A 71146-nucleotide genomic window follows, 5' to 3' on the forward strand; every position below is an offset into this window, starting at 1 on the left:
GCCAGCCTCCTTTTGTTCTGCGTATTTACTGTGACAATATGTGAATTGAAACCACTTGCTGTGTGTACATATTACATGAATGACACCTTGGCAAGCTGCACACTCCTGTTCATCTAATAAGTAATTGCACCCCATCAGTCTGCCACCTGCAGACCTGCACCTGTCTGCCTGGATCTCAGCAATGTGAAAGCCTTTCCCGTGTGATGTGTCTCTGGCACAGAACCTGGCCTTGCTCTCCTCCTGGAGTGCGCAGCGACATGACAGAGGGTGGCAATATCGAGTCGCAGAATTCCTCTGCTGCCTTGGTCTCCCCTAACAGCTGTGGAAATTTCTTTCGCTTGTTTACACAGTTCTGGCAAGGGTCCAGTCACCTGACGAAGCTGGATTAATTACGCTTTTTTTTCAATTAATGTTCTAATGACGAACTGTTGTGTATTCTGCCGATAAGCACGTATAATCTGTGTGTGCAGGGGCTGATGGAGAGATAGCGGGGACAGAAGAAATAGTATTTAATTTCTGATAGGGACCAACACGCTTCTTGCGAGCTGGGCTTAACCCACTCAACTCCCTCCCCTTCGAATACAGATGCTCGCTCCTCTAGTCCATATCTCCCATCTCTGTTTTGTTTTCTCTTTATTGTATCCACCATGCAAGTTTGGAAACTAACAGCTGGCTGACACCTTGCCCATTCCTACATTAATGAAGCCGCCATGCACCACGAATCCTGTCACGGAGGCGCTAGCAAGGTAATGCAATTCACTGCAAGTTCGTAGCCCGTTAATTGGTTACCTATTGGAAGTTGTCAAGGCATGTACAAAAGAAGAACATTTTTATCTAACTCGTTAAGGTCCATTTAACAGAGGCCGTTATTACCCCCAAACTCCTTTCATATACTCATTTAAAAGAGCCTTTCCTAAACCAGGGATCCTATAAAACCATGACCGGGGTCAATGATAACTGGGCATTGTTCCTTTCAATTCCCAAAATACTGTAAGTTTCAGTGGAGTGTAAGAACCTAAGACTCCGCAGAAGTCAAATATAAAATATATAACGCACTGAGTTATTTCCCTTCCGATGTGATTCACATTATTTCATTGCCTATTCAGAGTCGCTCACTCTTTTCAGGCGCCCTTTGTGAAAAGGCAAGTCTTAGATTGGTAAAATGGCTCTTCAGAGGTAATGTTGGGGAAAATAATTTTTTATGCCCTGCTTTAAGACTTTTTAGAGCTTGATGTTCGAAACTCTAGCCTGTGAAAGTACCTTGTCACTCCAAAATTGTGATGATTTTTTTGGATAGCAACGGGAGAAAAGGTATGATTGCCTGGCGTGGAAGCAGTTGCTACAGTACAGTCCCTGGCCCTACTGGATAAAGTTACACCTTGATTACAGCTCGTTGCTGCCATGTTGGTTTTCATTTGGAAGACATTCTACTCCTTGATCAGGACATCAAGACTGGCTGTTGAAACATAGGAATGACTACTGCATTGCCTACTATCCAGCTAGCTCCCACAGATGCTGAATTGGCCGACATTATCCTGGTGCTTTACAGGGAAGCGCATGTACAGTAAAATCGATAACAGGGGGCATCTCTTTACACAAAAGATGTGAGAGTCTTGTGGGAGTGTGGAACAAGCTACCCAGGCATGTAGTTAAAGCCGATTCCCTGCTTCTTTCAAGAACTTGGATAATTTAGCTAATAACTACTCAACAGGCTAGATGGTCCAAATGGCTTCCTTTCATTTATGACTGTTCTTATGAAGCACTTCTAAAGCACTGTGAAATCTTATATAATAATGCAGCGATAACGTATAGAAATCAAATTATGTAGATAATAATCATCATGTTTTAACCTGTGTTGGGTGGGGCATGAAAAAGTCTTCTAAGGGAATGATTGTACCAAAACTCTGTGATGGAACAGATAGGTGGGGCTGCAAATTGAGTTGCCCTGAATAGAACCTGAATCAAGATTGCAGACACTTAATCTACCCTGTCTAAATAATGTAGCACAGTCACGATATAAAAAACATGAGCATAACTAAAAAAGGGGGGATCTCCTGGTCTTTACGGATGTTCATCGTGTATTATTTAGGCTGTGTGATTAGGGTATTGATTGATTTAAGCCTTGGTACGTGAAAGCGCACCCACAATCTTAACACAGTAACACATGACTCTGTCTCTCCCTCTGTGCCTGCCTTGGTGCTTCAACCCTGCTGTTTTGTAGTGCTTCAACATCCACCAGCAACTGAAAAGGCATGCAAATAGTTTCCGCAAGAGAAGTGCGAGTTTCTGAAGTGCCTGTGCTGGCACGGTTGTGCGCCGCACCAACCACAGAATGACAGGGAGCAGCTTTAAACCGATCGTGATTGTTAAAAACTTTCAAAACTGAACTATTCAAAATTGTAAATGGTGCTGGGCCCAGACGGGCACAAAAAAAAGTGAAATAAGCTTAATTCAAGAAAAGCCTAACATGATTTTTATGTTCACTTTAGCTAATCACAGCTCATCATTCCATTACTGGGCTCTTTTCGAGATAATGAGAACCCAAAGTGTGTTAAATTAAACCGCACTCTCCATTCATGTACAGCACGCTATCATCAGTAAAAATATAAGATGTGTTCTGGGGCATCTGAACCAAGGAAAGGTTTTCAGACTTTTTTTTTGTTCTTTTCAAATAAAAGACCTATGCTTCAGGCTGATGCGTTTTTCCTCTCTCTCTCTGTTCATGCCCCATGATTATAAAACTGAATTTAACTTTTCCATTAAAGCGTTAAAAATTTAAATAAAAAAGTCTAACACATTTTTTAATTAAAAAGGATCCTAATAATCCACATCATATTATACTGTGCAGATTCATCGGTCAATTTAATAACATTGAGCCGTTTGGATCTTAATATCTTCTGAAACAGGTTTCCTTCATAACTGAAGGGCTTTGTTAATTACAGTCAGGGCCTAATGATTTTGAATATTCAGTGGCTTTCGATGTTTTGATAAATGGGTTTCCACTAAGATTTATTCCTAATTATCTCATTTGTCTTTCTCCATTACTTTTTATAGCTTAAATTTATGAAGTCATTAAGACGTTAGTGGCTCTGATAATGATTAGGAGAAAGAATTGTATGAAAGTGAATTATATGAAAATGATTATGGCTAAAGGAGTCTTTAAATGAAGCCAGCGAGGAAGTCACAGGCTTTGTTTAAAGGTGCAGGGTGCAGCTCCATCACACGCACACCCCAGTTCATTCACGGCTTTCCTGCACACAGGAAGAGCTCTGATTAAGCCCTGGACCCCCACACCCCCACACACACCTCGCCCCCACCTACCTCTCACTTGTCCATTACTGACTTTGCAGAAGAGCAAAGCGCCAGGGCTCACAGCTCTCCAGAGGCCCAGGAAAACCTTCCCTCCCAGCATACTCTCCCCAGGGGGGCTGCCATTAAATGCTTTTATGTCGCTCAGGTTTAATTCCATGGAACCTGGACGATGCAAATAAATATACAAATATTGGCCATTAACTCATTTTTATTAGAGGAATAGGAAACAATGTAAAGGCCTTAATCAGAACCATCATGCTTTTTAAATTTTAAAAAGGCGTTTTATCCATAAACAGAAACAGGTTTTTATTTTTTTGTGTGTTTTGCAGGGCTAAAAGGATTGTTCCCAACAGCCCTGCCACTAACCCGCACCCGGGCTGAACCGAGGCCCAAACCATAAACTCTCAAGGAGCAAGGAGGCGGGGAGCAGAGGTGTTCAATGCAGCGCGCGGCAGACCCATAATTCCCCCTAACGACTGTGAAAGGCCAGCCCTGCGATGTCAATGGAACTGTTTTGCTGTAAGTTAATTCACAAAGTGGATATGTCTTCTCTACTATTGATTTTCTCTTGCTGTGTAATCATCCCACAAGGTTATTGCTGTTCAGCTGCAGCTGGAGAGAGGATGTGACTTGACAGCATTACCTTGTAGAGAGCATTAATGCAGTCCTGCCTCATATACTGTAAATGCTTGTATGTGCAAGTATAGTGACGGATGGCATGTTGCATCGGAATAAAATACTATCAAACTTCATCTGCAGTAACATCTGTGGCAGGCCAGACACAGAGGGAAGAGGTTTATCTGGGCCTTGACAAGCAGTAAGATGGATGTCGAATTAAAAACACCAACATGAGAGCAGAAAATAGTGGAAACAACAATGAAAAGGCTTTTTCAGATTGCCTTAATTCAATAGCACAAGGTTGTAAAATTTTCCCTGTTCTTCATTTCTTTGACATGTCGGGGTCCTCAGCAGGAGCGGTCTGCTCATGAGGAGGCAAACAGTCGCAGCCCCGATTGTTACAGTGAAGCTGCTAAAGAACTTCTCCCGCAGCTCTGCAGATTTCGTTGTGGGGCATTGGGAGTTATGGGCATTGCACACATGAATACACAAAAAAAGGAGAAAAATGCGCCGACTAAAACACACCAATAAGGGGTTGTAGTGATAGCTAGTTGATGAATTGCCCTCTATTAGTGGCATAAACAGCCTTAGTATTTAGAGAGCTCCTGAGACAAACAAAGCGCCAGGCCTGTGGCACTGTCAGTGTAAACAAGGCCTGATGGCTATTCTCTTTTTCCTCTCCACTTTATTGGAGTGGACCCAGGGTCTGCGGCGCAATTAATCTACCAGGCCTCTGGAAGACATTTGCTTTTCACAGCTGTGCCCAATTATTCCCCGGAAGTTTACCTACCGCTATAATAATGCATATTTCACACTTAATTGGATTCTGAAGATTCTACCCGCCCGGACCCAGCAGCTTCTCTATAACGAGGTCCCAATGTTTTCCTCCTTTTTTTCTGAAAGTTTATCAGGCCCAAAGCATTTGCTTTATTAAGTCCTAACAATAGCAAATGAGTGGTTTAAGATCTAAGTCAAGCTGCTTGAAACCCAGTAAGAAAAAATTATTTTCCCTTTATTTTTTCCGACTTGCATGTTACATAAATGGAGTGATGTGAAGCTCCGCTGATGGGGGCGGGGGGGGCTGTCGTGTACAATAGGAAAAAAAAAACACGGGCGCGGAAGGCACGCAGAGTAAGCGGCTCTTGAGGGTGAGACGGTAACCGGCACTGACAGAAGTTTTCACAAGGCAGCGCCTACAGGGCTGCAGGCGTGGAGAGTGTGCTGGACTGAAGTGGCTCTTTAAAACGGGCCAGAACGTGAAAACACCGCTGTAATTTATCGGTCTTCACTGTGCAGCCGTCACGGGGACACATCTAAAGAGCCTGTAAGCTGCTATTAATTATTTAATCAAACACAGGATAAAGCGCATCTCCTTATACAGGCGTTAATTATTTAACAACTGGAACAGCGAGCGAGGCTTCGCAAGGAATACAGAAGTGCCTAGGCTGTTGTTTCTTCCGCAGTACTGGTCTTGCGCAGTAGGGGGAGCACTATCTATGTTAGATGAGTTGTTCGGCGGTGCTGTCCGTGCTTTTTACACTGATGATCTGGCAATAGGAAACAGTTCACGTTGAAGTGTTGCCCTCGCATTACTCGCTGCATCGAAAAAGCTGATGTGTATTTTTACATTTCTGCAGTGTTTTTTAATGGCATGTTCACTATAACTTCAAAAACCTATTTCTGTCAGCTAATGAATGATGAGCACGTTTCCAGGGCTCACGTCTCACGTTTGCCAGTATTAAGCAACTTAACGTGAAATTGATTTAATTATTTATTAAATTATTTATGGAATGAAAATGGTTTATTAAACATTTAATTAATTTATTTAAAAACTGGATGCATCCTTTTGAAGATAGAGGTGTGCCATTTAAGGTCGGAGGAGCTGGGGATTGCGGCAGGGTTGGGCTAGCTGTAGGTGGAGGATTGTGAAAAAGTGAATTTAATCACTTGTGCATTGTGAATTCATTAGATATCATTATTTTCTTGGGTTGTAAACAAAGTCTATTTGACCCAGTCAGTCAGTGCGTTTTTTTTTCCAAATGAATCCCTGCAAATAATACAGCTTCTTTGTTAAAAGATTATCGAAAAGGGGAATGAACCCCCACTGAGCACAGGTCTGTGTTGGCAGCCGTGAGTCCTCCGAGGCTGTGCTGCGGTGGCTGTGGGCTTTCCGGGATCTCCAGTACGTCGAGCGGGTGCGCGGCGCTGGAGCGTAGGGGTGCAGAGCACTGAGGGCAGCAGTCACCGCACAAACACCACGCAGACTCACTGTACTCTCACAATCCCTCTGCTTCTCCCTGTCGAGAACCACCCGGGCCACAAGGGCTGCAGCGATCTGCTCCTGGTGTTTCTTGAAGGATCTGTGTTGAGGGCATGGGCAGGCGCCCTGGCCAATTCTTACAGCCTTAATACTTCCAGAATCTGGCAGACAAACTGGCATCAAGTCCCCTTGTATCCTGCTTTGCTCCTTTAGCCTGCCTGTCTAAACCATTCTTGCCTTCCTTTGACTTGATTCTGATTGACATGTGGAGACTAGGACTGCACACCGAACCTGAACAGGGCCATGCTGTGGTGTAGCTTTATTTTCCATTGTGTACCCTAACATCCTGTCCGGCTATGTGTTTTGCGCCCAACATCAGGATATTGACAATCCTCTCAGTCAAGGCTTCTCAACCCACAGGCCCTCCCATTCACTCCATTAGAGAAATTCGCTGCTTTCGGCTCCTGGGTGATTTAATTGATCATCACAAGCCTCAGCACAGCGCGGTTGAGCTTGGCTGTACTGAAGTCCAGCAATGGGGTGGAATGGAGGGGCTGCAAGTTGAGTTGTCCTGCTTTAAATCTTAATTGTGTCCGACCTTACGCTTCTTACAATGAGCAAAAAAAAAAAGGAAGAAGAGAAAATAGCCACTCGAGAAATCTTTGCAATTACCCCAGTCTTTGAAATCACTAATTAATAGAGAGAGCAGAAACAGCTGGCTGGCATTCTGGGCTCTCAGCTGCAGCCCTGACTGCGGATCTGATTAAGATTGCTCTGGGTCCTGAGGTGACTGCGTGGACCAGAGGAAGACAGAGCAATTGCCTTTAATTACAGGCAGCCGGACAGGCTGCGGGCGGCCGCGCGGCGAGGTGCTGGAGAGGATGCTCAAAGAGAGAGAGGGAAAGAAAATTAAAGCAGAGAAAGAATTTCATTCTTGGCCTGAATTGCAATTTTTAAGCCCGCGATCCTGTGTGATTAGAAATAATGATGTGCTCCCTTTTTTTTTTGCTCAGCTTTTACATTATTTTAAGGAATTCTTTCGGACTGTTCTTAGCTTTTGCCAGGTGTAGCACAAACTTAAAGACTGAGGTGGATCTGATTGAATCAAATCGGCTCGTCGGCTTTTTCTAGCAGATCAGTCCGGATGCACAGGACCGTAACTGATGGCCGTGTGCTGTCTGTACACTGACATGCCATCTGTATGTTGGAAAGCTGGATGAACAAGTAATATTGGACTCTGGGAAAACCGACAAGAACACTGTTGTCATCACTCTTGTCCCTCTAACTTTTAGCTTTTTTTGTTTTCGGCAAAAGTGGAGATGGTTTGGGGCTGCTAGAGTTACAGTATGCAGCAACACATACTCCCATCATTATCATGTAATTATCATCCTCAAATCTGGAAAATAATAATAATAATAATTATTATTCTGATCATTATTATAACCAGTACTGTTAAATTAATTTAAAATGATTGAATGCAGTTTGTGCAGTCTGAGACAGGTGAACTGTCGTAAATGGTTTGTCAAAGTGATGTCCTCTTAAATTGCTCATTTGCATTGAACGCTTCTCTGTGTTTAGTTTGATCTTGCCTAATTAATTGTGTTTTCTAGTTGGTCACATTGATGGATGAAGTGGGGATCCACAGTGGCTTGGAGCTCTGCTGCGCGTGTAGCAGAGTCCTGCTTTGGTCCTCTGTGCTATAATCAGGTGAGCAATTATGCAAATAATTCTCAGAAATATATTCTCTGGAGGTGTAAGAATATGCATTTCACAGCAGGTCAAGAAGTGATGAAATGCAGGCAAGCTACTGGTCTCAGCCCCACCCTGTCAAATCCACACCACAGAACTTATAATTGACTAACATTTATAGTCTCAAGTGCTGTCATACCTCCCTCTCCTTCCAGCAATTGAGCAGAAAATTAGAGTGTGGAACTTGCAGCTTTCTTGCATTCCTGTCATTCTCCACTGTATTTATTCACTTTTATAATAATAAACTTTTGTTTATTTAAAAACACAAGAATGGTTGTCCCTCATTAATCCTCCCTGTCTGGAGGTTCAGGTAAAGACGACATGAGAGGAGGCCATTTGGCCCATGTAACAGGTTTGTTTGGTAGTAGCTATTGATCCAAGGATGTGTTCCACTCCTTTCCTGGAAGAAGCCAGGGCATTAGCTTTAGCAACAAGCTGTGTGGCTTGTTCCAGACCCACACAACCCTTAGTGTAAAGAAATGCTCCCAGTTCTATGTTTTAAATTCACTTCACTGCGTTTTATACTTGTAGCCTCAGCTTTGTATTTCACTGTTGAGTGTGAAGATATCCAGAAAATGGATGGTGCCCTTTAAGGTATTTTAATACTTGACTCAGGCCCCCTTATAGGCTTCTCAGTTCAATGCTAAAAATTTTGTTTTTAATTTGTCATAGCAGGAGATTTCTTTAAGTCCGGGACTGTACTCGTAGTTCAAATATTGCATTTGTTGTATGATTTTATCTGAAGCATATTAATTTAGTGTTTGTGACCCTTTATGTAGCAGAGAATTTTACAACAACAATCTGAGTGAAGTCTTGTGCTTAAGTGTACGACAGCAGTGTCTGACCAGGGGCCTGCACCCCTCCAGCTAGTCCAGTGTCCCAGCCACTGCTCCATAGTGCTGACTTTTTCAAAGTAGTTGCTCTCGCATTTTGCCAGCTTCATGGCTTGGCCGAGTCGTATTGGTATGTACTGTAGAAGGGGATTGTGTTCAGTTTTTTATGTTTACTCTGAAGAAAAGGCCTGGCTCTTTTGTGGTCACCCAGTGCTTGGGGTTGCTCCATGTTGTTTCCCCTGAGAAAGTGGGCCCCTGTCTCCTCCATCCTCTGTCGCTGTCAGAGGATATGTGTAGAGTTTTATAAAAATCCAGTGAATCAGTGTTTGGAGGAGCAGGAATCTGTGTGGCTGGTGATGGACAGGCTTTTATCTGCATTGTCAGCATGGAGAGAACAGCGTCTTGTAAGCAGGGTACCGTGGTGGAGCAGACAAGTAACGCAGGGAAAGAGAGTAAGAAGGAGAGGAACGAAATGGGCAAGGCAGAAAAACCATGCCTTAGATTTATCGTAAGGAAACAGCCAGGGAAAGCAGTGTGCCGCAGGCTCTGTGGTGAAGTCCATCAGGGACTGCCAATCAAACCGGGTTCAAACAGGGTGACAAATAGCTGCTGTCTTTTTGCAGCTCTCCCAGGTTTAGCTCAACATCCGCGGCCTCCAAACTTTCCATCGTGCTGGAGTCATGCGTCTGTACTTTCACTACGTCAATGTCATTTTTCATCCTTGCTTACCCACCGAGACTGCGATGACTAGCTTCAGAGGGAGTGTTTGATGCTGTTGCCACAGAAAGAAAAAAAATTCAGTCCATGAACTGTGCGTGTGTATTAGAAAAGTTCTAGGGTCAGAAAGCATACGCTGTCCTTTAACACACATTCTGACCTGTGTCTGTGTCTCGCTAGAAAACAAAACACCAAGTTTCTCAATGAATAATGAATATGGTTGAGCCTACTGTACTTGTCATTTTACCTCTTCCATTTCTACTTAATAGTCATTCCAGAAAGTTGCAGTCAAATTGAGCTGCTGCATTTGCCCAGGCTGGTATACAAGGTGCCACAACTAATGATTCCAGCTTCGGCTATCTGAGTTTTAAATTTCAGGAGCCTGAAATCATCCCACATTTCTGCCAGCTCAGATGTAGGGACTGAAGTTGATTCTGCTGGCTTCTTATCACTTGCTGTGGCCATGACCTTCTTCTACAATTGCAGGAGCCAGAATCACAGTGTTGGGGCATCAGAGATTCGAAGCATTAATGTACCACCCCTGAGCAGTGTAATGCTCTCCATGCCTAAATAGTCTGATGTCTAGTACAAAGCCTGTTCTCATCGTGATCACATCATAACTGTGCAGTCATATTTTACACGACACGCTTCCTGGTGTCTGCTTCATATGCGCAGTGTCTTGACATACGAGCAGGGCAATGTCATTCTTTGTATTTTTGGGGGGTAGAGGGGGGTCGGGAGATGACAAAATTAAAAGAGAAGGATGTTCCTATTTGTTCTGCCTGTCACATTAGTAAAAATAAAGTTAAATCTTCTGAGTTTTCTACAGCGATAACTATGGAAAAGGAAAAAAGAGGAAGCGAACATTTCACCCCTTGTGCCACCATGCTGGAGCTTTATTTAAACATCTGGCCTCCAGTTTCCACCACAACAAGCACACATTTCCTTTAGATGCCATTGTCTTCATGCAGCGCCGTCTTTGGCCCAGTAGGGTTAAATTTGAAGGGTACTGTATCTGAAGCCTGCTGAAAACAGTACAAGTGATAGTTTTATTAATTGCCTTTTTTTTTTCTTTAGCAAGGCCAGCAAAGCCCGCATTAAAATAAGGGAACGTAATTCTTCTGCATTATGCCAGAGTAGACCGCATCACAAAGTTAGTCACCCAGAACAAAGGATTAGTGAGGAGGCCCATTTCACTTGAAATTAAAGAAGGAATGGGAGAGTGGGGTGGTGTGTGTGTGCTGGGGTTGGGAGATGGGTATCAGGGGAGGGCGGGTGGCTTTGCTAAATCTAATTTTCAAGAGACTTGTCATCTAGCCACTGTGCCTCATTAAAACAGAAACATCCCTTCAGAACCAAATGCAGGGACTAATTTAAACCTTGTTTGGCTTGTGCTAACCTAACTGTGTCACAGAGAGCATTTACACCTCCATTGGCACCAGGGGTGTAAGAGTTACGCGAAAGGCCTGTTTGTTTTGCATTTGCTTTCATGTAACATATCTGTTACCTGTGACCTGTGTCCTCTGTCACCCATCTTGCCCTTTTTGTGGTAATACTATTCTAGATTAAAATTCGAATTGAAGTTAATTAGCTCACTTGGCACCACCTAACTAATTATGCCGGTCTTCTATCATATTCTGGTATGGAGTACATTTATGACTTTTAGATAAATACTTAAACATATTCTGTATTAAAGATTTCAAGTGCACATTAGATTTCTGTTTGCTGAATGAATGAGTGTTTCACTAAGATTTTTATCTATTTTTGTAAACGACTGTTTTTGTGACTCTTAGCAAGCATTACATTTAAAACCTAAGCTCAAGCACCATCAGCAAATAACTACCCCATTATTCGCTGACAGTTTAGGTAACACTTCAGAGTAGGGCTTGGAAATGCAATTTGTAACTGGAATATATCAATACAGTATTAATAGAGTGAAAGAAGTCTGATAATAAACATCCTCTACTGTAGATTGATTGCATGTTAGTAACAAAACCATTATCCTGATCACAGACTCAGTCTTAACCCTTTGTTTGCACCAAGTCTAGCTCTGGAGTGTCTGATGGGCTCACTTGACATCCCAAGGCCTCAGAGTTTGAAACACCGTCACTGACAGTGTTTAGGGTCAGAGGTCACCCCTCAGCATTAAATTTGGCCTAGCATAAATATTCATGGCTTGCATTACATGGGTATAGATGTAGAATACAGCCTTTCAAATGACCATGTGATATTTAGCTCCTGACCTGCAAAGTCCAGTGTGACTGACTTTACAACACAGACTTTAGCCTTTCTAATCGAAACACTGTGTAACCTGGCAGTTGGACATTTGGGTCGGGGAAGGAGGGGATAGGGGAGTGGGACTTTCACAGTAGCGTCATTTTTCTAGCCACAATCCCCCAAAGCCTACAAATTACCACTAAATTTTATTGCTTAAATGCTTTTTTGTGTAACTGTACCTGTTGGGTTCTGTAAACTGAAAACATTGTAGACCCAACTGGGAGGATGCTTGCATGCTTGACCTGCAGCAAAGAACAGAATAATTTATACCGCACTGCCTAAAAATATTGCTGCCCCTAATTAACTTCTGTGTACACTTTTAAGTATGTTAAAATAAAGCAACTTTTTTCAGTCGCCAGTTATTAAACTGTGTACCCCTCTCTTTTGGCAGCATAAAATACTTTTTTAGTGTTTAACAAGGCATTGAGTTTCACTAGTATGGAATAGAGCTGGATTACTCAGATCCCACAAGACCCTGTGTTCACGAAACACCGTTACCATCAGGATTGCCAGCAGTTTTTCCACGTTTTCTATCAGGTATCGTCTCATTAATGATGAGTTCCTCTCTCTCCTTTGAAAGGGAAAGTCTTTCGAGGAGCTCAGGCGCACATGAAGAATCACAGACAGCCAGTGAGGGTTGGACTCATTGTCATCTAGTTGCTGGTATCAGAAGTGCTAGATTGGAGCCCTGACACAATTAGAATACGTTATTGTATTCCAGCCCTCGCGCTTGTGCAGAAAATTAAGGCCACTGATTGTCGCAGCTAAACTGCAGGTCCTTTTGAAGCCCATATTGAGAAGCAATTTCATTAACATTTTGAAAAAGAAAAGCAGCAACTAAATGCAAATCAGTTGGGAGCAATTGAGGGAAAAAAAACACAATGTGGTGCCAAACACTCTTTTTTTCACAAATACAGTTTCGATCAGGATTTGGTATTTTTGAACTGTTGTGCACTTTTTTTTAAAACCAGATTATTCTAACTGACAAAATATAACAGTGCAGATGGTAGCACAGGTCTTAATCATTTCAGTAATTTGAAAACCATGAACTGCTGCTTGCAAGCTGAGCTTTTGGTATTAATTTTGTTTATTTTATACTGTAAATTGCTCAAAACTTGAGTAAATATACTGTGTAGATGACTCCTCTCCCCACTTTCCCCACATACTGTAGGTGCAAAAAGATTATCTTTAAAATAGGATGACCATATTTTCCCCAAGCCTGTTTCTGCATTCCCGGGGGAGGGGGTCAGAAAGAGCTTTTAACACACCTGAAGAAGGATCCCCAGCCGAAACAGTGTGTCTCTTTTCTTTTCCTTTTAGCGTGGATTAAACCTTTACCTGCTCCTTTAAAGGGACTTGTTGTTGAGAAGTTTCTGCACGTTACCGCTAGTTTGTGGCTTTTGTTTAGAGGATCCAACTACAAATGTGTTCAGACTAAAGGGACTTCCTTGAAACAGTGTTGTAGTGTTGCGTGTGTGCTGTGGAGTGGCAGGGCCCGGGCCGGTGAGTGTCTCGGGCTGATTGGGGGGAGCGAGCCAGAATCCTTCCCCCCGCGGTGCCCTTGAGCTGGGAGGCAGGCTGCTCTACAAAGCCTGAAAAAGGTAGATGATTTTCTGGTGAATGAAGTTCAGAGAGCAGATCTCAGCAAACACCGTCCTGGCCTTGTTTGCTCAGCCTAGAACCCACCCCCCAACACCATACGACCCCCCCCCCCCCCAGGGAGCCTGTATCCTGTGTGCCGATCAACTGCACTTTGTGTTTGAGTGGCTGCCATCACACACACTAAAGTCATAACGCTGCAGATCTTTAAGCAAACACTATCTGCTCATTTTTCAGGAAATGAATATTTGTGTGGACGAGGCTCCTTTTCCTGTGCAGTCCCTCATGATCCAGAGAGCTTGTGCTTGCATTGTACAGTAGATGTTATCCCAGCCGGGGAGATTAGTCCTGTTTCTCCTGTGGTGTAGCTGGGCTCTCACTTGCACGATAGATTTTTAAACACCGCGCAGAAAGCGCTGAGGCACAGTGCTCCCTGCCAGATAGCATAAATAAACTTCATAGTGTTGTAAAAATCTGTAGTGCTGCAAAATACTTTTTTAATTAAAATAACATTCTTGTACCATGCTATTTTAGTTACATAATTCAGGGTTATTAAATTACACCTTACAGATTTGAGAAACATTTAGGGCTGGTTCTTCACTACTCAAATGAAAACTGTTAACTGCAGTCATTGCAGAGCATAATAATAATTGTGTACATTCATATAGTGCTTTACATATAGGAGGGAACCCATATCATTCACCCCTAAATCCTGCAGGGGTTACCATGGAACCTGGATCCCACCTGGATGATGTGCAGCAGCCGTTCTGTACCAGCAGTCACATGATGCAGCAGATCAGCTTTAGGGAGAACTTTAGGGAGGCTAGAGTGCGCAAGATCAGAATGCAATTTAGCCAGGACACAGGTGAACACGTCTTAAGGATGAGACCTGCCACATCACTGCTTGTAAATTCTGGTCCCAAAGCAAGAACGCCACCTACTGGTCCACCAACACCACTTGCAGCAGCGTCTTGGCTTTCCTTCAAGGTCTCCCATCCCAATACTTGGTCAAGCCTTGCTTAGCTTCTGAAATCTGAGGGGATCAGTTTAGTAGGTTGTTCTGTTGTCAGTGATGGAAAATGGGCAATAATATGGAGTACTGGAATGGGCTCTAGACTCACAAAAAGCGGGGTTGTACTGCTCTTCTGCACATTCACAAAGCTGTTTAAGCTCTGTGGATGTGTAAAGGGCAACAGGTAATGCTGATAACCAGAAATCCAATAACCTTTAATTTGTCGATTAAATTACATTGGTAAATGCGTTGGTTTGGTTACCACACATTTTATCAGTATTGGCTGCTCATGAATAATTTACCTTGAGTTGCTGTGATCAAGTCTTGAAGATCCCGATCAATGTAATTTTAATTTTAAATTTGTCTAAGTGACAACTTTGGTTATTCACACCCAGCTCAGCTACGTTGTTAGAACACTGGTGGCACTAGTGGAGGATTTGTACTGTATGTGTTGCTGATGCTCAGAGAATATGTGTATTGTAGCTCCTGATTGCATATAATATGGCTTAGACATTTGTACTGCAGTGCACAAGTATGATCTAATAGATGTTGTTGCACGCATATGACTCATGTTCCTCTCCTACGTTTTTCACAAGCCCTTCAGAGACAATTCTGGCTCTGATGACCAGTCAGAATAGTATGTACTGACCACAGTTGCTACATGGCCCTAGATTTAGTGGTTAAAGTGATTTTCATAAAAAAGTCTTGCTGTGATTCTGTTTTAAATACTGTCATTGTGGGAGACTGTTGTAAAATTATAAATTAGCTTTCATACATTTTCTATTTTAAACACATCTGACACTCACCTTGCTTTATTGCAAAGTTTGTCCAAAGAGTGTTGGAAGATTTGCTTTCCAGAGCAGAAGTTTTTCAGTCCGGAAACAACAGCTGTAACTCCAGTTCACTAGAAGTCCTTATAAGTGCACTTAAAATCCCTGTACTTTGATTATCATAATTTAAGTCACGCTACATTTTTCATCTTAAATAGGCAAATGTGAGGTGCAGTCAGTAAGGCAGGGTATTAATTACAGCCAGGCTGTGTAAACAGTGAAAATGCAATCCTGAAGTATTTGAAAGGAACCCGAGACCAGACAAAATAGCAACTTAAGCTCGGAAAATGATGTGCGCACAGGAGGTTCTTAAACTGCAGCTCTCTGTTTGCTCAAGGTGCAATGACTCAACACAAATAAAACAAGGTCTTGATTTTTTGCTCAGCTCCCTCTGCCAAGGCACACTTGACATTTACCTGGAACGTCTGAAATAATGTATTTTTAATTTGTGTTTTTCTACTGGGAGTTTGAACAAATGACTTTTATTTTTGTTTTGTTTTTTCAGTGCTCAAAGCCAATGAGTGCCTTTTCGCCTCAGGATTTATTCAAACTTTTTTAGGCAATTGTGACGGAGTAAATCAGTCACGGTTATTAGTCAGGTTTTGACTAATTTGTCCCGTATTTGCTGATTTGGTTTTCATGCTCTGCAGCAGCAGTAGTCAGTATTGACTGAAATCACATGTGGCATTTCTGTGGACACAATCCACCATCTGCAGCACTGCAAGCTCATGTGAACTTGTTGGCAGTTCATTTACTGATTGTGTGTTAGGAGAGAAGGGGATCATTTAGATCACAAAGCTGTGAGAGCTGTCCTTGTAAAGCTCATTGGAACATTTTTATTTTGTAAACAGCCAGAGGTGCTGGCTGCTATCCAGCTGTTTCAGGACAGAGAGTTCATAGGACAGAAGGATGCTTATTGTAAATCTTTTGCAGTGCTGTGTGTGGACAAAATAAAAATGTATAGCAGGATAAAAAGAGGAACTTTCATGTGACTGATAGGTCACATAGACCAGATATATAGACTCTGATAGACCAGAGCACGTCTAGTGATGCTGGTGTGAAGTGCTGTTCTTGTGCTCACATGTGGAGAAGTTGGCAGTGTGGAGGAGTGCATGAGGGGCTCTGGACTCCAGATGTGACAAAGAGTACAAGCAGTGAGGCCAAAAAAAAACAAACTACTGCCATAGTCTACGTGAAGCACTGCTCTCCAGTAAAATGCCCTGCTGCTGAAATTAAAATTGCTTTGGAAAAAAGCATCACCTGCAGAAATCAAACAACTTTAATAACAGCAGCTCAAAGCTGCACGTTTAAATAGTCTAAAGTAAAAGTAAAGTAAAAATGTACTTTTTTATTTTTGATGTATTTTGCACCTTTAAAAATCAATCAGTGTCCAAGACCTAGAGTAGCTATTTGGTTTTCCACTCCTGATCAATGCCTGCTTTGCTTTAGACTGGCACTGACGCTGGTTGTATGGATGAAATATCAGTTTACATGAAGTAGCCAATATTCGCAGTTTCTGAAATTGTAACAATTCACTCCTTTCTCTTGGTTTTCGGCCGCTTTGAGCTCTTACTTTACAGTATGTGTATACGCTGGATTACATTTACCGCACACAAGGAGTTCGGAGCATAGTCCAGGTCTTTGAAAATGTTTTCTCCTTTCTTCTCGGATTAAATTGAAATAAAAAAGCCAGAGGGAAGGATATGGCTTTTAATTGCGGGAGTCTGCCCCTGGAACTGAGTCAACAGTGAGTAGAGGTCATTAGTGGCAGCAGGCCCTCCCGCTCTGTTTGTCTTGAATATTTTAAACCATCGTTGGTTTTAGCACATCTGTTCTGCAGAGACTGCTGTGAATTGGTATCTTTGCTGGTCTCTGCCTGCTTCAGTGGCAAAGCATTGCTCCTCTTTTCCTTTGTGCTTATTCGCTATTGTCCCACCTGATGGAGACCCTGAGGTTGACCTGAGTTTGACACAGGGTTGCAGGGAGCTCCTAGAGCTCCCAGAAGACAGTCGGGCAGGCTCAGTTCCTTTGTCTTACCTGATATTGCTGGAGTGCTGTTTCATGGCTTGTCATCATGTCTCTTCTTCTCTGTAGCCTGGTCTCCCCCTCCTTTTCCTTTTGCCCAAAGCCTGATGACACAGGTTTTGAACATTTCTGGACTCACCTTCAGCAGGAAAAACTGAAAGTCCATTACAGACGCACTGTGGTACCTGCTGATTCTGGTTGGGGTCTTTAAATCTGCTTGCCATTGTCTCACACATGGGCCTTTTAAACTTATAGAGCTTATTAGGCCTTGTTGTGTCCTTTCTTAGTGTCATTGTGACAGATAGACTGTCACAGCACAGACTGTCTTATAATGCCGACGTTTTGCAACAGAGCTCTTGTCTCGAACTTTGGATATAGAACATTTCAACTGTGCTAATAAAGATGTGTTTGTTGGAAGGCAGCACTGTCGAGTTTGCTTAAAGAGTTAACTTGTGACTTATCCACTGAGGCAGCTGTCTGTTTACATTCTAATTGTCTGATTGTGCAGATAATTAGAGCAGCAACAACAAGCTACAGTGCGTGTAGCACAGTAAGTGGCTTATTAGCTGATTTGTGTACAAAATGAAGTGCCAGTGCTGTATCTCTGATGACTGAAATGTCCGGTATCATATGATTGATTACCTTAATGTACAGACATTTGCCTTTACTTTAGTCCTTCCAATCTTTTTTTAACGGTATGTGAAATCATATGAAAAGGTCCAGTATTCCTGTCTGGTAGTTATTCATTAGAGGAAAAGCGTTCCACTAGGTCTCTTTTGAGAACCCTGCCAATGTACATCTCCTCCTTCCAGGAGAACTGTAGTCCATGGGCGAAGGCAGAGCTACAGTAAGCAATAACCAGCTCGCCAGAGTGACTGAAATTCTGTGTGTATCTTGGACTGGGGTTTCAGCTGGAGAACCGCAAGTTATTCTGTCCGCATGAAGAGGAGGATTGTGTCGAACATGTGTTTTTGTGAACGTCTTCATGCAGCATCGAGCTTGTATATTACCCGACCACAAGAAGGGAAATGTGAAGGACAGCTAGGCCATGATTGATCAAGCACACTCCACAGAGGAAGCCCCCTGTCATGGGTTTGCTGTGGATTCTCTGCTGCATTTTTATTTCTCAGCCTTTGCAACTCGCTGGTTAGTCTTGTAAAATGAAAAATTACCTTTGCATTCTGAATGGCAGAATCACATTTAAAATACAACAAATTTTCCATATACAAATGAATTTTGTCTAAGTTTAGTGACATTGTAATGGTGCAGACTCTCCTGGGACCTGCACAGGACTCATGTTATTTACTCCTGAGCCTGCTGTGTGCGGACTGTCTAAAGCAGTTGTTTTTTTTGCTCGTGAACGTCATTCAATTTTTCGGATTGGTTTGCCAGCATTCTTCAAATAATTTAGAAAACCCTGGGATTAATTCCCAGTTCTGTTGACCACCCACTCACAGTCTCTGCTCAGGGCTCTTTCTGTATAAGAAAGTGGGGAGTAAAACTTGGTTGAGATTTTGAATTTGGAAAGGCTCACACGCACTTCTCGCCATTCAGACTTGAGAAAAGGTATTGATGAAGACCAAAGCATACAAACAGAAGCGTGTTTCCAAAAGTGGAAGCTGATGAGCCCATCTGTCTTTCTCAGACTTGGGACTCAGGGAATCAGCTTTCACAGCAAGATTGAGAAGAACTCAACACTCAGGGCTTGGACTCGATTACTTTCGTCAAGTACCCTTGTCGTCTTCTCGGTTAAAGACTAAAAAGGATTAGTTCTTTTAGCATGTCAGTATTAGACATTCATTCAAGCCTAACAATATGCCTAGTCATTCTCCTCTGGATGTATTCCAGTCCATCAATATCTTTTTTCATAGCATCATAACCGAAGCTGTACATAATATTCCAAATGAGGCCTTATAATAGTGCATTATACCATCCATATATTTAAATTCTGGGCTTTTGATGATATTTCCTAAGAATTTGTCAAGTTTTATGCACAGATCTTGAAGGACACTGAGGAATTAGAGGTACACTAACTTATTCTGCAAGTTTGACTTTTAGAGATGTTTGTCCCATATTTCTGCATATTTGCAAGCAGCTATATCATCCTGCAACTCACAACTGGCAACCCACTGAAGCTAAGCAGGTGTGAGCCTGGTCAGTACCCGGATAGGAGACCTCCTGGGAAAAATAAGCTGCTGGAAGAGGTGTTAGTGGGGCCAGCAGGGGGCGCTCACCCTGCGGTCCATGTGGGTCCTAATGCCCCAGTATAGTGACAGGGACACTATACTGTAAACAGGTGCCGTCCTTCGGATGAGATGTAAAACCGAGGTCCTGACTCTCTGTGGTCATTAAAAATCCCAAGGCGTTTCTCGAAAAGAGTAGGGGTGTAACCCTGGCGTCCTGGCCAAATTTCCCATTGGCCTTTACCAATCATGGCCTCCTAATAATCCCCATCTATGAATTGGCTTCATTACTCTTCTCTCCTCCCCACTGAGAGCTGATGTGTGGTGAGCGTTCTGGCGCACTATGGCTGCCGTCGCATCATCCAGGTGGTGCTGTACATTGGTGGTGGTGGAGGGGAGTCCCCATTACCTGTAAAGTGCTTTGAGTGGAGTGTCCAGAAAAGTGCTATATACGGTAAGTGTAAGCAATTATTATTATTATTATTATTATTATTATTTCATTTCTGAGGGTGACTCATTCTCTGAGAGAATTTCAACCACTGGGCAGACTCTCGCAAGAGTCTATCTGTCTTTTCTTTGATTAGTAGAAATTGTACAGAAGATTGTTTTACTGTTTGTGGAGCCAGAATCTAGCACTTCCTCTTCTTTGCCAGTCTTTTGGGGGAATTCAGTTTCTTTAAAAAAAAACAACATTCTAGGCAAACTGTGCCCTGTTGGCACACTGATTTCCCTAATATTTGAGCTGTGGATGATTTCCATTAATAATCTTTTACCACACTTACAGTATTTTCTCCTTATTCCCTAGTGACTCTAGAGTGTTTATGTATTTCTGTGCATGAAGCAAAATATTAAAAGCAGTGTGTGCAAATACTGAGAGGCATTTGAAGTCCAGCAAAAGCATCTTGGAACCAGTAGTTCCTTTCAGCGCTTAGTGCTTTTTATAGTTTTGGTACTTGCAGTTCTGCTTGTTTCTGGTTGCTGTCTGGTCTGACAAAGGAATGTCTTACCTTGCACAGGTCCCAAAAACTACAAAGCTACAAACATGAATGCTATTAAATTCAGACTTGTTTTCACGTATTTTAATGGTTTCTGTGGCTGTGCCTGTAAACTCTTTTGAGCAATCCCCACTAACTTCCCAAATTGGTCCATGCGGCAGACTTAAAACTGCAGAGCGCTGAAACAGACAGCAAGCTTACTTTCTGAGCTGTTACTTTTTATTTCCAAGCTAACGTTTGAGTGCATTTGTGTGTCCGTCCTCGTGTGTTGATGTGTTGGAAGCCGCTCCACTTTGTGTATTTGATACGGTGAGGGTTTAGAAGCAGGCTTTCTGTGGGCTCTCTGTAAAGAGCCCTGTTGCTTTCATGTGGGCAGACAAGATGTTTCATTGTAGTAGAAGTCTGGCACACTTCCCACCTAGTTGGTGACTCATGAAACTGTCTCAAAAACAGATTTATGCTAAACAAAAAATCTGCTGGCTTTGCAAAATGGTTTAGCTCTAGTGTCTGTGTGTCTATGGGGGTTTGTATTTCTGTATCTTTTCTCAACAATCACATTTTGGCAAATGTCTGCCATTTTTGTTTTGCTCCTTTAACTCTTTGGGTTTTTAAGATGAGCTAACAATGTAGAGATCAGTAACATAGTACTTCAAATTGGCATGTTTCTCTTACATGACCTTCTCTGTGTTTTTCAGAAAATATTGTACAATTCATACAAGCTTGATTTACACTTCACTCTGCTGAAAGCTCTGAAACGTGTGCTTGCCACTGTCCAGTAAATGTAGACAACTTTCCCAGATGAAAGGAGAGGACGTTTAAAGGCTTTCATAACTCTAGAGTTCGGACATGAATAACCAGAATGTGTTCACATGTGTTCGCGTTTTAGCACAGTTGTTGTTTTAAGAGTTTTATTGTCACGCGTACTTTTTAAGATGGGTGATTGAAAAGATGTTTTGCATTGCACACACTTTTATACTAAATAAATCTGTAGGGTTTATCACAGACCAGGTGGGCCTACAGATACAGCGGAAGACATGACTTGACAGAGGAGAGGGCGGCACAGTTAGTTTGGGAAGCTGATGTTGCCATGTGCATTTCATTTTAAATATTAGTTCATGCATCTCGACTTGCGCCAATATCCTGCAGATCTCTCTGCCTGCGAGCAGATTATTCTAACTTTATGACTCCAGTTGTCTACTGAGTCACAGTCACAAGGTAAATTGAGAATATTTCCAATGCTGAGTTTGAGAATGAGAAGGAGGGGATGAATAGGGTGAGCCTTTGCTGTTGGGCAGGCTTGGTTGTTTCTGTTTGGTGGAATGTCTGTGTCACGCAGGCAGGATAACTGTGCTGAAGTCAAGCTGTTTCTGTTCGACAGAGGATAACAATCTTGTGACATTCTCTCTTAATAGATGGAGTTCACATTTCTTTTTTTAAAGAAATCGTTACATTGCAGAGTTCATTCCTCCTCAGTACCTTGTGAAATTATTTTGTCCTTTTTTTATTTAAACCAGCGCTCTACGTCAGAGTTGGTAATGAAAAAAAAAATTGAACTAAGGACATAAATGGAACTCGCAGTGCAAAGCCAATCTGAAAACAGTAATAAATGAAAATAAATAGTTCCTTAATCCTGAAAGCATCTATCCCTATCTCTGGCTCATCTGAATATGTAGGTTTTGTGATTGTGGTGAAAGTATTTTAAACATTGCATTTTGAACCATAATTACACAATTCCAGATTGCCAGTAACCACTTAAATACAAAGGATCTAGCTAGCAAGCCACTAAGTGTGTGTATATATAAACTCCAGACATACCAATGCAAAGAATGATGAATACAAGAAGAGGTCTTCAATTATAACCTTACTTTCTGGATTTGTTTGTTTTAATGCTAGAATTTAAGCTGTCAGTGCTCACATTGCTTTAATCATGGCATTGAAAGCTTACAGACGGGAGGAGGTCATTCAGTCCATGTCTTAAAGCATGACATGACTCCCTTAGTTTCCATCTGTGTCCTCTGGTGCGTGTTCTGCCACTGCTGCTGAAAAAGTGCAAAGGGTCGTCTCTGTGAATAACATCTTACAATTGTGAATATTTGCAGCAGGTCATTCCGTAGGTTTCTCTGTTGAGGTCTAAATATAATCAGATATTTGGAATGTAGGCCTCTGTCAGGGTAATACATTCCGTGAATCCAGATCAGTAATATCCATTTTGTAACATGGGGACTAAAATTGTACACCATATTTTAAAGTAGTTTTTACGAGTGCATTATACAGTTTCTGATATACTGTAATATCCCTTGGTTTAAACTCTGCATTCAAAGAGAGTGTTTAAATTAGAACATGAGAAAAATTATAAGTGAAAGGGGAGTCTTCAGCACATTTTTTCCTTGATTGCTAGCGGGTGAAAGATTTCAGGATCATCTCATTTTATTGTGCAAGAGAAAGCATAGTCAGTCATCACAGGTTGTTTTCAATGAGTCTTTGCCACAATAAAAAGCTGGTTTATTCTATTCATTGACAAACTAGTGTATTTGTATGTGACTAGAAGAACAGCATAGCTCCCGATTATAACTGTTTAAAACTAATGAACATGTACTTTATTGCGGTTTATCTAACGTAAGTTTTTAGAAGTGTCTAGATTAAATGCAGCACTGAATATTTTCTAAGGATACAAAAAAACAGAAAAGCACATTCACTGTGTTAGTTGCTGTCAGTTTTTGCCTCATACAGAAGATTTTCAGTGCTGGCCTTCAGTGTGACATACTCACCTGTCCTGGCTGTGTCATCAGGCTGGTTCACACCTGTACTCAGCCACTGTCAACATGGCTTCCCAGGTGTCTTTCCGCAGGCCACCAAAAAATGTGAATTTACATTGTTCGTAAATGGGTACCAAAGGCTATTGTAAATTGCAAGACCAATGTTTTAATTAGACATTCCCCTGACAATTGGTCTTTCCCAGTTTGGCTTTAAGGTAGCCTGTTTTATAACAAGCATAATTAAAACTCAGTTCCGGGGCTGGTGCAATTTGTCTCTCACAATCAGGGTCCCTTGAAAAACTTAAGTGCTCACCCCAGGCAAGATTTCTGCACAGCTATGGTTTTGTTTTCGTTTGACCTGAAACTGAAATTAAAATCAGAACTGTTCTGCTCCAACTATAAGCAACAGGGAGGGATCCAAGTACACCGCATGTCCATTGAAGAAGACCCTTTGTTGTCAACACATTAAGATATTCGAATACGATCTTAATAAGAATCTTTACAGATAAAGCGTAGCATCCCTTTACAATTCGGTTTAGAATGAGTTTATTAAAGGTTATGCAGGGCTGATTCTATATTACTATGAGCAACGCTGTCGCAATGTTAAAGAGATTGTAAAAAAAAATCCAGAGATTTCGTGCTATTCTTGCATTCCCTCGGCCTCAGCATTAATAAAACAGGAGCTTTGCCCTGCGTTTATCACCTTTTATTACTGAAGAAAGGAAAGGCAGAAATTTTGAAAGCCAAAGGCAAGTCTCGTTTCATGTCGAGGGTATTAATTTATGATTTTCATCACAGCTGGTGACCTCCTCACCTCTATTATAATGTGGTCTTTGTAATTTCATAGTTAATATTCAATAGCTGCTTGTCCTCCGTTCCTGTCGAGTATATGAGAATTTCCAAGGGAAGGCATAGAAAAAAAAAAAGAGAAACACTTTTCAACAAGCCCCACTTCAAAACAGATGCAGCTGTCAGTGGACGTGACACTTGATTGTTCAGAATAACTCTCTCCGGGTAGAACAAGAATCGCCACATTGTCCAAGGTTTGCCACGACCCCGTGCAATTGTTAGACTTGACCTTTGGGGGAGACTATATCAAATTTCAACTGGGTGCGATCTCCGCTCCTGACGAGCCCGCGTTTGCCCGCGGGGCGCGCCGGCGCGGTCGGAGGCGAGAGGGGGGGGGGGGACCGGTTATTAAAATTCATGCGAGGCCGATACCGAGGGAGGGATCTCGTAAAGACCAACAGAGTGGCTGCTCCCTAGCTCCCAGTTCATGAGCGCACATCGTTAAACTGACCCAAACTGGCTTTGTTTCAAAAAGAGTTTGGCAGCCCATTTGAAACAAAACTATAAATTTGCACTGTGCTGCATGAAAACATAATGCACTTAGTTTTTCTTCTTCGTTCTCAAGTGCTGAGACTTGCAGCTGAGTTAACCCTTAACATGAACGGTAACGTAGTTTTTAATATAGAACTCGTACATTAAAATAAACCCATACATTTATTTTCTTAATACTGATTTGCGCTTTTAACATGTAATACATTATGGAAACATTTACCAGGCTGTTGACGTCAAAACCCCATGGTCATATGTGTAGAAAAAGCCAGTTAGCGCGATCTCTACCAGTGTCTTTTCCCTACAATTCCAGGTGTCTATCAAACAGAAACGGACAAATCAGCGGTTTCAGGTAAACGCATAGCCTCCAGTACAGCTGGAACCGTAATTCTAGCTGGGCAGCTGAGGAACATGTCTCCCGGGTTGGGTTGCCTGTGAGCAGGCGAGACGGATTGGCAACCAAGACTGCAACTTCACTGGGGCGCCCCACCAGGCTACAATGTGTCACTCTTCTGGGGTAGCGGGATGAGTGGGTGCTGGTGAAGACTGCCGTAGAAACGGTGCTGCATGGGCCCGTGTACATTCAGAGACACGGCCGCTGGTCCAGGGCGGTGAGCCTCCAAGTTGGAGACAAAACGTCTCACTCCGGTCTTCCGTTTCGAGTGTGCGCAAAATTGCCTTGCGCTTTTTACAGCTGTTCCTTTACGCGTTTCTTCTTTTTTTTTTTCAATTTCAATTTCTCACGAGCTAGCCTGCGCAGCTGTTCATTCTGCTCGGCCTCATTTAGTGACTTTTAAATTAAAGAACAGATGCTGAAATGCAGTTTTCTTGAAAATATTAATAATAATAAAACAGAATTATATAGCAGTCGCATTCCAGTAATAACCCATTTGAAGTTCAGTTTATTATAAAGCTATAATGCAGAAGAGATTAAAAAAAGATTTTGACATTCTGTTCAACTGTATTTCAGGCATGCATGTTACGGTTTACTTGAAGAAAAGCAGCAGTTAACGGAAAGAATCTGTAAGGTCAGTGAAGTGCCGTCAGTGGGTGCAGTGTAAGGTCAGTGAAGTGTGGAGCACATCGAGAGAGATGCAGTGCTCATTGAAGTGCTCTGCTGTGTTACAGGAATAACATACCTGCCTTTGTTATTCCTGGGTGACCATGTACAGTGGCACCACAGACAAACTGGTGTCGGGCTCCTTCATTTCCCCAGACGATTTCAATAAATCCTGCAAGGAACTCAGTCCTGCCCATGCTGCAAGCTCTCCTCTTACCTTGGAGTCTATTTTAAAGACCAGACTCCAAGGTAAGGGGCACCTGTTGCGAAGGTAGAAGGAGAGGCACAAGACATCTTTAGAAGACGGTCAAGACATCTCAGATTCCCACGCTGGAAAAAAGTCACAAGTTCTGGTGGTAGAACTGCCACCTCACAGGCTGGTCTCGTCAGATCTCAGCAGCTCAGCAGGGCAGTACTGGGATGGGCGAACTCTAAGGAAAACGAGGTTGCTGCTGTAAGTGGTGATGATGGAAATGTAGGTGGCACGCTTTGCACTGAAATATAGTGTCCACTGGACGTTATTCTCCAGAGGAGCTGTCCTTTGGACAAGACATTGATCACGGTCCTGACTACATCGTCATTGTACCCGTGCAGGCTTTTAGGATAGGAGTGTTAACTCTGGTGTCCTGGCTAAATTCCACCTTGGGTTGGTCTCTACTTCAGTAATCTTAATAAAAAGTAATCTCCAGCCAAATTATAATTTCTCACTTCTTCTCCTGCTCTGCTGTAGTGGGGCGCTGGCACAGAATGGCAGCCATGTGTCACTGAAGTGGATGCTGCACTTCAGGGGTGTCATTCAGGGTGTGTTATGATGTGTTCTGTTTGCAGTGTTCTGATAGACCTTTATCTTACTATAATGTTTATGAGCCATTTCTATGGAGTGGGCTCTCCTTGAGAATGTATAAATCCTTTGAATAGAAAGACTGTTTAACCTCTGTGCCTGTCATTGCATAATGGTACTGTAGGTGAGGCCCACCAACAGTGATCCACAGCTGGCTTAAAGGACTTGGCAGCAGCTTGAAACAGAAATCCAGGAAGAGAGCTGAAAACAGGATCTGCTTCATCTTTTGGATGTGAGGCTATTGTTTCTTCCAGATTGTTTATCTAAACCACAGCTACAGTGTCAAAACAACTGTGCTAGTGAGGAGCGAGGGGCAAAATTATTTTTGGTGTCACTGAACAACCCTTGTGTCGAGTCCTGAAAAGAGTGCTGCACTCCTAACTGATGGTTTCCTGCATAATCAGCTTTCCTTAGGTTTCAACATTCAGCGCAGGAAATATCTATTTATTTCCCCCTTGATAGTGAATTCTGTATCCAAGCCTTCAAATAGAAAGACCATGAAACAATATTTACATCCTGTCTTCATTCAATACACTGCAATTCAGAGAATCAAGTTGGCACATGTAGCTTTCTTAAGGGCAGACATTTGTTTTCACGTGGCAATGAGTGAATAATACTAAACTGAAACATTGGAGCAAAATAAGCCTACATTTAGGCACTATACTGTAGGAATAAATTATTGCTCTGTCTAGCACTGTGTGGTAATTAAATGATTTTGTAAATTGTTGCGTTTCTATTCTACATTGGAACTGTAAAAACTTATTACTGTTAACACTATACTGTTACTGAACTGCATTTGCAGAAAGTACGTCAGCTCTGACAGTGTTGTCTCTTTCCATCATTTCCACCTTCCCTCTGCCTGGAGATGTGCTCTTAGCTTTCAGCTGATTCTGTGCGTCGATAAGAATAATTACAAATAACCGTGTGACTGTAATGTCATTCACACAAATGGTTGTAAAGGATTATGGATGTTGCTCTGTGGTGTTGTGTAGTGTTTATTAAACAATTATGATAGTGTTTTTGCCTCATTAAAGTAAATTGATACCAAATATAAATGCACTTTGTTAAGCACAGTCATTCAAAGAGCTTAGTCGCATTTCTTGCAACACACTATTTGGCAAAAAAGCAAACTCTTTTTGTTGTAGCTACATACTTAATATTGCCCATACCTCACAAGCTGGAGCAGGATTTCACAAGCATGGAATACAGTACATAAGATATTAATGTTGTTTATAGTACTTGTCCCAGATATGTTCACACTCGTAATGATGCCATAATAAAGGGCAATTTAAAAGGCAATTAGAACAGCCTGACAAAGAAACACACTGACATCAAAAACTGAAAAAAATGGAAAAAAGGAAAACAGGCTGCCAAATTAAATAACAATGCATTTTTAATATCAAGTCATCTGTCATAGTCCTGTGTTTTAGGACACAGCAGGTGAGGCACAGAATATCAAATGTTAAATTGTTTGTACCATAAAATTTACATCCTAGCAGAGCAACAAATCAAACCTAAGTCTTTAGAACATAAATCTACAGAATAAGCCCTGCAAAGCTTTGGTTTAACACATACTCCATTAATTCATTACATTTTTGATTGCACATGAAAATAAAAAATAATACACTATTGCATTGACTCCAGTCTGATCATTTCTCTTTCGACTTCCAAAGAGTGCTTGTGTTTTCACATTATTTTTTAAAGCACAGTCTGGATTTGTGGTGTCCTTGCTTAAAGCTCTGCTCCACAAGTTGTCTTCCAAAAGCTCTACCGCAATGGAGCAAGGATCTGGGGACACAGGTTGATGTTATAGAGCTTAGGACAAAGGGATGTTTGGAGATGATGTGTTTTAGGGAGCCAGCCTGAATCTCGCAGCAATGAAACGGCAGGAGCCAGAAGAAGAGGATGCGCGTCTCTTCCCGTCAGGGGACTTTGTCATTTAGACCGCAGCTGCCTGGTGAACCGAGCAGTATAGTGTGCATTTATCACACACAAGACCCGTTCAACACTTCGTCTGACGTTCCAATCTCATTTCAAACAGCATTTTCAATACAAAGTCACCGGCGTCAGTCTTATTGCATTTGATTTTTTTTTTGTGCAGTTTTACCATAGACCTTCATTTAAAAAAAATGTTTCAGGACTTTAAAGGTTATAATTATAAATTATTGTACTTAAGGGATTCTTTCTTTCTCATTTTCTGCCTTCCTTTTCTCAGAAGATTAAAATTTCTATTCGGATGGTTAAAAGGTCAAGTCATTTCCCTTTTGCTAGACAAAAATGGGACTTATCTGCACTTGCTCTTCAGAAGCTGGGAACTTGTTTAAAAAGAGCTTCCTCTCTTAGGCAAATTAGGAAAGATTTAGGCTGTGCTGACCCTGGTGAAGAACAGGATTAAATCTCTTTCAGAAACTGTCAACAAGATTGAAATATGTCAAGCAAAAACTAAAACATCAGCACTGCAAATAAAATGTGAAGAGCCTGGTATTTGTCCCAAAAGCATCACATTTATATTTCTGTTGTTCTCTTAAAACATTTCTGAAGTGCAGATGAAAACAGTGGGCTGAGCTATTGAGAGGCATGATAAAGGCTACCCAAGGCCACACTTGTATTCATTTCTAGAACTCAAAACTCTTCTGCATTTCCACCTGCAGAAGTTCGAATATTGCTGATAAGTATTTATTCTGGCCTGAATGCAGTCTCGCACATCTTTGCATAATGGTGCACATAAGCAGCTTCTCACAGGCTCAGCCCTGGTCACTTCATGCTTTGCAGCAGAGCTCACAAACAATGTTTAAAGGCTAAACCTCTTCAGCAGGGATGTCAGGTTGAGTCCCTGGAGGGCCTGGTGACTTCTGGGTTTTTATTCCAATCTGAGTTATCAATCCAACAATTCACCCAGCTATTCTCTTACATGGACACATATAGAATGTTTCTTATGGTCTACTATGGACTACTTAACATTAACTTGATTTTCTTAATTAAAAGTACACTTTCTTTTAAAACTTTGGAGCTTTACTTTTGACTTTGGAGCCAGGTTAGAAATATTATAATTATGCTCCACTATGTTATGGAATTCGGGTGGAACCAGAGGACACTGGGAACTCCAGGAACCGAGCCTGACACCCCCTGCTCTATAGCAACTGTTTCTATTTTAATAAGACTTGTGAAAAACATTTTATGAGTGCCTCAGTTTCAAAGTCATATAAATTGTGCCAGAAACAAAAGCTTTATTCTTTCGGTGCCTTTATATCCTAACTGCAAAAGTATTCTTAATGAAACGTGTAATGGCTTGAAGCTTTTTTAAAGTTATTGAACTATTTGAGCCATTGTTGCTCTGTATCACTGCTCAAGCTTGCCTGTTCGGATTGAGCATTTCCCTAAGTTATACATTGCAGTGGTGTCCCCAGTAACCTAAAGGGACAATCTGTCACTATACTTCACTCTGGCTCAATGTACAGCATGTCCTGTAAATCTAAGTCAAGGTTCTGACATAGCAGAGGTCAGTAGTCTTAGTAATTACAGAATGCATCTCTCCAGCAAATGGAATAAATGATCTGAACAGATTAAACCTTTTTATTGCTCTCTAAAAAGCTAAGACTTTTGTATACTGTTACTTTATTGATGGTTCTCTTCTACTAGGCTGCTAACACATTATTTACTGAAATGTCTCTATAATGTAGATTTTCAGGTCTAACGAGTACTATAATCCCACCTCAGACTGATGGGATCTGTTCATGTACAGTATTTTAACTGATAGGATTCTCTTTTGTTGAGTAGTTCATCTCTCTTTCCTTTCTCCCACATGAAAAGAAGTCAAGTCCTTGTTCCTAACTGTTGACCCATTTCTAGGAAGGAGCTTGAAAGTATGTTTGGTTCAGCTTTTCAGAAATCAACACTGTTTCCCTTGAATTAGTGGCTGCAGTATAGCTGCTATCTTAACACTGATTTAGGTATACTTGTTTAGCCACTCAAGGCAGTGGCTACACAAGCATTTGCAGTCTATTGATACAGAACGTGCACAGTTGTCATCGTTGAGCTTGAAGTGACAACAGTTAAGTTACCAATACTATTTTACTCTCCGCCTGCTGAAATAAAGTAAACTCAATTTTGGATCATAAACACTGCATCTAGCGCCTTCAGTGCACTGAAATCTCTTAATGTACATTGCTTTTGTATATTACAGGTCCACACACGACACAGCTTCACCTGTAAAGGTGACAGTTTTATACTCAAAAGTAAAATTAAGCATATTTTTCCAGTTGCCTGTCTGTCCACCCAAATTGTGTGACAGTTTCCTCTAAGCCTTTCCAGCATCATGAAATTTCTTTTTAAAAAATATGTAATAAAATATTTTCATATGATCTAGGACATGGAAGATCTTGAACTAAAACAAATGTCTTTTTACACATGTATGAAAAGACCATATATAAAAAAACCTTGTGTTACAGGTATAAATTTATATATTAAACGTTTTTTATGATAATATATATAAGCATTCAGCAGCTAAACATAACATTACAGGTTTAGTTCCCTACTCTATTCTCCTGTTTTCTAGCTAAATGAGAACTCTCCCATTACTTATAACTCTTTCAATTACAAAAGCAGGGATATACAGTGAAGTTCTGTTGCTGCTGTCCACAGTAATTGAGCCAGTCTCTTTTTAGACATTAATTTAAAGCACAATGTTGAGCAACCAGATTTTATCGCTCATTTCATTGAAAATATTTTCTTTCATAGTTCCTTTTTTTACATTAATAAATGCTTAGACCCTGTCTTCTTTGCCTCTTAATATTATATTGCTCCTTAAAAATATCAACAGCTGTTTCGTGTTTTATGATCTCGGTGGGTAAAAATAAGTTTCTTACCCTACGCTCTTTGCGAAACGGTCAAAAACCATGGTTGAAGATTAGCCCTTCAGAACAGTCCAGCCACTGCACACCGAAAGGGTTTGTTCTAACTGTGATCTACATCGTACAGATTGAATGGCACAGCGAGAAGGGGAAGGGGCGGCCTTGGGATTTCACACAGCAGCACGACAGGTTGAGAGGCAACAGGTTCAGGAGCCTTGTGTCCTCTGAAGTCAGCCAGTCTTCCAGTGGCCCGGCCCTTGGCCCCACAGAGGTTTCCTCATGGCCTTCTCCAGGCAGCCGAACTCGCCTGCTGTTTCCTCGCAGTCTCCAGCACTCCGGGGCCCGGGGGTCACGAGGAGAAGCAGAGGCCGCAGCACTCCATGCAGATCTCCAGGCAGTCGGCCGACTCGCAGCAGGCGTCGATGATGCCGCAGTCCATGTCGCAGGGCAGGTCGCAGTCGCCGCACTCCTCCGACCCGCAGCAGCAGCAGAAGCAGGAGTCGTCGGAGGCGCAGGAGCCGCAGGTGGTGCAGTCCAGCACGATGTTGCACAGCGTGAGGAATTCGCAGAACAGGCAGGCCAGGATGCAGTGGACACAGCAATCTGGGATCAAACAGGGGACATGGTGGACAGAAAACCACGTGAAGTCACTCGCTTTTATCCATGGTCACTTAATAGCTGCAGGAATATTAAAGAGTACAAGTCCCAAATAATTGAGGGGGACACATGGCATTGACTGTGACCGTCCATGGGACTAGAAATGAGAAATGGGTATCACTATATTTTACAGGGCCATATCAACCATGTAATTACTGTCGTTGTGTTATTGTCTCTACAGTAAAAAAAGAAATAAAAAGAAAAGTAATGGTCTCTCTTCAGCAAAACAGAATGATGATGTTATTATCAAAATAACCATGCCATTAATTTTATTGTACTGTAATTACAATGAAACCATGCTCAAAGTATTTTACAGTGAAATTGAAAGATTATCATGTAATACTCAGTAAATATACAATTATGGCTTTTGCACTGTAATACTGTTTTCCTTACAGTAGGAAGACAAATGATCAGTATTATTTCAACAGAATGGTGTCCGGGGCGAAGAAGTAAAGGATAAACCAGCCATGCTGCAGGGTCTGTGCCGAGAGAGGCGAGAGCGGCAGTCTTGTCACACGACCTCCAACTTACCATCCTCTGCTTCGATGGGGATCTGGGAGCTGGCAGACTTGGAGCTGCTTTTGCTCCTCTTGCTGCTCTGGCTGCTGAGGGAGGGGTGGGACTGCAGCTTCCCGTGTGGCTTCCGGGGCGCGGCCGGCCGCCCCTGCGGGCTCCCGTTCTTCTGGGGGGGCGGGGGGCGCTGGCCGCCGTTGTGCAGCAGGCAGGGCGTCTCCGGAGCCAAGCTGTCCAGCGCGGGACTAAAGGGAGAGGCCTGAGGCTGGCCTGCCGAGAGGAAAGGCCACAGGTGAGGCGCTACATTAGTGGACGGACACAACGGGTGGGTGTGCGCCTCGTTGTCACGCCAGGTGCCCGTTCGGTGCGACATGCTTAGAAATACCTGCGAAGAAACCAATCCATCCATTTTCTAACTGCTTTATCCAATACAGGTCCGTGGGAGAGCTGGAGCCTATCCCAGCAAGCACCAGGTGCAAAGCAGGGTACCCCCTGGACAGGACACCAGTCCATTGCAGGGCACACACTGACACACAAAAGCTCTGTTAAATACACAAATATAAATATAATAAGGTAAATCTAAGTATTATGCAGGCTGAAATAATATGGAACAAGAATAATAGTGGTGCCCTGTAGTGGTTGGTCATTTGCTTACAATGCATGTTTTTTTTTTGTTTGTTTCCTATGCTTTATTGAATTTTACACGGTATATTTACGGCACATAAAACAAAGAGCTTGTATATTTATGTTACTTTTTTTTACAATTTTTACATTGACTGTGTTGATTGCAATTGTTAAAAGAATAATTTGAAAGATCAAGGAATAATATATATACAGTAGTACAGTATACTGTATATAGATTCTTGCATTTGATAAATAGACTTTGATTTGATTTGATAACCATTTGTTTTTGGGCTGAAAAAATGTAATTCATGATTTAACAGACATTCGGCCATAATGGAAACCCCTTCCCCCCCATCAGTCTGTTAAACCAGCGGTTTACTGTAATTATAAACTCAATAGACATAGACTGGAAGGAACAGACAGCCTAACCAACTTGTTACAGCTCTGTGAACAAGCAACAACAGCAACAGATACACACAGAACACATGATAAGGTTTATTTGCATTTTCAGAAGGCTTTTGATCAAAGATTACTTCTCAAATTATAGGTGGCAGGCATTCCAGAAAAACAAGAACTTGGATTGAGATTTAGTCCGTAAATAGTTCAGATAAGGGCAGAATACTCCAGATGTGATTAGTGGATACTGCAGGGACATGTACCTGAACCAGTGCTGCTCTTAATTGAACATTTAAAAGACTTTGATTTCAGAATCGCCAATTTTGCGAGGATAAGGAGGATAAGGATAAGGATAAGGATAAGGAGGATAAGCAAACAGTTTAGAAGCAGCAAATGAAATTCAAAAAGATTTACATTAATATAAAACTAGGCATACACCTGATCAAATTTAATGTAGATAAGTGTAGGGTTTTACAGTACATGCAGATTGAAAAGCAGGCTGAGATGATAATCAGGGGCTACTTGTGAAAAGGGCTTAAGTGTTTATGTTGACACATCCTTTAAATCTTGTTGACAATGTAGGAAGGAATTAAAAAGCCACTCAAAATGTTAGGGCAGTTAAAGGACAGAATATTTTAGAATAACATTTTTATTTATAAAAATTGTAATTTAGAATATTACTGTGTGTAGAGTTAGGGTCACCATGACACCAGAAAAGATTGCTGCTCTGAAATCAGCCCAGAGAACAGCAACCAGATACATTCTTGGGCTAAAAAGGTAAAGTTCTTTACTAGCAGGCTGAAGGAAATGGACCTTGAACAGAGAAGACCATGAGGGGACCTAATACAAGTATTCCAAATACATTTGTCCTTAAATGTACTCAGCAGCACTAATAGACAACTCAACAGATTACTTCAAAATGAACACAAAAACATGAATCAAGTAGTACACAAATGAAGACTCTGGGCATCTCAAACTGAGAACAGGGGGCACTTCTCAACACACTGGGTTGTAAGAGTATGGAAGCTGCCCAGCCACAGTGTTTAAGCTGATTCCTGGTATCTTTTTAGAAATGTGTGGTTGAGATCCTAGGAACAATGACCTCACAGGTCACTGAAACAGGCTAGAGGGGCCAAATGCTCCGCTCTCATTCGTAAGGTTGGATCTTGAGGTGCATGCACATTTTTCTAACTCTCCTACCCTGTAAATATTTCAGTTTTCTAGCTGATAAATCACAACTAGTCAACCATGTGATAAACTCCTTAAAACAGTGCCACCCAGATTCTACAAAAAGTAGAAAAACAGACTTCCAAAGAGATCTGTTACAAGAACGTAGGAAAGGACAGACAACAGGAGGCCATTAGGCCCATCGAACATGTTTGGTTGTCAGGAGCTTATGGATCCGAGGGTCCCCATTCAGCTTTCGTTTTCATTCTGTACCTAGGTTTCTGCATTGGAGCCCTGTGGGTAAGAACACCATCCTGTCAGCTCACTGAGCCCATCATAGCAGGCCTTTCTTCAGGCGGCAATAAATGATGTCTGTTTTGTCAAAAGGACATCTTTTTTGAATTTATGAAGGAGGGTATCCTGTTTTAACCAGAGGACAGAGATGCCAGGTACGCTGAAACAATGGTTAGATTTACTTGTGTTTAAGTTGAAAAGTTCTGGGAAACTGCTTTTAGGATTCAGCTGGGACTGCGCATTAAGGAGAGACCATCTGTTTACCATATCTGCTTCCACAAGGCGCAATGCTGACCCACAATGATCTCTCACGTCTGGACCGTGACACAACAACAGATGAGAGAGTCTGCTGCCTTCCCAACGATTTCCTTTCCTCTCCTGTTCCTTTCTAAATCCTTTCTCCTGTTTTTTTCTTGCCTAAACCTTCCACCTACCTCTCTCCCTTTTCACAGTCAACTCAAGACTCCCGTGAGTCTTTATTTCATTAAGAAAGCAACAAAATGAAAACGAGGACAGCCTCTTCCAATACAAACCATGCCGTGCTCTGCGGGAGGCCTGAACAGTCTTTGCCTTGTTCTACTGCGGGAAAGCAGGAGTATGCAATGTTCAACACTGCAAAAAATTAAGGAATAGGAGCCCATAGAAAAATCCTGCATAATCCTGTGGAAGCTGAAACCCAAACCGCAAACTAAAACCAGCTATTCGAGAAGCTGATGGACAGAGAAATTGGACTCAAAAGAACAAATGTGCTTCTCTGTGCCATTTATCATATTGTGACTTAAACCTACTTTTTAAAAAAACAAACAAACAAAAGTTTCCAGTGCATCAGATGGGCCCTCAGTGATATAAATATTAAACCTTCTCTCCATCAGGTGTGCTTGTGAAAGGGCTGGGGAAGGTGGTTGAGCTCTGAAATGCAGACACTGTCTCTCTGTGGCTTCAGAACCTCCAAGCATCTCAGTGTTTCCTCCACAAACACAAACCAGCTCACGAAGCCGACTTTGGCAGAAGTCAGATGCATCTCATACGGCACGTTTCTCTGCTGGACCAACACTAATCAGATGGGAAGAAAATAATACGCTTTTTTCTTGGCTGAATGCAATAAAAAAAAAATCCAAATGAAATACCACAGACAGCACATTTTCCCAGTACATTCAGGTATTTTCTTGAACTTTGTGCACACTCAGAAATAGTTAAATCAACAACGATAGCCTATGAGAGATTTATGTGTGGTCACAGGGTTAATCTGAGCTTGGAAGTTTACAAATTGCTGCAAATAATTCATTATAAGTTTCAAATGAATTTAACAGCCTTGAAAAAAGTAAAAGAGGCATCGATAATCCAATCAAAGCATAGGCATCTCTAAAGCACTCCATTCTAGTACACTGCTAAACTGTTCCAACTGTAATTCATGGTTTTATGAACAGCCACAGATATATATCCCAAAAGGTTAGCATGATTTAGTTCAGCAATTCTTTTTACAAAAAGGGAAAAGGGTTGTATTTCACATTTACTGCTTTTTCGCCATCTTCATCTGAAGAGTGGGAAATGAGCAATCTCTTGTATTGCATTCTTGTTTAAAGACACCCCAGCGAGACGGCCTGGGCTTTGAAGGAAGGGTCTGGCTTTCGCTGTGATCGCAGATCAATGCCAATCTTGCAGTTCAAAATCTGGAGAGAGCCCCTGCAGCACAACAGGAACCCCAAAGACAGCAAGAGCACAGACCTGCACTGCTAAATTTAACCCTTTATGGCTTGATTGATTGGTTTTGTGCAAAAAAAAAAGAAAGAACTACTTTTGTATGTACTGTACTCTCGTTTCCATTGTTGTACAATACTTATAGGCTGTATGGCAGGTGTTACTGCACCTATATTGAATATTCTGATGGTATTAGGTTGTGAAATGATTTTTATTTACAAAATAAGCACATTTAAGGCTCTATCAGATACAGTACATAACATCAGTTTTATACCGTTTTCAATAATAAATGAAACTCAGAGTAATGATTCTGCTACAATTAATTGAAACTCAAGCTGTTCTTTTCATTCTTTGCAGAGTGTGCATCTTGAACGTGGCTGAGATTCAGTTTTTTGGGGATACACTTTTCACTTTGGGAGAAGAACTCTGTCTAGTGATCAAAAAGAGAGGCAGGATATGCAAATCCCTGCAAGCCATGTAGAGCCACGTTACTTAAGAGTTAATCAGATGCTTTTCTTATTATTCTGTATTTTAAATCTAGAATTGTGTTAAAAAACGTTTCCAACAACATTGATGAACTGTGACTTAAAGTCAGCTCGCTGAGTTAAAAAATGCCCACTTCCTACGCCACGTATTTCCTCATATTACCACGTATTTCTAAGAGTTTAAGGCTGACAAAGCTCTTCCTATGAATCACAGCACAAAGACTCAAAACTAACTATCCTAAACCTTGTGATTTCAAGAAACAGATTAACCTGGAAAAGAAAGATGACTAGTTGAGCTATTAGCAGCAGATGACCTGCACTTTATCTTGAAAAGGTAAAAACAGTCGCACCAGCCCTTATTAATCTGACATGGGGATGCACATTTTTAGAATCACGGTGTCCAGTATGCTAGAATCCAAGCTGCCCTTTCTGCCAGCAGCATCCGGCAACAAACCCCTCCCACGCGAGCCGCCTCACTGCTGCAGCGGACAGGGGCCGCGCTGCGAGCGCGGGACTGTGAACCTGCAGCGCAGGAAACAGGGAGGGGTCAGCCGAGCACGCGCATGTCCCCCCTCCCTCTCCCGCGCAGACGCCAGGCGGCCAGAGGCGGCCAGAACTGATCGACTGTCAGGTTCCCCGGGGGGGAGGGCAGGGTTCACAGCATCGACGTTTCTGCAGTAGCGTATTTTTGCACATTCTTTTAGAACTGTGTTCTTGGGTACTGTGTATGTTTAGTTGTTTGAAGTTGTTAACGGTATAAAAATATAATAAATAAAGCACGGAGAGCTTTAGAACATGCAAATAGACAACATACATGTTTCAAGGAGAGTATTGAGGAAACTGCTCAATTACTCATTACTTCAGCTTGTTTGATGCCATGTACAATACATCACATTTAGTAATGAGAAATTAAATAGTTTGTAAATACTGTGTGATAGACGTTATCTGGATCACACCCAGGAAAAATGGAAAATTTTGGAAACCGGATGATTGGTCATCGAATGATCGACAATTGACGGTAACTAGTAATTGGCGACTGAGAATGGCGAGGATGTGAAAAGGAATAGAATTGGGCAATTTAGAATTAAAAAAATCTTGGGAAAACTTGTCACACCAGAATTCCGGGATAGCCAGCTCGGAATGCACTGCATAAGCTCATAAAAAGCACAGATCTCGGAGTGAAACAGACCATAAAATACAGCTTCAGCCTTTTCATTTTAAGAAGTAAAAACTTACAATTAGAAGCCCCCAATTATGGCTGTATACTCTAATAAGAACCAGTTTTACGGAAACCGCAGTTTGCATTCAAGCTTTTTTAAAAAATAATTTCTAGTGTTTACCAATACTTTAACAGACGTCTGATAAGAAATTTAGTAACTCAACGGCAGAAATAAAAATCTATAACCAGATGCTGGTGTTTTCATACTTGAGCACATCGAATGAAAAGATTTTTTAATAAAAAATTAAGGTAGTAAAATGTCGGCTGTAACAATGACAGTATAGAGTTGAACAATTGGAAACAAATAGTTCTGAGGGAGTCATATAAAAGGAGCAAAGTTTAATAAAGCTGCTACATAAAATAGTTAATCTATATTGATTTCTAGATAATCAATATTTCAAGATTTAAGTAATCAAATCAATTTACTTAATCTTGAAATTAAGTAAACAACTAACTTAATAACTAATAGCAATTAAAATGATGGTACAGCTTGTCTCTTGACTCCTGAAGAAGGCTCAACAGCTGAAATACTACAGTACATTTCTCCTTTCTGCTTTTCAGCCTGGAATATTAACCTTTACATGTGTCTTTGCAGGTGACACACACCAAGGTAGCTCCCCGCTCAAATACAGTAACTAATATTCTGGCCAAACTATTTGTAGACCACACTGGAAAGAGCAGAGTTAATCCTTCTTCACTCTTTGTACAGCTGGCCTACAAAAAAGGTGAACTTTTTTTTCTTCTGCGTGTTTCAGCAGTAAACAAGCAAGCAGCAGCAGCATTAGGTCTCCAGGGCATGTGGCAGGCAGACCATGTGTTCAAACAGGCAGTGCCGTCTCCACAGGGAGGCGAGGGCAGACAACAGCACTAAAACATGCCCTCCGTGCCAGCTTTCAACCACACACGCACACAGCACAGCAAGCAACGTGGGCCCGTCGCGCAAGAACAATGCTTTTGAGCTCCACTGAAAGCGCAAACCAATGTAGTCCATGGCCCGACGATTTTCCACATCTTTCTTGACCATGTCCATATCCCACAGCATACATTCATCTGTTGTTGCTCTTCCCTAAATTACTTGCTGGCATGACAACTGCATATTCCAGAAAAAAAACCAGCAGCAGGAAGTGGACAGGGGAAGCAATTTTGTGTTGCACCCAGCTGTGAAGTTCATTAAAGACTCATGTTAAATCAGTGCAGCGTTATTACACATCCTCATTTATTTCCCTTTATATAGGTTTTGACAAGTATGCATTTCTGGAACAGTTTATTGAAATGAAGTGGGAATGAGAGAGGGTATATGCGTAGCTATATAAAGGCATAATCAACCACCTCCTGGTAGTTAGAAATAAAATGTACAGAAAAAATAAACACACTTATGTACAAAAAAACTAGGCAACCGCAAACAGCCGTGCATGTGGTGCTGAAATACCAGGACAGCTTGGAGACTGCGGTGTGTCAGAATGGCGCTCGCTGTGTCTCGGCCTCCTGAATAAAGTGCCCTTGAGCGTGAGGTGTGGCACCAGCTGGGGAAGAGGATGAGTCACACAGCTGCCTGCCCCCCTTCTTCCTTTTCAGAGCTCTCTTGACACTGGCAGCCTAGAGACTGGAGACTGAGAGACTGACACCCCATCATCTCCTGAGCTGCAATTGTAAGTCACAGTAAATCCTAGGGTGACTGCTTATAAACAAGAATAGGGAGAGCTAGCACAACAGGAAGTTTCACAGAAATGTCACATCGACACCATCAATCCTTAACTCACAATGGATACCAAAGCTACATTTTACTACAGTTCAAAAGAGCGATCTGCAAAAACTGGACTGCTGTTCCTATTCTGCTCGGGAGATAGTGTTAGTCTAACAGCAAAGAAAATCAAATGCTTTGAAAAATCTGTAAGCAGAAAATAGCTGTCCTTCTCTTATTTCCAATGTCCCTGAGCTGGCGCCATGCCTTTGTACTGTGGATTTCTACACAAAAAAACAGCACAATCAGGCAGGTTTTCTCAGGAAAACCGCAGGCTTTCCAACACCTTCAGATTGTGGAAAAAAAAACAGTAAATAAATGATAAGTGTCTAGTGCTTTTTGTAAAATATACTTAGGCAAAATTACCGTGCAAATTTACCAGGGATGAGAGAGAATTTAATGGCAACGTTCTTTAACCACCAAAGGCGAGATTTCCAGTGTGGCCCGGGCCTGTGCTTTTAAATGAGAGGACTGCAGCTCTGGACGTGCCTGGGCAATAGAATAACCCTTAATCCCCATCAAGCCTCATTTCAATGACAATCTGGAGTGATGAAAACTCTAATCAGAGAATTTCAGACTAGTGATTCAAGGATGGGTTTTTAAGAAGTTTATTTCCCTTGACAGGCTCCTTCTGAAGTGTGATAATTAATGAATGAAAGATGTCAGGAACGAAGCTTAAGGCCCCGGCGAAGATTGAATAAATGTTCTCTTAAATATCAAGTGGAACGAGGAAAAAAAAAAAGAAGCATTCCTTTGGAGTGATTGGGAGCGGGTCAGTGGATAAATGCAGACGTTTTTCACTCCGGGGAATTTAAATCCTGCTGAGACTATTGTTAAGTGAAAAATCCTAACCTTCAGGAAGCTGCTTACGGGCTCGGCTGTAGTGGCTTACAGCCTGGTCTGGGGCTGGGGTTTGCAGGCAGCACCTCCACATATTAAACGTGCTGGAAGTTGCTCTATAGGAAAGCAGGGTAAATAGAAAATGCATGACAAAGGAAAAGAGGTTAAAATACGGAGCAGCCGAACAGAGGAGGTATGTTAGAGCAAAGGGGCCTCCAAGGTACTTAAAATGCTTAGGAGGCTTTCCGTCACTGAGCTTCCATCAACTCTGCTGCTCTTTGTCACTCCTCCAGCCCAGTGATCCCCTATTGCTTAGCCTGGTGCAGCACATGGGTTGCCAATCAGGCAAAGTGTTTTGGTTCCGCAAAGTATCAAAGTTTCCAGCAGCCTCTGCAGAGACCTGTTGACGGGGCTTACAGCGGCATCCAATCATCCAAAAACACTGAGAGACACAGGTGCTGAAATGGCGGCGTTTTGTTTTGCAAACTTGCCATTGGAAGAGGCAGAAGAGGATGCGGCACTCCACTTTTTTAAATGATTGACCTTTACGAAAGTTTAATATAAAACGGAAATATAATTAGGCTTAGAGTGTGGCAGCTCTGTTGTGTGTTTGCGGGGAGGAGGCTGTAGCAGACCAGTGGCAAATTAAAGCTGCTCTGTGCCAGAATCATGCAGAATTTTACACAGACATATTATTCCTTAAAGTTCCTTTACAGTGATCCAGCTTTTTATGCTTTTCTGTTTACACCTTCAGACGTTATGTTGCCCAGCTAACGACCAGATCAGACTTTACACACTGTACAGACTTGAGCTGCCTGTGGTTGTTTAGTATATCAATATACTGTCATGATATACTAGTATATTGTTTAGTATATAAGAGCAGCCTTACAAAGGCTCTAAACTTGTAAGAGAAAGCTTGTGGGTTCACATCCCAGGTAGAGCACAGGAGCACTGCGATTGAACCCCTCAGCAAGGTAATGTAATCAGATTGCTTCTCTAAAACATCTGGCTGTATAAACAGGCACAAATGTAAGTTGCTTGTTTTCTTATGCAGTATTAATTGTATTCAGTATTCAAAATAATCAGTCTAATAATATTAAATGATCTATCATTTGAACCAGTTTTACAACTAAGGTTTTAAGGATGGGGAGTGTTTAAGTGTGACGTTCAGTAAGGTGTGGCTCTTCAGTATAAATCGCAAAAGATTTTGTGTTCTGTGTACACCTGTCTCAGCTGCTCCTAGCATCCTTTATCGAGTCAATAAACACTTCTGAAAAAGAATACGCTGAAAGGACAGCTTAGTGCTTTTCAATCATCAAGGTTTATAAAACTAAATATGCAAATTAAACAACTGGATATAACAGGTTATTTAATACTGTGGCCTTAGAAGAAAAACTATCAATACTATGAATTTCCATTATCTTGAGTGAAATACCAGCCGTGATGTCTAAAACATGTGAGTAAGCCGACAGTTATTCTAGTAGAGAACAACCGTAACTCCTGAAATATCAGACAATACTATTTAACCGTTTTAACTTCTAAGGAAGGTACAATTGTATTTTCTGTTAAAACTTGCTAGATCAAAAACGTGAGCGACAGACATCACGTCATGCTCGGAGAGGCCCAGTGTCTTTCTGAGCTGTGCCCAGACAGCCTATCAGGCCTCCCGTTTCCAAAAACACGTAACAGGCTGATGTCATTATATTGCACTTGAGCATCTGGGCTTGGAATGCGTTCACAGCTTCCATTTTATTACGATGCATCTCATAAACCAATAATTCCTCTCTCTTAATAATCTCCGACACTCTCCAATTCAAAGGAACAATGCGGCCACAGCCTTTTAAGATTCAAAGGATCTATTAAAAAACAAAGCTCCTCATAAACACAAATGATGCAATTCTGTTTGCGTGATTTTATAGCCTTGACACAACAGAGGGCTCTATATCAGCCAGTCTCCCCAGAAGATGATGTCAGTGATGCCAAGTTTTCACAGCTCTGACATGAGCACACCGTGTTCACTGTATTGCGTGCTCCTCAAGGCGTTTTCAGCACAAACCAGCTTTGCCCTTTCACCCTCGGATATACTGTAAGACTTGCACAAGTCCAGAAACAGCATCCCATCTCCACTATGTCTCCAAACCAGGTGCTTTGACCACATGCTTGTCTGAACTGCTGGATTCTTTCTCAATAAGACAATTGCCCAAATTCATAAAGCAATGCCCATGCCATGCAGCTAATTTAGGACAACATTGTGTATACAGCGCAATTAATTACCTTGCAAGATGTTTCTGTCTACTGACTTTTTTATTTTTCTATTACTCTACTGGGAAATGTGCATCCTTAATAAAAAAGGTAATTACTCCCCTCTACCAGAATAGAACTAGTTATAGGTTGGAAACATTTTTTTGTTTCAATACGAGGCACGTTAAAATGTTCCATTAGATACCATCAAATTATCAAGATTATGAAATGTTTTACTGAAGTGAATCATTTCAGTTCAATGAATCGTTTGAGTTCCAATGAATTTCATAAAGGTAATGAACAAAAAAAATGATGTACAGTATACAGTAAAAGTGTCAGTTGTTATGCCTTTTTTAAATAATAGGGTCTTCAGAGTTATATCCTCACTTCACACACCACCAAGACTAAGGCACTAAGATGCTGTAGGTGATGTGCTGGGACAGTTGAGGAAATAGAACAAGGAGAGATGCTCACAAAGGGATACGATTTGTCACCCGTGAGGCAAGCTTACAAAAGACACTGCAGAGAGACAGTTATATATACCCAGCGCAGACACCAAAGAGCCAAAATAAAAACTCATCCATCAGGGGAATAATTACCTGAGTGATGTCTTCAGTGTAAGAGACGACAATGTAGCTCTGAGTCCCTTCTGAAGGTAAGATCTGCGACAGACCCCTCTCTGGGCACAGAGCACCCTGCTGAGGCTCAGAGCAGAGCGCACTTGGACGGCATCTCAGACTTCTCTGGCTCTCGGTCGTAACCACTAGACCAAATTGCCTCATTAAATATCAGCTTTAAGAGCTGTTTGGTTTGTAGTGAGCTGTGGACTAGTATTTTAAACCCCAAAAATCAGTGAGAATAAACTGAAATTGATAGCAGGATTTTATTAATTATTTTGGACGTGGGCTGATTATAGGTTGGGCTGGCAGGAACAATTTGTTCCAATTTTTTTTCTTAAATTGGGCCTTGGCTTTTCCTCTGGCTACATGAGGTGTGACTCTAGGCTGGGGGGGGCTCATAATCTCTCATCTCAAATGGGGCTCTGAATTTTTTCACACCTTTGAAAGACGGAGGAAATGGCAGCTACTCACACATCCTATGAATCTAATAAGCCGGTCGTAATTAGGGTTACAACACTTGGGACTTGTAAAAACTCCGGAGCCTGCGATGTGTCAGCAGACAAGCCATGACTGTGGTATCTAGCATTACTTCAGCACCACATGCTGCTGAATTACATCACCCAGCAGCTGGTCACTGTTTCAAAACTGAATGAGCAGCAAGAATGCACTGCAGGTTATGCAAACGCCATGACACTGTACAGCTCTAGAATCATCTATGAGGAAGACCACAGACTGGAAGAAAGAAGAGACCGCATTTGAGGTCAGTGACTTTCAAAGCACAAGGAGAGCAATCTACACTTCTTCGATTGCTTTTTTTCTTTCTCTCCTGCATATTCCTTTGTTCAACTTTTTAATTCAAGTCTGTGTTGTCATCTCTTCTTCAATCCTTATAAAACACAAGAAAGGAACACATCAAGGTCTTCTGGTTGCATAATAGCTAAATGATCATAAATTGCAAGCTACCTGCTTGGTAAAGGAGCTTGGTCTTAACCACCATTAAGCCGTTTTTAATCTCTTTAACCCTTTAGGATTTCATATACTGAATTTGGATCAAATCTCCATTTAGTCTCCTCTGTTCTAGACTAAAGAGATTTAACTCTTTGAATCTGTCTGTGTACAACAAGCCTCTAAGGATTGTTGGTCTTGTATTTCTATGGGTGATGACTACAGACCGACTACAAAATTGTAAACGATGTCTTATTAGTACATAGCAAAACTTGAACATTATTGTCCTCGGATTTAAATTCCACATTTACTTTACACACTGAAACATTCAGTCTGCTTTTCTAATGCTTCCCCACATTGTACTGAGGACATAGAAGAGCCTACATCAACACCGAGATCCCTTTCTCGAACAGCTTCCTGCAGCTGAAAGGCACCCGCCTGACATGTACAGCATGTGATCCCACTTCCCGCATGAATCACATTGTAGCTGTCAGCATTAAGTGCCAGAACGGCAAGCAACAACATCTTCTGAAAATACTCCTCACGGCTGACTTCCTGGATGTAGAGAAACATTCTGCACAAAGAAAGCAAGTTCTCTGAAAATCCGAGGGTCTGCGCTGAGGAAGTCGATTAGTGTTGTGCAAAGGCTCAAGATAATTTCTCTCCTGAGAAATCTTCTTTTATGTGAATCTAATAAGCTTCACTCTACTGATGCCCTTTGTCATTTTTTATTCCCCATACAGGCTGTTTCTACTGGAACAGAACATCTGAATTGGAGGAAGAGAAGTGTGGCAAAGAAGAAACTAGATAAAACTGAAGTGCAGCTGCTCCTTTAAGGCTCACGGGACAGATAGCTGCAAACACTTGGGAGATAAAGCTTGGAGCTCTTTCACAGGACCACCCACAGAGCTGTGTTTACCAAGTTTTGTCTAAAATATCTTCAGTAGCACTCCTACTGAAAACCCCTAAATACACGGGAACAGGAGAAAGGAACTCAGCCCACAACAGTCCTCACTCACCTGCTGTTAACATGCTTTTTCATAACGCATTCAGAATGATTCAAATGTGTTTTCATTCCTTTGGTCAACTTTATTCGCTTCACTAAATTAAGACAAGCCACGTTTTATGAGTGATACGCATGAGGAATAAGTCTGTTTTCTGGAGCTTGTCCAGAGAGTTTCACCCCATTATAATGCATGCAATTTCCAAAGTTCTCCCTAATTTATAACAGTCTGCTGGCTAGCAGTTCTTTCTGTAATTCTTGTGTACAAGTTCCCAGCCTTCGGATCTTTGCTTCCCCACACTTCTGCAGGGATCTGTGCTGTGTGGACTGTGCTTTTAAACGGGGACGGCAGAGGATGCTCAAGGCTGCCAGCGAGAATGTCCTGTCCTGACCCAGTTCGGCACACGGGTGTGTCTGGCCAGGGTCACACCAAGGATGACTCAGAGGTGGTGCTGGGAAAAGAGCCCAGTATCTCCAGGCTCTTAGTCATCCTGTCCTGCTTTAACAAAGATACCAGTTATGAGGTTTAAGAGATTATTTTTTAACTCGCGTAGCTGCTGCAGATAGCAGACTTCCTAGTGCACCGAAAACGTATTTCTTATTCTAGACCTGGGGCGAGTTCTGAAGTGGTTCTGTCCTCCCTGTTACTTTCACAACATGGATCGTTTAGAAACCGATGTGCTGCAGATCCATCTTTCCCACTCACATGTTATGCTCTTGCTTGGCGTTGAAGAGTCCGGCTTGAGAGGGGTTCTGTCGTCGTTCGTGTTCCTCTCAATCCCGTGGGGTACTGGGGGTTCCCTCGGCGTGCTTTCAGCATGGGACTGCTCCCCGTTTTCAAATGCCTCTTCTTCTGCAGGGCAACAGCAGTAAAAATGTTGAAGAGAACTGAATGAGCAGCAGAAACCCCCTCCAAACAAATTTGTAAACAGAAGAACAGTGGTCCTTGGATTTTAATTTAGATAACTAATTAATCTACTGTACACCACGTCACCCCACTTGCTAGATTAAATTCCACTTTGTTATTCTGCTGTATTCTTTTTGGTATTCTCAATTAGGAAGATCCTGCAAATTGGAATAAACAGACCGTTGTCCGTTTAATGTAGCGCTCTCTTCAGAGGCACGAAACGACTCCACATCGGGTGGTTAAAACAAAATAATTGGCGATTCAAAATGTTTACAAGAAAGAATGCCATATTACACCATGATAAATGTTTCAGAGGCATGTTTAAAATATCACAGCACGGTATTTCCATGGTCTAGTGCAGCAAAGTACGAAACACTATGGTAAAAAAAAACAGTAAATCCGTGACAAAAGTGCAAAGATATCATGGAAGTAAATTTTCATGTCGGAGCTGAATCATTCTGGATAAATATCTCCCTCAAGTGTGCTGGGAAAGAACGCAGAGATGTCACTGACATACTAATACTGCAGCTTCACCCCAGCCAAAAGCTGCTCTTTACCTGCATGGGTTCAAAAACACTGCAAACAAAAAACCTCGACAGAAACGCTGAACTTTATAACCTAAAACTTAGAAAATACGCTTGTGCAGAAAAGAACTGTCAGCGGCAGTCATCTTTCTTTCTCTGTTCTTCTGAAAGAGAGTGAAGGTACGGCACGGGCTTGGAAGCACAAAAGGGGCTGATCTCTTGTTCTGTATCTACCGAGAACAGGCAGCTGGACTGGGGTGGCCAGGAGTGTGGTCTTCATCTCAGCACTACAGAAACACAAGCGCTCTGTGTGTTTTACACATCCCTTCTGGAGTCAAACAGGCCCATTATACGCTGGTAATTACAAGAGCTTTCAGTCCCTCCTCAGGCTGCTATGCCTGTACTTCAAAGTGCCAGGTTTTGACCTCAGAGAGGGGCACAGCGCTCGAGTTTCAGCAGCATGAAATGAAACACAGCTGCAGTTTATTTTCTGTTTTATAAACAAAAAGCATCTAATGTGAAACGCTTTTCCGGGACCTGGTGAGGAAAGGAGTCCTGAGGAAGGAGAGAAAAGGCTAGTCCCCGTTCTGCTTCTTCATTACCTTCGAATTTCATATTGCTAAAGGATTTTGAGGCTGACTGCCTGCCTGCTTTCAGAAGACTATAGGTGTGAGTCAGCCTGGCAGGTGAGCTGGACAGAGGCTCAGTCACAATGTGGATGCCGATAACCAAAACACCCTTCCAACCCATGTAATTACATAATTTTCTTGGGTGACGCAGTGGTTAGGATTAATGCCTCGCAGCGCTGAGGCCCTGGGTTCAGTTCCGGACCTGGGGTGCTATCTGTACGGAGTTTGAAAGTTCTCCCCATGATCGCATAGATTTCCTCTGGTTTCCCCCTACAGTCTAAAATCATGCTGATAGGTTAAGTTGCTTCAGTGAAAACTGGCCCTGGTGCGAGTGTGCATGTGTGCCCTGCGATAAACTGGTGTTCCAGCCTTACGCCTGTTGCTTGCTGGGATAGACTCCAGCTCCCCCGTGACCCTGAATTGGATGAAGCAGATAGAAAATGGATAGTTGGATAATTTTCTTCACTGCTACGAAAGGAGTTTTTCCCCGTCACTGACTGTCCCCTCGGTCCTCCGCATCACTGTGGCAGAAGGAGAGCGAGGACAGTCCATCTGTCTCGCCTGCAGGAACGACTTCCAGGTTTCACCTCCGACCTACGCCAGTCTTTCAAGTGCCATTGGAGCCATTTTAAGAGGGCTGTAAAGAGTGTCTCCACTGCAGACACCGATGCTGTAATGAAGGCACACTACGACTCCAGCACACTGTCCCGGCATTTACTGCACATCTGGTGCCAGCATCAGTGCAACAAGCATCAAGACTACAGAGCCCAGGATTCAAGGCTGGAATGGATTAGCCAGTAGGAAGCCAAAAATGGCCTGAAAGGCAACTTCTACTTTTTTTTTACATGGTAGAATCACCCACTGGATTTGTGTGGAGTCTGCATGTCCCCCCCCCCCCCACGTTTGCCTGAAACGTGGGAAATTGGCCCTCATGTGAGTGTGTGTGTGTGTTGCTGTCTGTGTCAGTGTCCTAAGACGTGGCCCTCCAGTCCTAAGCTCCAGTATGTGTACGAACACAACCACGAGAACCAACTTCTGAGCCACTGGAGTTCGCACCAGGTGAGGGTCTTGCTGGCCCAGCAAGTCACTGGTCTTCCCAGTAACTGGAAAGCCCTGGGGGCCGAGCCCTAGTCGTGTTTTGCCAAATGGAGAGCCAGCGTCATGGCTGGCTAGCAGTTCTTTCTGTAATTCTCGTGTACAAGTTTGCAGGCAGATCAGAAAATGCAGTGAACGCTGACAGATACAAGCTGATTACACATCATACGTCACAAAATGAGGTTAATTTACTGTGAAGGATGGAGCTGTGGACTCAGGGTTGTAAATCTCTATGACTTCACACGGCCTTAACATTTTCTTGGTAACCTCCGTTACTGAATTGTGCCAATTAACAGCCTGCTGTCTACCAAACCAGCTGAACTTGCGTCGCTGGTCAGGGCCATTACGTGTACCTTTCTTTGAAAGAGAAAACCAAAAAATGCTTTATTTTTGCTCTACTGCGAATTGCTGCACGGGCCTTTTAAGGGCTTGGTTTGCCAGACAAACTAGCTCTCTTTAAGAATCCATTTCATGCCTTTTTTTTAGTGGATTCCCCAAGTCTGTAGAATATATGACATTTTTGGCTGGGACTGTTACAAGAGAGATTCCAGAGAAGGTATCATGCCCCAACATCACATAGACCTCCAGCAAACACAGACCAGACCCTGACAAGATATTTATCAAGAAATGCATAATAGCACATCACAGAGGCGTGCTTGGTATTGTCTTTGATCCGTCATCGTAGGGCTGTTGCTGTACCTGTCTTCTCAGATGTGGCATTGTTCAGGACAAGATTGTCTCGGGATTTTTGTCCCTCCTCTAGTCAGTAAACAGGATTAACAGAGAATGTAAGTATTTCCTCTCTTCGGGTTTCTTCTTCAACATGTGGAGCTCATTTGAAAAGGGAGCGTTTCACATGCTGTTTTCATTATGTCAATCAAAACGATTAAATCAGATATGAAAATTGCTTGAACTGGGTTGTTGTTTTTATTTCAATTTTTAAAAACGGTCTGAAGCGAGATGTGGGGATAAATTAAAAACTGGATTTAGACCCTGCAGAGGTTAGGGGTGGTGGGTTTAGACCTGTCAGATGGTACTTATTAGAATAAGGAGATGTTAGGATGAGAAAATGCCAGGATGGTGGCAATTAAATCTTGCGATGTTTCTTTTCGGGAGGGTGCATGGGTGTTCGCTTGCCCATTTGCTCTGTGGTTCCTCCAAACTTCAAATTTAATACAGATGTGACTATGCTTGTGTTCCCTTCGCAGTGTGTATTTTTTTTTGCTGTTGTTGTATTTCACCCACATTGGGAACCAGAATCTGTAACAACTGTCGAAAAACATCCCTGGAGTTTCGGAGTAATGCTACAGCATTTAGCAAAAACAACTCCACACTATGCAATTAAATTATAATAAAATGGGAATCATCATCTCTCCACCTCAACCATCTCTACGCACAGACACTCAGACTAGAAAACAGCAAGAAGGCATTACATTTGCTGTCAGATCACCTGCCTTCACTCAATATCAAACCATGTACTGCCAGACAGTCCTTCAAGAGGCAGCTGGGTGAGATTTCAGAATCAATTAGTGGCTGGCAGCCAAACAAGAAAGATGGACCAAATGCCCTCCTCTCATCTGCAAGACGTTCTACATTTGAGTACCTCTCCCTGCCCTGTGTGAGGCTCTGGAGAGCTGTCTCAAGGTACAGACTGCAGATGTGCTCATAAATACCCAGGCAACAAGGCACCGATCAAGAAAGCCACAGCTACATACCTTGAATAAACTGTTTCACTATTGTTTAAAAAAAGGAGATGATCTACTCTCAGCATGTCACCTTTGTGAACAGTCAAGGTTCAATTTAAGATAAAAGTGGAACTAGATATGCAATGCTAACAGTGGTTCATTACCAACATTAAGGAAGCACACTGGCAACAATCACAAGTACAAGAACAGTATGGAAAACAAACTGTAACAATAATTGATCATACCTTTCATATTTTAAATCATACTGTTGTGTTAATGCACAACTTGTTTGTATTGGCGCAAACTACGAAAGTTGCTCTAGATAAAAGCACCTGTCAAACAAACAATAAGAGTATTGAATGAGGCACATTTACTATAATTGCAGCACATTAAATCCTGCACATGCACATGCGTGATGCACACAGCCAGCAAAGAAAGTACACTATTGTTGTATTTGGGAACATATCTGCACATACAGGATGATCAGACCACAAAAACGGCCAGCTCCTGAAGGGTCAGAGCTGTGCCAGTACTTCAACCAAGAGAGATAAAAAAGAGAGGTCTGGTATCAGGGAAGGGAACTGCAGATCCAGCAGTGTCTCAGTAGCATATCGGTCTTAACTTAACAAAACTGTTGAATTGCTGTGCTTCAGCCAGCTCTGACCAAACCTCAGGAGGCTTTTCAAAGAGGTGGATTGAATTTCAGAGGATTTTCAAGTTTTTGGCAGAGTGGCAACTGGGTTTTTCAAGCAAAGGGGGAGGATCCAGTTTCCTGCTAAGATAACATCTTGCCTCTAGCAGCTCATAGCAGCCCTTCTGCATTAAAAAATGCATTCCTGTCACACTGAAAGTGAAGCTACCTTTAAAAGAGGCAGACATTCCTCTCACCAAGCGGTTTTCATAAGAAATAAAAAAACTGTTCATTTATTTGCACATGGGGGTTTGTCAGGGGCCTTATAAGTTTGAAAAGAAAGGATTTATTCTGGGAATTGTCGAACAGTTCTGGCTGTAAAGCAAGCCTTTGGAACTTTGCAATCCTGTTGGGTTAAGACGTAGGAGTAGCAGCATTACACGCTAGACCAGTGCAGCATTGAGACATTGTTATGTGGTAAAAAGAAAAGGCTGCCTGTGGACAGAGTGAATGAAAATTTACACACCACTGCAGTGGGCTGGCCTGAATAAATCCACATTCTGAGGTTTCTTAGTCCTTCCTAATTGAAAGTAATTTTTAATCAAGAAACAGTTTCAGTGCAGCCTTGAGCTTTCGTGATCCTGCTCTTTTCAGTCACTCTAGCCCTGACAAGATCAGCACTATGGACCTGCTGGGCAACGCGTTTAAATCTGAGAACAGGAAGCACATCATTTCACCATGAGCTGTGCGAGTCCAGAACGAGCCACCCAGCCATGCTGTCAAAGCCAATACCCTGGCTTTCTTCAAGATACGGCTCTACCTACTAAAAACTAAACGACCTAGATAGGCTCTATGCCGGTTTGTGAATTTCTTGTGTTTGCACTTTGACAGTATCACAGTGTATCAAATGGCTTTATGTTATGTAACACAAACTACTTTCCTGTGCTGTCTAGAATCTTGCACATTGCGCTTTCACAATCAGGAGCCATGTCTGCCAGAACTGTGTCTTAGTTTATGTGAGGTAATTTCTTGGATTCAGTTAAAAAGAAAAATGCAGTGATTTTCACAAACAGCAGCAGGAGAAAGAGTTAAAAGCTTTTTTAAAATGCATTTGGTGCTATTTAATGTGTTTCATGATTGCATTAGCAGGTCAAGGGAGTAATTGCTGTGTAAATCCCCCAAATATATAAATAAACACAGTCAGGCTTCAGAAGCCATCATTTTTTTTTGTTGAAGGAACAGACTGATTAAGTGGAGAAAAAAATGCTTGTGATTAAAATCTAATCTAATAATACCAGCTACTGTACCTCTAGAGTAGTAAGAAAATCTAGTATAACAGTACACAAAAAAAACAATAACCAGCCACCGGGTACACACATGAAATCCACTGGAATACTTAAAAGTGCAGCTTCATTTTATCTGCGAAAGTAATATGGTATACTGCACCTAGTGAAGATATTAATTAGGAATAAGTTGTCATTACAGTACACGTCTGCCACGTCCAGGAGTACCACTGCAGCATTCCTAAGCCATGGGAGTGCTCAGTCTGGGGGCGAGACGGACGTGCACTTTCGTTCAGTTCCACTGGAGAGGAGCCGCGCTGCAGCTGATGAGTTCCATGTGCCTGCTGCAGACGATCACGGGGCAGCAGCCGAGACGGGGGGCAGAGGGCCTCCAACCGTGCTGGAGGTCAGCCGTCCCAGCGTTATAACAGTGGGCATGACGGGTAGAGAGCGCGGCGGGCGTCCTGCATTCCCCTGGAGTAAGGGAAGGAGGAGGTGTGGGGGGGGTGGGCGAGGACAGTCAACTCTGACTGATTGTGTAACAGCCTGGGGTGGAGAGCAGGACGGTCTGGGAGAGGGGGGCAGCAGCGCGACGCCCCCGTGTTGGGGCGTGCGGTACCGCTGCAGCGCGTCTGTGTTGGGGACAGGCTGCTGACGCTCCGCTCTCTTCACGCCACTGCTGGGGTGTCACTCAGCTCCCCAGGGCGCATCAATTACAAACACAGCAAAGTCTGTGATTTCAGGCAAGAAAATGCCAGGTTTGCAGAAGCAGATTAATATTCTTTAAACTGAAACATACGAAGGATAGCTGGGGCACAGAAACTGGAGAAATACCTGTTTATACTGATGAGAATGCTTACTAAAATGTAACTTTAAATAGACATTAGATTTATGAGCTTAGTTGCCTTCCTATTTCTTTTTACACTGAGAGGCATTAAAATCACAACAAAATATTATTGGAACCAATAGTATTGGTTGTGTTTTTAATGCCTCACAGAGGCAAGAAATAAAATGCATGTGTATTTAGATCAAATTTAAGACTAAGCGAACACCTGGCAGCTGATGATTAGTGTAGACAAGTGCTTAGTGTTACACTGAGGTAAAACTATAAACAGGAAATGGGAAACGCTAAGCAAGAAAAGGCTACCTATAAAAAAGGTTGGTGTGGTTATCTTGATATCTACAGTACATCTTATAGACAGTGTAGAGAAAGAAAATAAGCAAACAGGATATTATGAAACTCAGTTAAAGGTATAGAGCTTAAAACAAGGGCCATTATGTTAAAATTGTACAATTTTAGTCACCATGTTACAATGAATACATTGCTGCTCCAGATTCAGCCCAGAGAAAAGCCACCCAGGCTTTTCCTGAAGCAAAACAAAGCTGAATGTGTTAACTCTTAAACAGAGAAGCTTAAAATAGGACCTGATCTTGGTTACCAAAATCCTTAAAGGCACTGATAAGGTGGACTACATCATAACAGGAGAACTTCTTAGAGTTGGGTCTACATCAAACAGTTGTAGGAGTCTGGTACAAGCTGCCCACCAATGTTGCTGAAGCCGATACCCTGGCTTCTTTCAAGAAATGGCTGGGTGATATCCGTGGATCAACTGGCTACTAACTACCAAATGGATAAGAATGGCCTCCTCTGCTTTTTACCCTTCCTTACACTCATCTGTATTTTTATCTCAACAGAAACATGAATTCCATTACTTTACAGAAAAACTGAACCGACAGACAATATTTCAGATATACCTCGGTACCAATCGTTGTCTCTACAGTGTTAGGAACAGTTGGCACCATTCACACAAACACTTGATATTGATTAAAGGCAGCAGCTTTTCATCTGAAGCATGGCTTATTAGAAGGGCTAATTCATCATTCTATACAGCCCCCCCCCAATAAATCGAAATCTTCTTGGATACTTACAAGGCTCCTTTGGGTGTAATTAAAAAATAATAATAATTAAGCACCATCCTAAACCTACTGTACTTTTAACATGTTGATAGATTTGCAACATCTTAACCAAACTCATATGCTTCAAACGACGAGACTAAATGCTCACATTTAATGGAGCCGAAAACTGGAAATGTATTCAAAATAGCTTCAAAGCCCACCTCTGGAATTTCTCCAGATTTGCAGATTTTAGAAATAATATAAGCGCAAGCTCATTAAAGCTGAAAGGTCTTGTGTTTTACATTCCTCTGAGCTAAATGTAATTGCTTGGGATTTGAAGCACATTATTTTGTAAAGTTCCTTCCTTAACACATATTTTAAAAAGTCATTTTTTTTCTGTGTTGCTCTGGTTATAGTGACAGGCAGTCCATAGACAGAAATATGAAAAAAATATACCTTTTTGTCAGGGATTTCTTTTTTGGTGACTGCAGACACATCCCCTCTATAAGGTACACATTTTACTGACTGGTATGGAAAGCATTTAACTAATTCTAATTAAATTTGCTGAGAAACATCCTAGTCAGTTTCCAAGTCTAAAGCAAACTGCAGGAATTTAACTGTATTCAAAAGTTCTTACGAAAATAATTTAAATGCAGAGGCTTTTGTTGAAAAACCTGTCACTCAACTACTGAAATAAGAATTGTTGACAATGTCTAATCAAATTCTCTGAAATTGGACTACAAAGGTATTAAAGGATTTGGAATGCATACTAGAGTCTGCAGTTTGAATAACAAAGTTCATCTTTTGCAAGGTCGGTTTTGAAAGATTGAGAACAGCAAATATGAGATCCTTCACCACAAAAAGATGGGGTGGAATGGGCTATTTTTTTGAAGAAGGCATTTCTGCTGGTACAATGACTTTCAAATAAACAAGAGAACTGATTGCATCTTCACAGCTGAATTACTTGGAGTGCGCTTTCAGCTTTGACTGATGACAACAAAAGAGATGGTTATATAAACAAACACTGTGGAATAAATCCAGCACTACAGTCTTTAGTAGTGACTTGACAAACTACACCAGAGGTTCTTGTGTAAAATACATCAGCCCAATGTTGTGCTTAATCCCTAGCTCACAAAATAACATGCTCTGAATATTTAATGATAGGGAAACGAACCAACTGTCATCGCTTTTTGTAGGCTTCTGTATGCAGTCAAGGTATAACTGTGACTAAGACCACTTGTCTGAGATAGAGAATCATTTTAAAATGCAAGGAAGGGTCAAATACTGATATACACAACATTAGGATTAAGTGGAATGATTTAATACACAGATTGTGTGATTTACAAAGTTGGACTATTTTGATCTATTAAAAGATTAAAATGATACCACAGAATCCTGAAGTTATCTGAAGTCACAGAAAAAAAATCCTCCAAACCAGAAATAACTGGAATCTGTTAACTTTGGCAAGAAAATCTAGCTCTAATATTAGTGCATACATGATATCTTACCTATTTCATAAGATTCACAATCATAAAAAAGACTAATAAATCAATTTGAATGTTTTCGGGCATTGTGCAAAAGAACAGATCAAAGGAGATTACCTTTGTGTGCATGTCCAGTGCAAGTTTTTATTGGGCCATTAAAGTTAGGAGGTCAGGGAAGGTGTTTTTAAACTGGGCTTGACAGGAAACTGGGCCAAGCCAGTACATAGCTGTGGGGGGGACATTAAAGTCAGGACACTTCATTGTAGAGAACTGGGATCTTGAGGCTTGCACCCTTCCAGGAGTTTGTCAAAACAGGAGCAGGGTGAGCTCAGGGCATGTAAAACTAAAGTCACTGTCTAACCCTCCCTTCCACTCCACAGGTGTCTCTAAGTCTGGCTATCCGTGTGTGGCCCTGTAAAAAATGCACAACAACAACATTCAGCTTCAATATTAAAAACCAAATGCACAAACAAAGCACAACAAAAAAAAAAAAAGAGCCGGACCCCTTCCTATAGCTGCAGAAACAAAACTGGCGAGCTGCAAGAACTGCAGCCGTATTGCCGCACAGCATCACCACCCTGCCTTCCACACACTGCGCTACGGGTGAATGAGCTACTGTTCACAGCGAAACTCCCAGCGCACCACATAGAAGGGGACTATTTTACTAGTCCTCTGACCACTGCAGGCCTCCAGCTTGTGCTCCGCTGCTGCCCGCAAATTAATTCTGCGGTCGCAGCGACGTCTCCCCAAGAAAGCGGAGCGCATTATAAATAAAGGCTGTTTACCTCTTCTCGAATCAGCAGCTCTAACAGGGCTGCAACAGAAGACCCCGAACGGGACGCGGAGGAGTGCCCAAGGTCCACATGCTGTGAAAGGAGGCTCTTGTGAGGCCTGTCAGACCAGTAACTGGCAGCACCCAGAGCCTGTAACCCTAAATTGATGTACCAATGTCTCCCACTGAAAATAACCACCAGGCACTAAAAACACAGGGCGGGTATCAGCTTCTCTTTCATACACAACGTACAAAAACAGTAACAATTAAGGTTCAAGAAACATTTTTGCTATCATCTGAAGCCGTAATATCTCTTTCAAACTTATTTTTTTAAAAAAACGGACCACGAGAAGCTTTTACAACCTGATCAGGTTATTACTTTGCAGTCTTACATTCTGTCTCGGAGCTACGGCTCTGAGCGTTTTAATTTTGCGAGACTTTAAGGTCAGGGGAGTGCGCCTGACTTAGCAGGATGCTTAAGCAGCAGCACAGCAAACAGACAGAGGCCTGGGAGGTTTGTCAGGACACATGGAGACCTCTGTAACAAAGCTGGTGTGCAAATAGGCTACACCAATGATCCATGAGAAGCAGACAGCATCCCCATGTGTCCCGTTTCTGTCCTACTATATTCCCACATCCTTCCTTGTGCACTCCATCTCCAACATTTATGAAAACATCGTTCTCCTTGGCGTCTGTACCGTGGAGCATCTCCCTTTCAGCTTGTTTCCTCGCCTAAACGTCTGCAGGAGTATAATTACAACAGCACATTTCTTAGTCAGCACACACAGTGCTCCTGTGTGAAGCACGGCAAAAAGAAGAATGACTGCTTCAGCCGGCGAGCCTGCTTCAGGTGTGGCAGAATGCTGGTTTAACAAGAGAACACAGCTGTGGGCCCTGTGAGGGGGGGAGGAGGAGGAGGAGGAGGAGGAGGAATGGCACCTGAAGAAGGCTGAACAGCCAAAACAAGACAGCTCCCCCCTCACCCTCAGATGTAACCAGTCCCATCACTGAAATATAAAAAGCATGGCTCGTAATGGTTTTGTGTCTACGTAAAGACTCAGGAGCAAGAAACCTGTATGTGTGTCGTACGTACCGTATGTCTTCGCTTTGGATACAGCACAAACAAGGCACAAGAGTTATACTTCTTTTCAGGGCAGTTAATTCTATTCTCTTAGGAAACAGCTGCTGCTTTAGTTTGATGAAATCTGAATGTGTTCAAAAGAAAAGATCCCATTCTTAATCACTTGAACCATGTCTTGTCTTCTATTTGGTCCTGGGTGTTGTTTCATTTTTGGCTTAGTCATGGTAAGTTGGCCGTGCGAATGAAAAGCACACTTCCATGACTCGGTAAAGCTTTCCTATCAGGGCTGTTGGGAGAACTGATAATAATCACAGCTAATCACAATGGATTTGACTCATCAGCCTCTTGGCAGCCCTTTTCACCATAGCCAGCGAAACGAATAAAGAGTGATCATATGAAAAAAACATGCTGGAAAATCTTAATGCTAATAAATGTTTAATTTACAAAAATATCAAGAGCCTCATGAGCAACAGCAAAAGATTTCTCTCTTTTCAAAATGTTGGTCGATGTTGTTCCTTCTTGATAAATCCCCAAAATAGCATTTTGGACTTGCAGTGGTCATGAAGGCTGATGCAGGAGGCCTGCTGTGACCTCGCAAGCCCTCCTCAGCGTTCTCCAGCAGTGCTCCTCTTACCTGAGTCTGAAGCCCCGGGCTGGTGCTGTATCGAGCAGTGGTCCTCATCCTCAGGAGAGCTGGCCGAGGGACCGCGAGCCCCTGACATCTGTCCACAAGCTAGGGGAACGCGACAACAAGGGGGGTCAGACTGAGCAGCACTTTCCTTCTGGGTCCCCCGAGACACGCGCAGGAGCGACAGACACAGACACAGCTGCCTGGACCCGAAGAAGCCTTGAGAAACTTCCTTTGTTTTCAGTCTTCATACAGGAGGGAACCGCCCAGCCTGATTAATCAGCTCGTCCACTAACATCCCGGGCCGCGAGGCGGTTTTTGAAACCAACAGTAGCTGGGTTGATGGCACCCCCTTTCGCCCGTCACAGTTAAAGGGGTACAGGTGTGCTAGGGAGAAAGTGGCCCTGTGTATTCCCTGCACTGCCGAGGTCCTGACTACGCGGAGAGCAGGAGGGCACCGATACTCCCGAGCACATAGGTGCCAGGCAGCTGGTGACAGAGACCAGCCTTGACAACTGTTTATTCTCTTCTTTTTAAAATAAATTAGGCTGCACATTGTATAATTAGAACATGATGGTCATTATGCAATCAGTTGCACAAACTATAATTATTACCTTTAACTACAACTTGCTATTTACATTAATTATAATACAGACCCTCCCATTTTTAGACACCCAGGTTTCTCAATAAAGGTGACCCTATTGTACATACATTAAGGATCTCATATTCTGTTTGAGATTATAAAGTCACTTTATTAAAGACTCAAGATACAATTCAGAAAAATATGGCTATTAAATTTCACAAAAATATAACTAGAGTGTGATTACTAGACTCTACTAGACTGTTTGCTAAACAAAGGTTAGTCATATGGTCATTTCTTTTTACCGACCGCTCATCAGTGTAAGATTAACGATAATGCAGAATAATGCTCTCGAAGGCAATGGGGATTTTAATTGACACGTGAAACGATTTACTTTGGTTAAACACAACGTTGAATTAAAGTTAAGCCTCGGTTTGTGGCTTTACTAGATGTCATTCACAAGGTAATTCAAAACTATAACAGATATAGGTGAACGTAAAGAGAAATGCACTCCAGATACAGTAGGTGTTAATCTTTTATAGTGATAACCCAGCTCTCACAGACAGGTATAATTTTTAATCGAATGTAGCCTGGATATGGACTTTTTTTTGCCGATACTTTGAAGATAGAATCCTACCGCAGACACAACACGCACCAAACAGCCCGTCTGCGAGTTCTGGTCTTCGTCACTGGACGCCAATAGCCTAAATCAAACCTTTCGCTTCTTTATTTTTAAAAATAAAAACCTCACCATAAACAAAGCGGTCTAAGGATGACACTGTTTTCAATTCCTATTTCTCCTTAAAGCACCCGCTGCCTTACACTCACCTACTGTTCGTTCACCTGAATTCTGTTTTTTCTAACGAGCCTGAACATGCTCGAGCGCAAACGAACTCAAACCTGTTGGACGTGTTCAGATATCGCTTAATTGGAACAACGATAACAATATCCATTGAAACAAAGCATAAATACGGCATATAAGAGAACAATTAACCCACCTTGAGGCGCTCAGAAATACTGCATCAATTGCATTCTATGCTTCTTTCTTCACTTTGTTCTTCTTCAAAAACTTTATCTATCGTTCATTTCGGCTGCAGTTATTACTTGACTTGCACAGTCTGTTCAGATACCTGCGTCCCAATGTGATGTGGAAAAGTTCTTACGGCCTCTGCAACTTCCAAATTCCGGCGTTTGTGTTGCTGTTTGGTGAAGTTTTCGTGTTTCTTGTGTATCCCTGTTTCTCGCTCCCCGAGCGCCTGGGAGAGATTTCTTCGTGTGCTGCCGCGCTCGCTTTTCAAACTTTTGGCTTTTTACTTTAGCAGACTGGACAAGCGCTGTTATTCGTGTTCGCCACCTTTCTCAAGCAACTTCGCTGTATCTTGTCCTGTGTTTTACCACTTTTTTAACGTCTGTTACCCTTCTCTCTCTCTCTCCCTCCTTCCCTCGGTACAGTCTTGGAGACAGCTTCAGTCCCTTCAACAGGAAATTGCATTCAAGGCTGATTACTGTGTTTCCTTCAGGCAAGAAACTTAGAAAGAACTTGTGTTTAACTAATCTATAATTAGGTTTAACCTAAAGCAGAGACAAATGAAAACAAGGTTTCGGGATGGTCCCTGCGCACAAGTAAATTTAAAATGTGATAAATGATACACTGTTACGACAATGCAGTGGAGGAAAGCGATTATTATTTAATTTCGAATGACATTTCTACACAACAATTTCTCACTTAGTTCTTAGCCGTTCACTTGAACTTGTAACTTCTCTTTATCAACGCTTAATTCTGACCTGATCTTATTTTTATCCACATTCTTTTAGTTGTTATTTATAGATCAAAACTTGACTTTTAATAAGCATGCCCTTCTATTATCTTACATTAATATACATTATGTACTGTATAACGTTGCCGGTAAAACCAGATAAAAAAGTCTCCACGCTATGTAACTGTATTCCACTTTCTATTTACGGTATCTGCAGGTTTTCTTTGCAACACTCATTGTCCACTCCTTCTAATCATTCTTATCTTGTATGGTGTAACAATTGTATTTTGTTTCCTTGGACAAAACTTATTTAACAACACGAAAGTTTTTACTGCAAAGACTCATTGCACAGCAGACTGCTTAACCTGCAGGCTATTTTAAGCACAGTATACTGTACATCGTGAGGCATGTGTCAGTTCTTCAGAGATAGCTTCTCTATGCTTAACACTTAATGGGTAGCAAATGTTCAGAGGTTTTTTTCCTCTGTATGGATAACCCTCAGTAATGGCTGCCTAATATATGTAGTGTAAAATGAGTACTGTATCGCACAGAAAGATTAGACAGTTCTTGCTGCTATACTAGAGTGGTGGTTTCTGTAAAAAAATTCTATACATACAAGACTTTATAACATGCATTTGAGTTAATAGACTACAAGCTTTGGTAAGGATTTAATCAGGATCATTTGTTTCAGCTAGAGTGGGTAGAGAAATACATGATTCCCAAATGCAAGAATTCAGACCTACAAACAGCATGATTAGAAATGAAGAAATTAGAACCATTATTCGTTTTTCAGATCCTGCACACCCCTTGTGAACGCTCACCACCAGGCATCTGCACAGTACTTTGCAGAGTGCCCATAGATCGTGCACTCTTTTTGCTTCGCCTTGGTCTCCAGCTGGTTTGTATTTTGCTCTGCCACCCTTTCCTATGCCACGATTTCAACGTTTGCCACGGTGTGCAGACATAAGCATCGCTGGGGCGACCGTGGAGCAGTGGCAGTGGTTCTGGGTTCCCGAATGGAAGTTTGTCAATCCCTGGGGCCCTACTGCCTTGAACTCTGCCTTGCGCCCGTTCCTTGCTGGCAGACGATGTCTCCCCCGTTTCCCTGAACTGGATGAAGCGGATCAATGTCTGATTGTATTTTGAAGTTCAAAGGGTACTGTTTGAGACTGCTTGCATCTAGTATACTTTGTGAAGGCTCTCTTCCTTAATCTCCTGATCTGAGCTAACAGCATAGGATTTCATATGTCATGAAGTGCATTCCAAACCTGCGCCCTGGTTTAAAATTCAACATCAAAAACCGGTGGAATGCTCTCCGGCTGGAGATCGCGCTGATGGCTGAACGTGCCAGGCACTTGACCCTGCACCTGCCTAAGTGGTGGAACTGATGAGAACCGTATGGATGGTGGATGTACAAAGGGGTTTTAGGGCCTGCACTCTTGAAAATGCTCCTTAAATCACGTTTAAGTGTACCTTTTGACATTTCAGGCTGCGGAAAGCAAGGCAGTCAACAGATTTTGGCAACTAAAAACATTTGATAGTGTTATCAGCGCGATTTCACACACACCCCATTGATATTCTGTTGTCTACTCATAAATTCATTCAAACCTACCAAAATAAGCAAGCGCATTTCTCAGTATCATACATTCCTGTAAAACCAAAGGTTTCAACACTTTACAAGCTGTCTGAGCATTTCCTACTGCATAAATGTCTAGCACTTTGGGACAAACTTCAAAACTCATGTCATTCTTCAGTGATGAACCTGTTACTTGATAGGGGCCTTTTGTTTTACATAAGAACATAGAAATTGTGTACGAAAGAACTTTGGATGTTGGGCCAAAGGCGATCATTTGTTTTTTAATATCGTAGCAATTCAAGGACCTCATCCAGCTATTTCCAGGGGAAGTCAATAGAAACCAGTTTGTTTCATACTCTAATTTATGAAAAAGCACCCCTACACACTTTTTGTTCTTTTAATATCTGTAATGTTTATAATGTTTATCCATGTCCAGAAAGGGAATTTGAGAAGGACACCCCTACATCACACTGAGAAATGTTTTGTTTAGAGGGGAACCCTCCCCCTCTAGACATGAGACATACACCCCAAACTAAAAACTAAAATGATATGATCATCTTTAATGCCATCAAGTATCTGTTTTAGCCCTGTCCAATGCAACTGACCTTCCCTTAGGTCAGTACTCTGCAGTATCTGGAAGCTGAACTTATCCAGGATGATCTCAGTCTCAGTCTCATTCTCACCCAATGGGCTGTAGAGAGCTTACATGGGTCTCTTCCAAAAAGCAAACCATCCCAAAGCCCTCTACATTTCCAAGCCAAATACAACAGAAAAAGTTCTCCTTGCTAAGACTCTTTTGTGTTTGTGGCCAGCAAATATCCAAAGGTTATGTCAGGATTGGTCTACAGCTGAAGAAACAGCAGAGACGCAGCTTGTTCTAACTGGACACGACTTTAGTGTGCCTTATTCAGGAGTGTGACAGTAACTCATGGGCATAACAGGAAGAGCCTTCGTTTTTTTTTTTAAATCACGCTCTGTTTTTGTCTCCCACTAACAATTTGGGAGCTTTGCCTAGGACATTACACACAGCTACAGGACATGAGTTACAGCAATGTTGTAATATCACTGTCAGTCCCAGACAGAGACGTACAGCCTCACTTGCCCTATGTATGATACAGTATAAGCACCACTGCTTTCCTCTGGAATAGGTCGCCAAGTGGCCCAGCTGATAAGAGATGGGGCACGTTAACCCGAAAACTCCAGCCCAGCAATGACCTATTTATATAACCAAGCACATGTTGCTAGACTGATGTTCCTATGCTCAAATTACACTCCACTGCTCCAAACCCCAGTCTCTCTTGTCTGCTCTGTAGCCGCAGCAGTGGATTTAATAATTTACTCTTTTGTCTCTAGGCTGTCATCCATCCATCCACTTTCTGACCATTTCATCAATTTAGGGTAGCGGGTGAGCTGGAGCCTATCCCTACAAGCAATGGGAGCAAGGTAGGATACACCCTGGGGGGGACACCAGTCCATCACAGGCTCTAGGCTACAGAGACAGCTCAAGGTGCCTACATTTGGTCCTCCCTGTCATTTTATCGATCTTTTCACTCTTCCACATCATCCTGAACATCCTCAACTGGGCAGATAAAATTTTCTGTAGATCTAATCTACCCAGTAGGACAGAGGACTGGTCTGCTCTCTAGAAGTGACTGTGGCCAAGGATCAGTGTTCCTTCCTGTGCCCAGGCTGACCAGTGTCTCAACATCAATCCCCATGCTGACTTCCTGTCACACACCACTGGGGGAGCCACCAACACACCTCTCCACTCCGCACTGCTTGAGAGAAATGGCAACATCATGGTGTTGAAATTTCTATGGTTATTCTTTGAATAACAACAGCACTGTACAAAAACAACCATGAACAGTAAAAAAAACAACTCTCAGATTCACTATACCATAACCACCAAGGTAGCCGATGTCAATGTTTAAGTATTAAAGTACAGCCGACTGTTGCGTTGAAGGATGAACGAAGCGAACAACACTGTCTACAACGCGACTTCTCGCGTCCAGGGCTGTGAGCTTCGCTCCTGGCATACAGGAGCATCCTCAACATACAGCACTGCAGCGGCCCTGAAGCCAAGAGGCTGAGCAGTCAGCAGCCAATTGTGTGAAAGAGCAGCTAACGCTGTGCTCAGGGGGAAGAACACCGCAGATACCTATTGGGAGCTTTAGTATTATTCTAAACTTTTGACGTGGTTTGTTTTCAGTGGGTCGCTGTCGACTTGGCATGGCCAAGGAATGGGGAACCGAGCTACAATGTGTTTCTAATCAGCCACAATGATGCTTTTGTTCTCCAACACAAAGTTGCTTCAAGAGTTGGTAAGAAAGCACTGACTCCAAGACGTGTGTTTTTCTTTCAAACTTTCATAATGAGGGCTGTGATACTGTGAAGAGGCGTGCATGATGGGATGTTAAAGCTGTTTTTTTTTCTTAATTAAAGTGCTCCACATTCCAGTGCAAATCTGACACTGGGAAATCAGGGTGAACTGGTGCATAGCTGAGTTTCTTTTAACTGGCTGTCATGAACGTGCGCCCAGACACTTTCGGAAAAATGCGGGGTTTGACAAACATTTTGACACGTGAAAGAAGCCGTGTCAGCCCAGGCCTGGTCGAAGCTAAAACATTTGACAGTGGTGACAAAGTCAGGTTAAGGGACATTCGAGTTCGTCAAAGCTGAGGGGCATGAACCCAAGTCAGCCCATTGGAAGGAATTGTTGGATAAATTCATACCTCTGCTATTTCTATACCCAGAGGAAGAGCCTGAAAGGACTGAAACCTTGTTTTTCATGTTTTAATACGGTCGCAGACCATATTGGCCTCCTAATCTTCCTCTACATCTAAAACCTCTTGCTGTGACCGTCAGCTGTTTTGCAAATAATTGTGAATTTTGAATTGTAAGTGAATGGATAATGTCTATTCATCTTCTGAAAACAAAATGCTGTTAACTGTAGTCTTTCATTTGCAAATTTACTTCTATATTTATTGCTACAATACTTTGCTAAAAATGCAAAAGGGATACTTGTTGATGGGATTGTTTTTTTTTTGTGAATTTTCTCAATGTAGGTCGTTAACCTTGCATTTATATAGCCCTTTTCATTCCACAGAGCACCTGCCTATGCAGGAAGGAACTGACGTGCAGCCCCACCTGGGTGACACAGGGCGGCCACTCTGCACCAGCTGAATCAGGGTGCCCTCAGAGAGGCAAGACTGTGCGATGTCAGAAAGGAATTTAGCCAGGGGACCACCTAAATGAACACCCCTGCTTTTGCAAACAATGCCCTGGGATCTTTATTGTCTGAGGAGTCGGGACACTGGTTCTGCACGACACCTTCTGCAGCACAGTGACTCCAGTCACCAGACGAGGGGTGCTGGTTATACACAGCAGGGCTATGGTAAAGTATGGAGATGTGCATGCAAAATACGCGGTACTCTCTCTTGGGGAATCTTTAGATACTTCTCGGGGATTTATGTCTTTGCTTCACAGTAGCTTATTTTGGAAACCATTCAATAAAGCCTGTTTTCTTGATTTCAGTCATTTCCTGAATGTGGTATATTTTTGGACAAATCATGTTTGTTCTTTTCTTTTTCGTCCACGCGCACTTCCGTGATATTGTGAAAGCGCAATCCTTATTGTGGACCAACAAACGCCTCGTAACCTGGAAGTCCCGCTCGGGACGGGGCTTTTGTTGTGCCTTTCCGGTGTGCTGTCTGGCCTGTTTACCCCTCCTGGTGGACAGAGAGTGTAAAAACAGCGGCGTGATCCACCCGCGCGCGAGGCACAGCCGCGACCTGCAGCGGTCTCGGACAGCGGCGCGAGAGCAGCTCCGCGCGGAAGGGCTGTGCTGCCACGAGGAGTCGGAGCAGCGAGCTGCGGTCGCTCCTCGGCCCGTCTGCAAGCTCGCTCGCACGTCACGCCAAACAGGAGGCGTACTCGGGACGTAACATCAAAGATACCCACAAAGCAGGAATCATGATTACAAGACACAGTAAGTTCCTAGACGGCCGGTGCGGGTAGTAGGGATTGAGTTAAACAGTTGCCATGGATCCCTGTTCATAAAAAATCATAAATTAAAACATTTACAATTCCCGTTGTTTACGTTTTTGACACTTTTTGTTACATAATAAGACGGCAACATACCAAATACAACGCTGTCACCAAAACCTGAAACTGTCTTCTTTTGACTCCAGTAAATATCTAGTTCTCTCTACTTAATGTACCATTTCACTACATTTACAACAGTGAAGCTCAGTGAGCCACCCGGCTAATATTTTTATCGCAGGCACCTGCCTTGCTTGCCAAACTTTTTTAATCAAGCGCTGATTGTTTTGCATTCAAATACATTCAAAAAGCGTTTATTACATTCTTGAAAGATCACTGCCAAACGTCGTTTTAATTCTACAAAATTTATAACGGACGAAAGAACTTCTTGAATAAAAATTCCGAATTATGTTAATAAAGTATTTATTCTGGGATTCTTCTACTAGAATTAGTTCAATACCTGGTAAAGCTTTGCCTTCTTAAAACGACTCTTGTTTTATTGTAATGAGCGCTGCTCCTGAAACGCTATGCATACAGTACCAGCATAACAGAGCTCGTCAATAAAATACATGACACAAAACATAACGTGCACATGACATTCTCCATTGCAGTGGAAGAGAGACAGCTCTTAAAACTCATTTAAACAATGCTTGCAGTTTCTGAAATCGAAGAAGTCAAATATATTTAGTCTTTAAACGACTGTCATACACAACCTTATACTGTAAGTTACAATGCAATCTTTACAGGAATCGCTTTCATACATTTTAAAGCCTTACTGACACACGTGCTTGTGAAATTTTAGGGTTTACATTCAAGAAACTTACTGTTCCATTTAGTTAGTATGTATGTGATTTATAAAATAATTAAAAAACGCTTTGTGGACAGCTGACATGCTTGTGGCAAAGCATTTCTAGTTTGCCCGGTAGAAGCCGAGCTCTGACATTCACGCCGCTTCGGAAGCAGAAGCGATGGCTGTCCGCGCGCCAGGCCGCCACCAGCAGCACGCGGCACCGGACAGGGAAGTGACGAACAAGGCCTGTCGGAGCCGTCAGCAGGAGAGAGAGAAGAGGAAACGGTACCGTGTCCGTTCGTCCCACATCTGCGCCTGTCCCGCGTCACGGCAGGACCTCGCCCCCACAGGCCTCCGTGGAAGGAGCACGTCACGCGTGCTTTTCTTTGACAGCATTTGAAGGGCAAAGCAAAGCGCTGACTCTGGGTGGCGCGGCTAATATTTTTTTAAAAAGTCTTTTCACCAGATGTTTTTTTTTAACTTACCCCTTACTGGACCGGGCCGTGGCCCCCGGGGCGACACCTCGCTCGCTCGCTCTCCCGTCCTGCGTCCCGCGTGAAAAGAAGCCGGAACCACGTTTCGGAACCAAGCCGTGGGGACTGTTGACGTGAGGCGGAGGCCGTCGTCCGCGATTCCCGAGCCGTTTAATCGAAGCCAGTTCTTCGCGCACCAAGGGTCTTTCTCTTCTCTTCAGCTGTGCATTGCTGAGCTGCAGGAAACCCCAGGTCTCCGCAGCTTCAGGGTTATACGTGTTTAACACACTATGATGTGTGAGTACAATTCATGGAAAACGTTTTAAAAACGTTTGTTTGAAATCCTCTCTGACGATTCTATCTTCTACATACAGGTATAAGGGAATTTTAATTCCTAGAAAGTGGCTGTTGTTTTTTTTCTCTAATTGAGCAGTTTTTAATACATGATTAATACTAATTTCTATTGTAATGAAACTGTACAATTTGATTTTTTTGCGCTAAAGCAGCCTAAAATATTGAAAAATGTTATAAAAGCAGGGATTGGTGTCTGGCACTAGAAACTGAGGAGCCTGGGCTAAGCAGTATAATTGCATGCTATGGTTGAATGCGGAAAAACTGTGGTAACTACAAAAATCTTGACCAACTTTCACTGGAGGAAATACTCAGCACCTACAGTTGTTTAAATTGGAAACGATATTGTTGGTTTTTTTAGATGAGAACTTCAATGCAGGGGACATACAGTACAGGCAGGCATTGAACATACCAGCAGTGATAAACCAGAGGCACCCTGGTCTTTCTGAACATGCAGTAAGGGTAATCGAAGTTCTTCAAGTCACTGCAACCTGCATTGAGACAGTGTAGTATGCTGCATTAAAAAGATGTGTGGTTCAGCCTAATTACAAGGTTCCAGTAAAATGGGACTTTAAAAAATGTTATGAGGTACTGTAAAATATTAACATACTTCACTGCAAGTCATCTTAAGCCTTTTTATTGAAATTGTATTTGTCTTTAATTTCATGTGTTGAAAATGTGCCTATAGGAATGAATGGAAATTGAAGGACATGATTGTTGGCTTGTGGGTGATTAACTGCAGTGCTCAGTAAGAATTTTTTTCTGTTCTACCAGCAAGCCCAGTCAGTTCAGGGACTAAGTGGTCAGGTCTAGTCTCTCTTGGAAATGGTTCATGTCTGGGAACCTGCAATCCTGTACCTATACAATGGGTTTTAGGATGACCCTACAGGGATACCAGTGTTGGCTTGTGAGGACACCCCAATTGTACAAGCTCAGATTCTGCTTTGGAAAGTAATTTCTGAGCAGTGTGCAGATTAACTTGGAATTACATGGCCCTCCTGTTGGCTTCCCTGACTCGGCAAGATGCGGTGGCACTGTGGCTAAGGATCTGCGCCTGTGGCTGGAAGGTTGCCGGTTTGTATCCCACGGCTGGCAGAGGAATCCCCCCTTAACCCCAACTGCTCCAGGGGAGCCGTATAAATGGCTGACCCTGCGCTCTGACCCCAAGCATCTCTCTCCCTGTCTGTGTGCCTGTGAGTCTCATGGAGAGCAAGCTGGGGTATGAGAAAAGACAAATTCCTAATGCAAGAAATTGTATTTGGCTAATAAAGTGATCTTAAAAGATGGGCTAAAACTGAAATCTAGACTTCTGAACTTACTGCCATCCATCTAGCACAACAAAACTGCTTATTCCTGGTGAAGGTTGACTGTAGCTGCTACAGTGAGGATGCCATTCTATCACAGGGCACACACCTACACACAAGGACAATTTTGAGACACGGGTTAACCCAGTCAGCATCCTTTTCGAAAGTGGAGAACAAATGAAAACGCCACACTACATGGCAAACCAGTCCAGAATCATACCCAGGCCCTAAGAGCTGGGGCAGTAGAGCTCACCGCCATGCATACCGTACTGTTCCTTCTCTAGCGTGTGGAGCTCATCATTGTTTCTGCAACATTACGTAATGTACAGAACTGAGTTGGGCATTACCCTGTATTAAATTACATATTTAACTAATAAACTGTACAGTATATAACAGGGTTGACTGGAGCAATCAGGAGTAAAGCAGCTTATTGGTGGTTACAACAGTGACATCCACTCTGGAGTCCACAGCCCTCTGGCAACAAAGGGCTTCTTCCAAAAACCAGTGCTGTAATCTCCTTAAGTGAAATGTCTTGTTCATTTTACACTTCAGTGTTTCTTGACTAAGAGAGTTGCACAAAGCAAAGCCAAATGTATTGAAGTCAACAGACTAGTTAACAGGGAAAGTATCCAGTTTGTCAAAGTATTTATTGTAAACTGAGATCCTGAATAGTAAGAGATCCCATGGCACTTCTTCAAAGAGTAGAGGTCTAAATTCCACTATGAGATTCTTCTGTACCTGATCTGCTGATGCACAACAGCTGCTGTGTCTCACCCAGGTGGGGGCTGCACCTCACCGGTGGATGCAGTGGGTCCCCCTCCTGTATGTAAAGAGCTTTGAGATCCTTCAGGATGAAAGATGCTACAGTATATAAATGTAAAGAATGAATTAAATCCTTTAAGGGACCATGGACCATGACTCCATACTGTACCTCCTCCCCTGACTATAACACATCTATTTTCCTTTTTAGGAGGGGCGCAAGACCCATAACTTCTGTGTAGTTAACCACGCACAATTGTGTACTTTAAAAAAAGAGTTAAGAGGAACTGTTGTCCAAAGTGTTTCAGGCTGATAATACACTGATATCAAGCCCTTATAGGTTTTTGGTGACATGCCATTTTTTCTAAGCAATTAAATTATTTCAAAATAAAACCAATTGTTATGCTTGCTTCATTGCAAAAGTAATACAAAACATTACTGCAGCCTTTCTCTAAGGCTTATGCATTTAGAAGACTGTCATTTCAGACACATCTTTTCGGTTTCATTTTGTTAGAATCCACAGAACTGCAAAAAAGCAAACATTTGTACTAGACTTTTTGAAACATCTCTTCAAAATTGGTTTATTTAAATGCTATGAAAACTCCTCCATCCCCAAGAAAGAAATGTACTAAACACTGTCAGACAGTGTAATAAGTATTTTATTGCATTTTATAATGCCATTGTCAATAATTAGTACAGATTACATGCAACTAGAACTACTGTACAGATTTTTATTTTTTATTGTCTGCATGAACAGACACAAGGAGATTCAGGTTACAAATACACAGATATATGTGTTTTTTTATACACCATGAAGAAAAATGGCAGTGACTTGCAGAAAAACAGGGTACCCGGGTGACAATAATGTGGAGGGTGCATACATTGTTTTTTCCATATCACCTTAAAATGCCCACTTTTTCTCACCTGGGTCTCACATAAAAATATATTAAAGAAAAAGAAAAACTAAACTGTTACAGGAAGTCACTGCAGAAAATGATCACACATCTCTTAAAATACAATGAACAAAATTCTGGAAGTGGTAGTTTCGTTTTGTTGGCCTAAAGTTTCACACTGGCAATACGAGAGCTGCCTCCCAAGCAAAGTCACAAGAGAAGTCATTGTACAAGGCAAAATGGCTTCCCCAATATGTCACAGGGCCTCACCAGCAAGTTTAATAGTGTGTTTAATGGAATGCACAGATG

General features: G+C 42.2%; 1 protein-coding gene across 1 annotated transcript; it reads right to left on the reverse strand.

Moving 5' to 3' along the window:
- Positions 1–27780: 27780 nt before the first annotated feature.
- mdfi (MyoD family inhibitor) lies at positions 27781–60370 on the reverse strand. The gene is made up of 5 exons (XM_088921353.1): positions 59892–60370; positions 58320–58418; positions 46405–46551; positions 32444–32695; positions 27781–31858 (listed from the first exon to the last, which is right to left on the reverse strand). The coding sequence occupies exons 2-5, from the start codon at positions 58405–58407 to the stop codon at positions 31605–31607; spliced, it is 741 nt and encodes a 246-aa protein (XP_088777479.1). The 5' UTR covers positions 58408–58418; positions 59892–60370; the 3' UTR covers positions 27781–31604.
- Positions 60371–71146: the final 10776 nt, after the last annotated feature.

Source organism: Atractosteus spatula, chromosome 7 (genome assembly GCF_055471065.1).
Source record: "Atractosteus spatula isolate fAtrSpa1 chromosome 7, fAtrSpa1.hap1, whole genome shotgun sequence".
Lineage (NCBI taxonomy): Eukaryota > Metazoa > Chordata > Actinopteri > Semionotiformes > Lepisosteidae > Atractosteus > Atractosteus spatula.

Coding starts and splice junctions, on each gene's coding strand:
- mdfi (XM_088921353.1), bottom strand. CDS start 58,407: ATGTCAGGGGCTCGCGGTCCCTCGGCCAGCTCTCCTGAGGATGAGGAC. Junction 46,552..58,319: donor GCCCGGGGCTTCAGACTCAG/GTAAGAGGAGCA, acceptor GTTGCCCTGCAG/AAGAAGAGGCATTTGAAAAC. Junction 32,696..46,404: donor GCCAAGCAAGAGCATAACAT/GTGAGTGGGAAA, acceptor TCCTCTCGGCAG/GCCAGCCTCAGGCCTCTCCC.